The 72,089-nt window shown below is 41.2% G+C and overlaps 2 protein-coding genes across 2 annotated transcripts; both read right to left on the bottom strand.

Moving 5' to 3' along the window:
* Positions 1 to 19,413: 19,413 nt before the first annotated feature.
* On the bottom strand, positions 19,414 to 40,163 carry DDX47 (DEAD-box helicase 47). Its single transcript, XM_068561195.1, has 12 exons — positions 40,070 to 40,163; positions 39,303 to 39,396; positions 28,800 to 28,988; positions 28,481 to 28,552; positions 28,144 to 28,262; positions 26,486 to 26,557; positions 26,244 to 26,360; positions 25,543 to 25,689; positions 24,856 to 24,993; positions 23,046 to 23,116; positions 22,337 to 22,466; positions 19,414 to 20,631 (listed from the first exon to the last, which is right to left on the bottom strand). The coding sequence occupies exons 1-12, from the start codon at positions 40,154 to 40,156 to the stop codon at positions 20,500 to 20,502; spliced, it is 1,368 nt and encodes a 455-aa protein (XP_068417296.1). The 5' UTR covers positions 40,157 to 40,163; the 3' UTR covers positions 19,414 to 20,499.
* Positions 40,164 to 52,112: 11,949 nt separating this feature from the next.
* Positions 52,113 to 55,825, bottom strand: APOLD1 (apolipoprotein L domain containing 1). The gene has a single exon (XM_068561653.1). The coding sequence runs from the start codon at positions 55,823 to 55,825 to the stop codon at positions 55,085 to 55,087; it is 741 nt and encodes a 246-aa protein (XP_068417754.1). The 3' UTR covers positions 52,113 to 55,084.
* Between the last annotated feature and the right edge of the window lie 16,264 nt (positions 55,826 to 72,089).

Raw genomic sequence — 72,089 nt, 5'->3', positions numbered from 1 at the left:
TAGCGTATTGTTTAGCCTCTATGTGTTTGTATTTTTTACAGTTTTTTTCCTATAATTGATATCTAGTCTCATAGCGTTGTGGTCAGAAAAGATACTTGTTGCGATTTCAATTTTCTTATATTTACCAAGGCTTGATTTGTGACCCAGATATGGTCTATCCTGGTGAATGTTCCATGAGCACTTGAGAAGACAGTGTATTCTGTTGTTTTTGGATGGAATGTCCTATAAATATCAATTAAGTCCATCTTGCTTAGTTTGTCATTTAAAGCTTGTGTTTCCTTTTTTATTTTCAATTTGGATGATCAGTCCATTGGTGAAAGTGGGGTGTTAAAGTCCCCTACAATTATTGTGTTACAGACAATTTCCCCTTTTATGGCTGTTAGCATTAGCCTTATGTATTGAGGTGCTCCTATGTTGGGTGCATAAAGATTTACAATTGTTATATTTTCTTCTTGGATTGATCCCTTGACCATTATGTAGTGTCCTTCTTTGTCTCTTGTAATAGTCTTTATTATAAAGTCTATTTTGTCTGATGTGAGAATTGCTACTCCAGCTTTCTTTTGATTTCCATTTGCATGGAATATCTTTTTCCATCCCCTCACTTTCAGTCTGTATGTGTCTCTAGGTCTGAAGTGGGTCTCTTGTAGACAGCATATGTATGGGTCTTGTTTTTGTATCCATTCAGTCAGTCTATGTCTTTTGGATGGAGCATTTAATCCATTTACATTTAAGGTAATTATTGATATGTATGTTCCTATTACCATTTTCTTAATTGTTTTGGGTTTACTTTTGTAGGTCTTTTCCTTCTCTTGTGTTTCCTGCCTAGAGAAGTTCCTTTATCATTTGTTGTAAAGGTGGTTTGGTGGTGCTGAATTCTCTTAACTTTTGCTTATCTGTGAAGGTTTTCACTTCTCCATCGAATCTGAATGAGATCCTTGCTGGGTAGAGTAATCTTGGTTGTAGGTTTTTCCCTTTCATCACTTTAAATATGTCCTGCCACTCACTTCTGGCTTGCAGAGTTTGTGCTGAAAGATCAGCTGTTAACCTTATAGGGATTCCCTTGTATGTTATTTATTGCTTTTGCCTTGCTGCTTTTAATATTTTTTCTTTGCTTTTAATTTTTGATAGCTTGATTAATATGTGTTTCAGTGTGTTTCTCTTTGGGTTTATCCCGTATGGTACTCTCTGTGCTTCCTGGACTTGATTAACTATTTCCTTTCCCATGTTAGGGAAGTTTTCGACTATAATCTCTTCAAATATTTTCTCAGACCCTTTCTTTTTCTCTTCTTCTTCTGGAACCCCTATAATTCAAATGTTGGTGTGTTTAATGCTGGTGCATTTAATGTTTTCCCAGAAGTCTCTGAGACTGTCCTCAATTCTTTTCATTCTTTTTTCTTTATTCTGCTCCCTGACAGTTATTTCCAACATTTTATCTTCCAGCTCACTTATCCATTCTTCTGCCTCAGTTATTCTGTTATTGATTCCTTCTAGTGTATTTTTAATTTCAGTAATTGTGTTGTTCATCACTGTTTGTTTGCTCTTTAGTTCTTCTAGTTCCTTGTTAAATGTTTCTTATATTTTCTCCATTCTGTTTCCGAGATTTTGGATCATCTTTACTATCTTTACCCTGAATTCTTTTTCAGGTAGGTTGCCTATTTCATCTTCATTTATATGGTCTTGTGGTTTTTACCTTGCTCCTTCATCTGTAACATATTTTTTTTGTTATTTCTTTTTTTTTTTTTTTTGATGGGTTAGTATTCCTATCTTACTGGTTGTTTGACCTAAGACATCCAGCACTGGAGTTTGCAGGCAGTTGGATAGAGCTGGGTCTTGGTGCTGAGATGAGGACCTCTGGGAACCCTCACTCTGATTGATATTCCCTGGGGTCTGAGGTTCTCTGTTAGTCCAGCAGTTTGGACTCGGAGCTCCCACCACAGGAGCTCGGGCCTGACCTCTGGCCTGGGAACCAAGATCCCACAAGCTTCATGGCGCGGTTAAAAAAAACAAAGAAGAAAGAAAGAATGAAACAACCAGTCGCTGGGAGTTCCTCCCGTCTCCTTAGGTGTCTGTGGTCCCCCACTGGTGCCTGGTAGGTGCCATAGTTGTGAGGAGATGCAAATTCCGTGCACTCCTAGTATGCCATCTTGACTCCACCCCCTACCAAATGGTTTTGATGCCACACACAAAGTGCAAGAGGCAGTTTCAAAAATATAAAGACCTAAATATTGAAATTTCTAAGATAGTTTAACGGTTTATGGGGTCAGTTGTGGGATGAATATTTGAAACTGGGATGATCCTATAAAACCTTATAACCACCAACTTTCCCCAACAGAATGATGCTTTCTCAAATGCTTTTTCATTGACTCTCAAAAGAATCATGAAATTAGAAGTTATTTCATGGTCAAGTCACTTGCACCAATGCAGCTGAGTTGGATGGATTGGAACACTTTCATGGTGAAGCAGGAGTTTGGTAACACAATCAGATGTAAGATTTAGGATTTTTTAAAATTAATCAGTTAATTAATTTATTTATTTTGGCTGCTCCAAGTCTTAGTTGTGGCACGCAGGATCTTCGTTGCGGCGTGGGGGATCTGTAGTTGTGGCATGCAGACTTCTTAGCTGAGGCATGTGAACTCTTAGGTTGTGGCATGCAGGATCTAGTTCCCTGACCAGGGATCAAACCTGGGCCCCCTGCATTGGGAGTGTGGAGTTTTACCCACTGGACCACCAGGGAAATCCCAAGATTTAGAAATTAACATAAAGTTTGTCAGTCCCTAGAGTGGTTTAGAATAAGTCATTCATCATTTAGCCAAAGGGGGAAAATATCAGAGGAGCATAAATGATAACTTTTCCCATCTTGTTTTTATCCTCTTTGGTACCATCTTCCAAACGTTTACCATCTTAGGATTTTTTTCACAATTGTTCACTGTGATGATTCATTTAGATTCTCATGGAACCACAAATTTCTTCCTCTGCCTTCAATCCATAACATTTATCTCCCAGCAAATTAAATAAGATGAGAAGAATGAAAACATTTCTACTGACATCGATTGAGGCACACCGGAGTTTCTACCTGGACAGACACAGAAGGCCTTCACTTCTAAAACTGTTTTCAAATAAACTAACTCCCCAAATGCCCAGATTCCCCTTTGTCCCTAAAGCTTGGCTAAGACCCAGAGAAGAAAAGTGACTTGTCCAAAATTTACTTGATGAGACAATGGAACACAGGAAAAATATCCCTACCAAGATAAGAAGGTCAGTAAATGAAGTTAATTCTCCCTTGAGTGCAGAGGAAATATTTGGCTTTCCAATACAGACTGGCCTGAAGTTTTTAAATATATATATGTTCCTTACTGCAGCCTCCATCATGATTTCCTGAGTTATCACGAGAAGAATGAAGTACCTGAGGGAAGAAAGAGATAAGGACCAGCTATTGATCGAAGGCCTATTTTGTGCCAGCTCTTTTTTCAGTGCAAAAGGACTAAGGAGAACTATCCATGTATCCTCTGTATATACTTGTACAAAACACCTACTATGTGCCAGGTATGTATAGTGTTTCAGATGAAATGGAATAAATGAGTAAGAGGGCTTCACCCAGATCAGTAAATCACCTCTACATCAAAATGTCCTTACGGGTTGGAAAATTAGCAGATTATCACCTTGTTTTGCCTGTCCTTTGGTTGCTAAGTGTATTCAGTGTGTTGGAGGGGGACCCCAAGGAATATGGCCCAAAGGGCTAATGTCCCACAGGGGCTGGAATGAGAGGGGTCTCCAGTCTGCTTTCCAGCCCCCAGGCCACATCCCCATCTGGTTCTGGCCTCAACCCAGAGATGGGCAATGGCTAATTCCCAGGACAACACAAACCCAAACCAGAGTGAAACTCCTGTGGAAAGATTCCGGGCTGGCACTCGGGCAACACCCCGGGGCCCCCACCAGCAGAGGCACACTGCCGTGGCACCTCTGAACCATCCTGGCCCACAGCAGGTGCAGAGCAAAACAAGAGTGCTATTGGGCCTGCCACCTACCTGCCAGTCACTTCCTTATTTCTCTGGTGCTATGCCAAACCACAACTGCTTGAAACGTCTTTTCAAGAAAATGATGGGTGTGACCCTGGGAGGGAACCGTGTAAATAGGTACCTACAAAGGTGAGTATTGAGAAAAGAAGACGATTTTAACAGAAAGTGGAAGAAGACCAAGCTGCCTTCATCTTGGTAAAGATGAAGGCCCCAGGTATTTCTGGGTATGACTACTCAGTTTCCCAGAACCAAGGCTTGTCTTGGATCCCTTGAGAAAGAACTTCTGAATTGAGACCTAAGGAAATTTTATTTTCCCATTGTAAAGTAATTTGGCTCTCCTCCAACAGAATAATAACAATACTGTGTGTATGTGATATACATATATATATACGCACGCTTTGCAATGTTGAACTGTTAGTTAATAATATTTGGGGGTGAGGGGAACACTTAGCATAATGTGTCTGGCCCATGATATAGCATCAGTAATTAGCAGCTCTAGGTGGGAATAAGCTTGACCAATAATAGGACTGAAGTTCAGAGAATGAGAGACATATCTTAAGTCCCAAATCTAGTGAACTGGGGAGTCAGAACTAGAACCTAGGTCACCAGACTCCTGTTCCAGGCATCCAGCTGTTGTATCACCCTAATTCCCATCTCATGACTTATTTAAGGATAACAACTTAGATAGCAAACTCTTTTACATCTTGCATATTTTTAAAATCTTGCATTTTTACTCCCATCCACCAAAAACATGGAAGAAATTCCTTGATATTCTCAAGGACCACCAACATTCCCTATTTTCAGTAGTGCAGGGGTTCATGGTCCATGGACCATAGACACACAGACACACACCAGGGATCCAAAGATGGATTTCAAGTTGAGAACCCCTCTCCACTGTCAGAAATACATGTGCATTTTCCTTGAGAAAGTGCCATAGGGAATTCCCTGGTGGTCCAGTGGTTAGGACTTCGTGCTTTCACTGCCTAGGGCGCGGGTTTGATCCCTGGTCCGGGAACTAAGATTAAGACTCCAAGCTTCCATTGCAGGTGACACGGGTTCGATTCCTGGTCAGGGAACTAAGATCCCAGGCATGCCGAGCAGCACAGCCAAACATTAAAAAAAAAAAAAAAAAGAGTACAATAGTGATATACCAACAAGGGCCTGGCTAGGAAATGCAAGATCAGCCCAGGGGATAAGCATTTTCCCTATTTTGGCATTTTATTTAAAGCCTATCTGCTTACTACCCAGGATCTTTTCACTAAAATACATAACATCATGGAATATACCTAAGAAGGAATGGTTTCTTTTTAACCAGTGTAATGGACTTGATGTTTGTGTCCCTGCCAAATCCCTATGTTGAAGCCCTAACACTCAATGATGGTATTTGGAGGTGGAGCCTTTGAGGAATAATTAGGGTTAGGGTCATGAGAGTGGGGCCTTCACGGTGGGAATAGCGCTCTTATAAAAAGAGACACCAGAGGGACTTCCCTGGCGGTCCAGTGGTTAGGACTCCGCACTTCCACTACAGGGGGCATGTGGGGGTTCCATCCCTGGTCAGGGAACTAAGATACTAAGATCCCGCATGCCACATGGTGCAACCAAAAAAAAAAAAAAAATTGAGGTCATGTGAGCACACAACGAGATGGTAGTCACCTGCGGGCCAAGAGAAGCAGCCTCAGGATGAAATTACCTTACCTTGATCTTGGACTTGCAGCCTCCAGAAGCGTGAGAAAATAAATCTCTGTTGTTTAAGTCTCCCTGGGTGTGGTATTTTGTTAAGGCCGCCCAAGCAGACTCAGACAACCAGTTTACTTTCTTTTTCATGATCAGGAAACCTGTTATCCAGAGCTTTCAGTTTCTGCAGCACTTGTGTTTTCTGTCTCATGTTCTATCTTTCCAGAAACTCTCCAACGCAGGTGTTATTATCCTCAATTTACAGATGAGGAAATCGAGGCTCAGAGAGGCAAGCGGCCTGCACATGGTTCAACCTTCATAATGTGATGCCACGTCCACACAGCTGGGCCCTCCTCACTCCAGAGTCAGGCAGTCTTTGGGCCCCCCCTCTGCCCTTGGCCTCCTCGTCCCCCTGCGGCTGACTCTGCAGGGACCTCAGGGCTGTGTCTCTGCCGTGTTTCCCCAGAGCTCTGGCGGCCTCCCTGCTGGTCTCGCCCTGCTGAGCTCATTTGCAGCTGGTGCTGCCCTGCGGCCTTCAACAGCCTGCTTTTCCACAGTTTAGGTTTGGCAGGAGCTGTGGCTCTTCCCTTCGTTTCTCTTTCCCAAGTGAAAAGAGCTGACAAACTGACTTCACTGGGGCCAGGCTGACATCTCCGAGCAAACACCTCCATTCACCACTTGATTTCCGTGACTCGGATTTGGTGCTACTGCTGTATTTCTACACATTCTGAGATACAGCACCGGGCGTCAGTCAGGGGCTTTACCTCATTTCCTGGTTGCAGCTCACCTGTAATCTTAAGGGCTTCTAAAACAAGCTAGGAAGGGGATGCCCCCTGACCTTGGTCTCCTGTCCCCGCCCTACCTCCCCATCCAGCCACCACCACCCCACTAATTCCATATCCTCCCCCATAGCTCCTCTGTGTGCCCAACACCTTCCCTGTCTAATCTGCTCTTTTGTTTTGTTTGTTTTCTGTTTTCAGCTTACATCTGTTGGGAACCTCCTTATGCCAGACACAGCATTATCTCAATCCTTTACATCCATTATCCCAATCCTTTCCCCCCCTCCCAGGAAGAAGCTGAAAAACACATTTACTGGCAAGGAATATAGGACAGATAAGGTTTAACGGGTTAACCCTGGGACACTTTAAAGGAAAAACAGAACTTCCACCAAAGCTGCCTGTTGCTGTAAATACAAAAGTATTTTTTAAGGATAATTTCATAGGGTACAGAATTCTAGGTTGGTGGGATTCTTTTTCTCTTAACGCTTTAAATATTTCTCTCCACTTTCTTCTTGCTTGCATGGTTTCTGAAGAAAAGTTGGATGAAATTCTTATCTTTGTGCCTCTATAGGTGAGGTATTTTTTTCCTCTAGCTTCTTTCAGGATTTTTTCTTTATCTTTGAACTTCTGTAATTTGAATATGATATGCCTAGGTGTACGATTTTTGGCATTTATCTGCTTGGTGTTTTCTGAACTTCTTGCATCTGTGGTTTGGTGTCTGACATTAATTTGGGGAAAATATTAATAAAGAGAGAAAACCTAAAAAGAAACGAAAAACAAATTCTAGAACTGAAAAGTTCAATAACTGAAATGAAAAAATTCACTAGAGGAATTCAAAGGCAGATTTGAGCAGGCAGAAGAAAGAGTTAGTGAATTTGAAGAAAGGACAATGGAAATTATCAAATCTGATGAAAAGAACAAAAAAAGATCGACAAAAAGTAAACAGAGCCTAAGGGACCTGTGAGACACCATCAAGAAGACCTGCATACACACGGGAGGAGTCCCAGAAGGAGAAGAGAGAGAAAAGAGGGCAGAGAGAATATTTGAAGAAATAACAGCTGAAAAACTTCCCAAATTTGATGAAAGACATGAGTATAAACATCTAAGAAGCTTAATGAACTCTAAGTAAGATCAACTCAAAGAGATCCTCACTGAGACACATTATAACCAAACTTTCAAAAGGCACAGACAAAGAGAGAATATTGAAAGCAGCAAGAGAGAAGTGAATCATCACATACAATAAGATTATTAATATTATTGATCCTCAATAAAATAAGATTATCAGCATAGTTCTCATCAGAAACTTGGAGGCCAGAAGCCAGTGGGCTGATAGATATACTCAAAATGCTAAAATGACAACAACAGAAAACCTGTCAACTATGAATCCTAAGTGGCAACTGTCCTTCAAAAGTGAGGGAGAAATTAAGACATCCCCAGATAAACAAAAGCTCAGGGACATTGTGGCCACTAGACCTGCCCTGCAAGAAATGCTCAACAGATTCCTGCAAGGTGAAATGAAAGGACACTAGATGGTAGCTGGAAGCCATATGAAGAAATAAGGACCTCAATAAAGGTAAATACATGGGCAATTATAAAAGCTAGTATTATTATAACAATGTTTTGTAACTGTACTTTTTGTTTTCTACATGATTTAAGAAACTAATACATTTAAAGAAAAAATATTACTTGTGTAAAAGCTATTATTACTATAACTTTGGTTTGCAACTCCAAATCTTGCTTTCTACATAACTTAAGAAACAAATGCATTTAAAAGAATTATTAGCTCACGTTTTGGGGCACACAATGTATAAAAGTCCAGTTTTGTGGCATCAACAGCAGAAATGACTGGGGACAAAACTGTAAAGAAGCAGAGTTTTTGTATGTTATTGAAATTAAGCTGGCATGAATTCAAATTAGAGTGCTATAACTTTAGGATTTTAAATGTAATCCCCATGGTAACCACAAAGACAACAGCTAAAAGGAAATGAAAAAGGAAAGGTAAACACTTCACTACAAAAAATCAACTAAACACAAAAGAAGACAGCAATGCAGAAATGAGGGACCAAAAACAGCCATAAGGCATATAGAAAACAAATAGCAAAATGACAGAGTCCCTCCTTATTGGTAATTACTTTAAATGTAAATGAGTTAAACCCTCCAATCAAAAGACAGAGATTGGCAGAATGGATAAAAACACATGATCCAATCATATACTGTCTACAAGAGACACACTTCAGCTCCAGAGACACAAACAGATTGAAAGTAAAAGGATGGAAAAGATATTTCATGGAAATAGTAACCAAAAGAGAGCAGAGATGCTCTACTAATATCAGACAAAATAGACTTTATTTATTTATTTATTTAGGCTGAGCCGGGTCTTAGTTGCGGCAGGCAGGATCTTCATTGCGGCATGTGGGATCTTTAGTTGCGGCATGCGGACTCTTAGTTGCAGCATGTGAGCTTCTTAGTTGTGACATGTGAACTCTTAGTTGCAGCATGCATGAGGGATCTAGTTCCCCGACCAGGGATTGAACCCGGGCCCCCTGCATTGGGAGTGTGGAGTCTTACCCACTGGACCACCTGGGAAGTTCCAACTTTAAATCAAATAAGTTTACAAGAGACAAAGAAAAGCGTTATATATTATAAAATGTTCAATACAGCAAGATGATGTAACAACTATAAACATTCACGTACCTAATGATAGACCATCAAAATATATGAAGCAAAAACTGGCAGAATTGAAGGGAGAAAAACTTCTACAATAATAGTTGGAGACTTCAATACCCCACTCACAATAATGGATAGAACAACGAGAGAGAAGTAAGCAAATAGAGGACTTAAGCAACAAAATAATCCAACTAGCTCTAGCAGACAAACACAGAACACCTTACCCAACAACAGCAACATACACATTCTTCTCAAGTGCATGTGGGACATTGTCCAGGATAATCCACAAATTAAGTCTCAGTAGGCTTTAAAAAACAGATAACATACAAAGTATGATCTCTGACCATAACCAGATGAAGTTACAAATCAATAACAAAAGGAAAGCTGGAAATTGACAAAATTGTGGAGAAACTAAACAACACATTTTTAAACAACCAATGGATCAAGGAAGAAGTCACAAGGAAAATTAGAAAATACTTACAGGGTAGTGAAAATGAAAATACAACTTACCAAAACTTATGGAATGTGGTAAAAGTGGTGCTATGGGGAAAATGTACAGCTATAAACACATTAAAAAACAAAAAGGGAGGAAAGAGGAAGATAAAAATAGGATCAGAAAACAAGTGCAATGATAAGAAAATAGTTACACATGGTAAATGTTCATCTAGCTATATTAATAATCACTTTAAATGTGAATGGTCTAAACACACCAATTAAAAGACAGAGAATGCCAGAGTGGACCGAAAAACAAGACCTAGTAATATGTTGTCTACAAGAAATCCACTTTAAATATAAAGACACAGGTAGATTAAAAGAAAAGTGATAAAGAAAGGAAAAATAAAAATAAAAACAACAAAGACCTCAAATCAACAACCTAAGTTTACAACTTAAGAAACTAGAAAAAGAAAAAACTAAACTCAAAGCCAGCAGGAGGAAGGAAATAATAAAGATTAGAGCAGAGAGAAACAAATATAGAATAGAAAACAATAGAGAAAATCAATGAAACCAAAAATTGTTGCTTTGAAAAGATCAACAAAATTGACAAACTTTTAGCTAGATGGACTAAGAAAAAAGAAGGCTCAAATTACTAAAATCAGAAATGAAAGTAGAGGGACTTCCCTGGTGGCACAGTGGTTAAGAATCCGCCTGCCAATGCAGGGGACACAAGTTCGATCCCTGGTCCAGGAAGATCCCACATGCCACGGAGCAACTAAGCCGTTGCACCATAGCTACTGAGCCTACACTCTAGAGCCCACAAGCCACAACTTCTGAGCCTACATGCTGCCACAACTACTGAAGCCCACAAGCTCTAGGGCCTGCGTGCTGCAACTACTGAAGCCCACACACCTAGAGCCTGTGCTCCGCAACAAGAGAAGCCACTGCAATGAGAAGCCCGCACGCAGTGACAAAGAGTAGTCCCTGCTCACCGCAACTAGAGAAAGCCTGCGTGCAGCAATGAACACCCAACGCAGCCAAAAATTAAAAAACAAAATAAAATAAAAAGAAATGAAAGTGGAAACATTATTCCTGATTCTTCAGAGATAAAAAGGGTTGTAAGAGGGTACTATGAACAACTGTATGTCAACAAATTGGATAACCTCAACGAAATGGACAAATTCCTAGAAACACAAGACCTACCAAGACTAAATCATGAAGAAATAGAAAATCTAAACAGATCTATAACTAGCAAGGAAAGTAAACCAGTAATAAAAATCTCTCAACAAAGAAAATCCCTGGACCTGATGGTTTCACTTGTGAATTCTACCAAATATACTTTAAATGACTTTAAACCTCTTTAAAGAACTGATACCAATCCTTCTCAAACTTTTTCAAAAAACTGAAAAGGAAGGAATACTTTTTTTTTTTTTTTTGCCATGCTGTGCAGCTTGCGGGATCTTAGTTCCCCAACCAGGTATTGAACCCGGGCCACAGCAGTGAAAGCACCAAGTCCTAACCACAGGACTGCCAGGGAATTCCCAGGAAGGAATACTTTCTAAGTGATTATCTGAGGCCTGGATTACCCTGATACCAAAGCCAGACAAAAACACTACAAGAAAACCACAAAACAATATTCCCCATGAACACTTATGCAAAAATCCTCAACAAAATAGTAGGAAACAGAATTCAGCAGCATATTAAAAGGATTACAAGTGACCAACTGGGATTTACTCCTGGAAAGCAAGAATGGTTCAACATTGGAAAATTGATTGATATAATGCGTGACATCAATAGAATGAAGGGGAAAAGACACGTGATCATATAATTAATGCAGAAAAAGAATCTGATACCCTTCCACGATAAAAACATTCAGCAAACTAGGAGTAGAGGAAACTACTTCAACATAATAAAAGCCATATATTAAAAAGCAATAGCAAACCTCATATGCAATGATAAAAGACTGAAAGCTTTTCCTCTAAGACTGGGAACAAGGTAAAGATGTCCGCTTTCACCCTTTCTATTTAACATAGTACTAGAAGTGCTAGCCTGAACAATTAGGCAAGAAAAAAGAAGTAAAAGGCACCCAAATCGGAAAGGAATACATTATCTCTGTTTGCAGCTGATTCAAAACTGAGCAAAGGACTTGAATACTTTTCTCCAAAGAAGATATACAAATGGCCAGCAAGCACATGAAAAGATATTCAACATCACCTAGGGAAATTCAAGTCAAAACTACAATGGGATTCTACCTCACACAAATTAGGATGGCGGCTAACAAGAAACAAACAAAAAACAGAAAAAAACAGCTTTTGGTGAGGTTGTAGAAATTGGAACACTTGTGCACTGTTTGTGGAAATGTAAAATGGTACAGCTGCTGTGGAAAATCGTTTGGTGCTTCCTCAAAAAATTAAAAATAGAATTACCTATGACCCAACAATTTCCCTTCTGGGTATATATACCCAAAAGAATTGCAAGCAGAGTCTCAAAGAGATATTTATACACCCACGTTCATAGCAGCCTTATTCACAATAGCTAAAACATGAAAGCAATCCAAGTGCGCACTTAACAGATGAATGCATAAGCAAAATGTGGTCTATAGATACAAGTGGTCCATACATACAATTCTTTATTGCCTTCTTTAAAGGAAGGCAATTCTGCAATATGCTATAACATGGATGAACCTTGAGGACATTATGCTGAGTGAAATAAACCAGTCACAAAATGACAAACACAGTATAATTCTACTTACATGAGGTACTTAGTCAAAATCATAAGGATGGATAGTATAATGGTGGTTGCCAGGGGTTGAGGGGAGGGGAGAAAGGGGAGTTATTGTTTAATGGGTAGAGTTTCAATCCTGCAAGATGAAAAGAGCCATGGGGATGGATGGCGGTAGTGGTTGCACAACAATGTGAATGTATTTAATACCACTGAACTGTACACTTTAAAATGGTTAAGATGGTAAATTTTATGTTATGTGTATTTTACCACATTAAAAGAGAAGTGGGGGGGAGGAAAAACCTGCACAGGAATGTTTATAGCAACTTTATTCATAATTGCCAAAACTTGAAAGCAACCAAGATGTCCTTCAGTAGGTGAATGGATAAACTATGATACATCCAGGCAATGGAATATTATTCAGCGCTTAAAAGAAATGAGCTATAATGCGATGGAAGCTAATCGGAAAGGCTATATATATACTGTATGATTCCAACCATATGACATCCTGGAAAAGGCAAAACTATGGAGACCGTAAAAATATCAGTGGTTGCCAGGGTTTCTGGGCACAGGGAGGGACCAACAGGTGGAGCACAGAGGATTTACAGGGCAGTGAAAATACTCTCTGATACTACAATGGTAGATACACATCATTATACATTTGTCCAAACCTATAGAAGGTACAACACCAAGAGTGAACCCTAAGGTAAACTATGGACTTCAGGTGATTATGATGGGTCAATGTGGGTTCAGTGATTGTTAACACATGTACCACTCTGGTAGGGGATGTTGATAATGGGGGAGGCTATACACGCGTGGGGACAGCAGGGTATATGGGAAATCTCCGTACCTTCCTCTCAATTTTGCTGTGAACCTAAAACTGCTCTTTAAAAAAAATTTTTTTAAACTGTAAGGATATATCAGAGTTTTGTTTGAAAATTAATTTCAGAATGAAACGTAATTCTTCTAAAGGACTGTTATCAGAATAATTTCCTAGGGCTTTAGTCTCCAACTTTCCCAATAGTGCATCCCTATTTAACATTTTTAAGATACTTCCATACTTGTATATAAGTTGTCATTAAAATAATACTTTATGTGCATTATAAAAAATATACAAGAATAGAAATTCAAAAAGGATGAGTTAAAAATAAATATAAGTAAAAATTCTAGTATCTTCTTCTCATACTCCGATAAACTGTCATGCACTCCGCTGGATGTCTGTGTCCCACTGTGGCCACTGCTCCTCGAGGTCAGAGGGAAAAGAAACGAGCCCTGGCCACAGGCCACTGGCCAGTGAGTGACTCAGGGAGTCTGCAGAGTGGAGGAGAAGAGGCAGGAAATGACTGTACTCCTGCCCAGTACCATAAACTCCACAGCCTACGTCAGGCTATCAATCTCAGGAGATACACTCTCTCCTTCTTTCCTTTCCCTCCCCACACCCTACCCATGTGATCAGCCCAGAGGTGGCTCTTCTCTCTTCCCCACGGAAACCGCTGGTCTGAACCTTGTCCTTTTGGGGCTTTTGGCCTCCTTCCAGGCCGCCCTTGGTGATCACACATCAATTGGAGTTCACCTGGGTAAAGATGTTAAAGAGGTGAGCCATGAAATATGACTTACCCGTACTCCTCCCAAGAAAGCACCTGGAACCTGGTTGGGGACAACACTGGCATTTGTTAGGAAAATTAGGCTAACCAGGGCCACCTAAAACACATATTTGTCCCTCAACATCTTCCACCACGTTTCTCAAAAAGGAGACTTCAGTCTTAAGCTATTATCCTGAAAAGCAAGCGTTTTTTTCCCTTTAGGCAGGTATTATGAACAAAATTCCATCACACCTTTTTTTTTTTTTTTTTTTTTGGCTGTGCTGCATGGCTGGTGGGATCTTAGTTCCTGAAACAGGGGTTAAACCCAGGCCCTCAGCAGTGAGTAGAACTTTTTTGAAGAATAGTGTCTCTCTTTAAGTTGCTATAACCTTGTGAGCATGTTATAAAACACACACAAACTTACACACTGTAAAACATATACAAACTTACAAAGATACACATACTGCCTTTAAGTATCCTCAAAGGAAAAATTAACAATCTGGTTGATCACCAAGTTCCTCTCAACCCTAAAATTCTGGTTTGGGGTGAGGTTTCACATGAATATTATGACCGAGTCCAAACATCAAATTTATTAATTTTATAAAGACTTGGTGAAAATATAAAACCATGGTGAAGAGAGGCATCTCTTCCACTCCCCCACTCACCCTCAGGCCTTTGGATTCTACCCAGATCAACCAAATGGACACAGAAGTCACAGATTATCTATGATGTGATCAAATCTCTATTTCATTTTGTCAGCATCAGCTCACCATGCTAATTTCCTGAACAGCTTTGGATGAATTTAAGAAATCATGGAAGATAAAGAATAAGGAGTGACCAGGTTGTGATTTTAAAATATCACAAACAAGCTTTTCTGCTTCCTCAAGAAATGACTCATTATCTCCAGTAAATGAAACAGTATATGCCAGGCACCTAGCAAATCCCTAGCACACAGCAGGCTCTCCACATCCTTACGTAAAGAGCAACAAAGAAGCCATTACAAATATACAAGTAGAAATATGTCAAATAAGAAACCTTCTCCTGGTCCCTACTGCTTTGACCCACCCAGCAAACCCAATAAGGATGTTGGTTTGAAGTCGGCACGGGATGGAACAGCTTGGGTTGGAGAGTTTCTAAGAGGTCAGGTGTTGGGCAGGAGTCACCAGTGGACTCCCCCCGCGAAAGGAATGTGTGGAGAAAAAGCCGGCACAGAAGTCAGTGACAGTGGAGTTAGCGCCGTTATTTCTGACCACCACACCTGAAGGCTGCTACCACTCTTTTGGAACCAGAGGGACAACGCCCCATCACTTGGAGCTGAAAGATATGTCTTTAGGACAGAATGAAGGAACAAGTGGCTCTCCAGCTAACCAGCACCAGGCTTATTTGACAGAGGAGTGAGGGCTATGGACGAAGCTTACTAGATGGATATGCAGTAAAAGGGAAGGTACAACAGAAGGGGGATTCATAGTTCGGCAAATTTACACTCAGAAACACGAACATGTAGTGGGAGTAGGCAGTGATGTCGGGGGGAGAGTAACAGTACTCTGAGGTTACGGACTGGGGTGGGAGTTGGAGGGGGCATAAACGGAGGACAAGGGACTTAAAATCCCAGGAGGGAAGGGCAGACTTTTCAAAAGAACAAAGCTGCTTGCAGGCCGAAAGGTAGGGAATGCAGGCTGGGACTGAGGAAGAGATAATAGTGGAATGCAACTTCTTCTTCTTACTACATCTGAACCTCAGTTTACTTCTATCCCCAGTCCCCATCTTCTGGGTCAACCTAGTAGATCTTGAAGGCTGACACCTTCAAATACCTGAAGGTAGTTCTCATACCCACCCTGACCCCCCGGGCCCTTAGTCACTGTGGGCCAAACATTAGACAAAGAGTCCTTTTAATCAGCCACTGTGAAAACTCCTCCCATTTAGGGGTATCTTTTCTCCCTTCTGCCATCTACTGGTGGAAATGAAAATGTCATATTCTCCCACCTGGCCGTTCCAATCTGCAAATATTGAATAGGCTGGAGTCTGAAAGCTCATTTGTGTCATACTTGTTTGTTATGTGGAATACATTTTTCCAAAGGAAAAAATATACATTACAAATGGTGGCTCAATCTTCATGCAATAAGCACTTGCTGAATGAATAATATGAAATTATACACACACACTTAACACAGTGTATTTAGCATGAAGAGTAGAGGCTTGAAAGCAAATTTTACACGCTGTATGACAAGCTGTATGGGCAAGCTACTTAGCCACTCTTCATCTGTAATAATAGTAATAATAATGACAATCACAATGGCTAACACTTATTGATCATTTGAGGAAAGCCACAGTACAGTTCATTTAAACCTCACAAGGTAGGTTTATTACTATCTGTGTTTCTTCAGATAAGGAGATTGAAACAAGAAAAGGTTGAATACTTTGCCCAAGGTCTCACAGCTGGTAAGAAGCAGATTGGATAGTCCGGCTCCTTAGCTTATAACGGGAACAATAACATCCACCTTTCAGGATTGAAGGGAACTAAAGACACGTGTGAAGATGCCAATACACAGCATGTTTCAGAAAAGGACAGATATTGAACCTTCACTGTGTGCTGGGCCCTGCAAGATGTTAGAGTCACACCCACGAACAGGCCTTGGGCCCCGCCCCCTGGGCAAGCACGACCACAATACCACGCACGCTAAGACTGAGTTCATCCAAGACAGCGTCTGACTTTTCTCTTCAGTATGGTCTTCCTGGTACCTGGCACAGTGGCTGGGATAGAGCAGACACTGGAAGGGAGAGAGGGAGGGAACAGAATATAAAAATAAATAAAACCAGCTTCAAGACTCTGAGGCAGATTGGCGAGATGCTCCTATTTCCGTATTAACAAGTGAGAGAAATCGAGGTGCAGTAACTCTCACGAGGTCACGGAGCTACAGCGCGAACGAGTCTCCTAACACTTTCCCCACACTGCGCTGTGTCCCACATCCCTCCAGTTTCCTCCAGTGCCTAGATGGCATCCACAGGTTAATGAAGAATTATAGTTTTGGAAGGTATTGGGTGGACTACACACAGATTAAAAACTTCAAGAATATGAAGACATCAGGGCCCACCAACTAGAGATTACATAGTCTCTACCTGAGCCCATTTTTCCCCATCTCTCTTCCACTGGGCACAAATCAACTCTTTCTTCTAGGTGAGACTGTTCAGTGTGATTTCCCAGAGTTCAAGTTTCTGCAGTTATTTTTAGTGCATACCTGGGACAGGTGAGGCATGAAAAAGAATGTGGGTGTGGGTAGCCCTGGAGTCTCTAGTGCCAGGGTCTGGGTCTCTCGTCATTCCTGCTGAAGAGGGGTGACTCACACCCTGATTTATCATCAGCCCTGAGGCTAGATTTTACCTTGAGAACTATGTGGATTAAGACTTCTTGTAAACTCTCTAATTCTGCATTCAAGTCTTTGGAGCATACCTGCTTGATGTTATTTTGTTACCTGCTTTTGATAACTTGGACGCCTTCATTTTCTGTAACCAATACCACAGCCTGTGGTTCTTTCTGGTCTCATTTCCCAGGGCTTTGAGGGACCTGGGGTAGACAGAGTCTTTGATTTGGATTTTTGGATGTATCTGCAGGTAGGAAGCTACCTGGAAAACACTCTGGCTGTAAGCCAGATGTCTTTATAGAGTCAGCCAAGTTCTAGGATATTCATCACATTTTTGAGGGACGAAGAAAAGAATAATCTAGTTGAGTCTAGATCCCTCCGGGCAACTACTAGAATCCCCTGAGTGCCCTTAAATTCCAGAGAGCCTGGAATTCTGGGCCTGCTTTTAAGCCTAGAATAGCCTGCCCAGCTGAAACCCCATCACTGGGATCCTAAGACCCCTTCATAAGGTAGAGGTATTTTCCTCATCTCACTTTAGCTCTGTACAGAGGAAGTAAAACCACTCTAGCTAATATCATGAAGCCATGATACAATGAATACTGTATAAACTGGTTTTATGATTCAGATGAGAAATAAGGGAGAATTTTCTCTGGGCCAGCATTACTAATGACTATTGCAAGATACTCCCTTTAAGTCATAAAAGTTAGGTGTGGGAATTGTTTGCAATTGGGGGAGGGGGAGAGGTTGGTTGGTTGTTTTGAAGCCCTCAGTTTCTTAAATCAGGAAAGCAGAATTAAGGAATTACACTAAGATGGGACTAGAAGAAAGGCCGGAGACCTCCTTCTCCACTTCTAAAACGAGACCGTTTGGGACCTTGACTACAAAACAATTTACATTTCATTTAAGAGGATGTCATTGTAAATTTCTCTACTTCTACCCATCCTACTGTTTCTGAAAACCTATCTCCTGTCTTTTCTCCACTTTCTTTGTAATTAACTCTATCTACCACTTGTATTCCACAACACAATCTTAAACCCCCCAAAACACAACAGTCCAGGAAGACGGTCTGTACTGGGCTAAATGGTGTCCCCCCCAAAATTCATGTCTACGTGGAACCCCAGAATGTGACCTTATTTGGAAATAGGGTCTTTGTGGAGATAATGAGTCAAGACGAGGTCATACTGGATTAGGGTGTTCCCTAAATCCAATTATCACATCCTTATAAGAAGGCCATGTGAAGGCAGACACACAGGGAGGAAGGTTACGTGAAGATATGGAGGCAGAGACTGGAGCTACGTTGCCACAAGCCAAGGACCGCTGGCCATCACCAGATGCTAGGAGGAGGCAAGGACAGACCCTTCCCGAGATGTTTCAGATGGAAGCCTGCTGATAACTTGGTCTTGGACATCTAGACTCCAGAACTGTGATGCAACAAATTGCTGTTTTAAGCCCCCTGGTTTCTGGTACTTTGTTACAGCAGCCCCAGGAAACTCATACACACCTCGATTAGGGTTTCAGCCTCCAGACTTCTGCAACCTTGCCTTTGCGGACAGGGAGCATGAAGAAAGGTTCAGATTAGTGACACAAACCAACAGCTTTGCCCTCATTTACTACTAGATCGCACTCGTTTACTTCTGTGCCTCCTGCCCTTCACAATGACATCTTTACCTGTTCTGCTTGGGACTCTAGTTTATGGTCTGGGCCTACTAATATGCCTGAAGACACATCATCCACCTCTCTTCCCTCAGAGTCCTATCTTCCCATCCTAGCAAAGCATAATATGTATATACTTCAGAAACAACAGATAAGCTTTAAAAGAGGTTTTTAACCTTTTTAGTCTCCCCAGAAATGTGCATATACCTCAGGGGTCCACAGACCCTAAGTTAGAGACCTTGCCCATTTAGAAAGTTCAGACTCCTTCAGGATAATTCCGATCCCTTCTTACCCAGCACCCATAACCCGATTCAAATTCAGCTTGCTTCTGAAAGTCTTCCGCTGAGCTGAAGCAGCAGCCATCCACTGGCTTTTACCCACCGGCCCAGAGGGAGAGAGAGTTTGCTGTTAGCTAAGCCACTCTGGAGAGTCCCATCAGGAAACAAGACAGATGGAGAATTAGCCCCCAGAGGTAGGTACCCCACCCCCTACATTTATAAAGATCTTCCTGCAATCAACATGCACACCTGACTCTCACAGAGAATTTTTTTTTTTTAATTTATTTATTTTTGGCTGCGTTGGGTCTTCATTGCTGCATGCAAGCTTTTAGTTGCGGTGAGCAGGGGCTACTCTTCATTGCAGTGCGCGCGCTTCTCATTGACGTGGCTTCTCTTGTTGCGGAGCACGGGCTCTAGGCGCGCGGGCTTCAGTAGTTGTGGCTCGCGGGCTCTAGAGCACAGGCTCAGTAGTTGTGGCGCACGGGCTTAGTTGCTCCACAGCACGTGGGATCCTCCCGGACCAGGGCTCGAACCCGTGTCCCCTGCATTGGCAGGCGGATTCTTAACCACTGTGCCACCAGGGAAGCCCCCCCGACAGAGGATTTTAATCCAAGAAGCCAGGGATGTGAATCTATTCAGGGATCTAAGAGACTCTGTTCCATCCCCAAGAAAAACGCAACCTCCTTTCAAACAGGACTTCCCTTTCAAAGCCATCCATCCTCGTTTCTTTGTTGATTTTTTTAAAGTCATAAATAATGTTTACCTCAAATTAAGGACAACCAATGAATTTGCCATGGAATCGCCACTGTCAGTTTCTTACCTATTAGGAAGATCTTACTAAATCTATAAAGTCTGTAACCCAAAAAGGTCCTCAAGGAGTTTGAATTTTTAAAAAATAATATTTAAATTTATTATTTCCCATTTGGTCTCATGAAACACAAGCTGAGACTGCAGAAGTATCACTGTTTTTAGATCTAGAAGCTCCTTTCCTTTACAATTACAGGTCAAGGGCTTCATGAGCCCAATCCTCGACTTGCAGCTGAAAAAAGCACAGGTCTGTGTGAAGGGATAGGAGAGCACATCTTACTAGTGTCAGGAGCAAGGAACCAAAGCTGAAGAATAGTCCGAGTCTTGACCTCAGCACTTCGAAAATATTCTGCAGGCAACGATGTTCTAACACACGGCAAGGGGGATGAGCACCGAGTGGGCTGGGCAGACCCTGGACACGATTCTGATGGATTTCGGCCTGCAGAGCTCTGGAGGGAGAGGTCCCATTCTCTCCTTCAATCCTCTTTACAGAACAGAAAGCAGAAATCAAGTCTTTATAAAAGAGATTAACGGCCCTTCCGTTTCTTCATTTTTCCTCCAGCCACCTTGTTCCTGACACCGATCGCACCCTCCGTATCGTCATTGTCCCCAGCAACCTCCCACGAGCGCTTCTTCTTCTCTCCATGCTCCCTTAACTCCTGCAAGAAACAGGAAGGATGGGACTGAAAATGAATGACTGTCACTGAAAGTGACACATCCTGGTCTCTGCTCCTTAAAATCAAACACTAAGTAACTCCCTAACATCTCCCATTAGCAAAGGAATAAGGCCCAAATCCCAAGATACAAAAATGTTAATCTATTTAGTAATCAAAGACAGGAAGATTAAAACAATAAGCTATTATTATTATTCTGGCAAAGATCTAAGAGAATGGTAATACCTAGACCTGGTCAGGGTGTGGGGACAGTCACATACACTGTCGCTCATCGTGTCAAAGTGCTTTAGCTTTTCTAGGGGGGCAGTTTGACATTATGTATGAATTCGAATTTTAACTGTGTATTCTCCTCCACCCAACAATTGATTCTACTTCTAGGAATTTATTCTAAGGAAACAAGACAAGTGTGCAAAGCTGTACATATCAGGATGTTCAACAGAGTTCTAGTTAAAATACAAAAAACTGGGAAAAGCATTAACACACATCAATGTAAATCACGTCATATATTCCATGACAGAATTCTCTGTAGCCATTAAGAAATGATCCCATGAGAATTCTAAGATGCTAGTGTCTAAGATATCAGTTTCTAAACTTGCAAGCAGTGCTATTTTTAAAAAACTGAATTCTCTCTCCTCAGGTTACCAACTTTCAAAACATTGGAAAGTAATAAAATATACCTAATACAAAGTCTAGAAGACCCAATTTGGTTTCCCTTGACGAGTCAGAAGGCAGTTAAGGACCTTGCAACAACTCCAAGAGCTTACTCCTGCCACTGGTGTTTAGGAAAGTCTGGTAACTGAACCGATTCAGGGCTAAGACACAGCCTAGATGACACTTTTTGAATAAAGTTTAAAATGTGAAGAAAAAAAAAAAGAAGTGATCACATGAATCTCTGCTAGTTCAAAGAGAAAAATGATATACCTTTAGATGAAGTCATATACAATTAGATGAAGTCTAAGTATGGCTAAAGAAAGAAAAATAGCCAACTGTTATCAGTGGTTTTCTGTGGGGGGTGGCTTATGTGTTTCACTTACTATTTTAATCCTTTGTGTATTTTCTAAAAATGCTTCCCAACGCACATGTAATATTTTTATAAGCAAAAATACCAAACAAAGAATTCCATGTGGGCAGAAAAACAAAAACAAGTCCACACCTCAGCTACTCAGAAAGCAGCCCATGGGCGAAGTTTCTTCACCCCTCAGACCACCACTCCAGGAAGCGGACGGCACTTGGAAGGCTGCTCCTTTAGACCTTCTCATCGCCACTCCTACCGCTACTATCGGTAACCACGCTGTTTACACCAGCTTGACTGATGCTCATAAAACCCTGTATTCAAGGTAACAATTATTCCCAATCTACAAATGAGGAACTGATTCTGAGAGGTCAGACACCTTGTCCGAGCTCACAGTTCTCAGCTGCACCTCCTGATCTCAAGGCCAAGGTTGTTTTTTTTTTTTTTTGCCTCATGTGAAACATGAACAGTGGCTGGGAATGTGGTCACTGTGGTCAGACTGAGTCCAAACCCTGATTCGACCATTTAGTTGTACAGTCGAAAGCAAATTACCAACATCTGCACTTTAGTATGCTCATCTTAAATTCGGAATAAAATATTCCAAGTTGAGGATTAACACAATAAAGTGTCTTGCATGTAAGTTAATTTCATTTGCTGGCGAGAAAATGCGTTGCATACCATTCGGGCAAATCTTTGGGCCTCAGTCACACGTTCTGTCAGCATCATAACCTCGTCATCCTGGGTTGGAAAGACAGGCAATTTCTTCCCAATTAAGTGTTCTATGCGCTGGAAGAGTTCCACGTCGTATCTGAAAAAGGAAAATTGCCATGGCTCTGGCTGGCTGACAATGCACATGTCTGTCCGTTCCAAAACTATGATGCAACAGGCACCACAGTTTTCAACAATATCAAACCTACTATTCCTTTTCAGAACACTAACTAAATGCAATCTTCTGTGCACAGCCCAGCAGAAAACCACCCAACATATCCCTTACTCCCAGAAAAGCCCTGGGTACATAACAATTTGTTCCTTTGAAAACAAAATCAGAAATAGTTATTGTAATACTGTGAGTTGAGGGAACGGTCACTGTTCTCTGGCTCCGGCATTTAAAAGAAATAACAGGGTTTTTTGTGTGTGTGTGCCTCTATATGCCAAGTACTATACTACACACATGTAGTACAGTATATGCTCTTTACATATACATCTCCAGTCTTCATTAAAACCCTGCTAGGTCGGTATTATTATTTCTATTTTACAAACAATGAAGGCGGGATGAGGGAGGTTAAGTGACTGTTACAGTAAGTGGTGAAGTCAGGTTCCAAGTCTGTCTGCCCCACAGTTCTGCTCTTTTCTCTACATTGCTCTGCCCCAAAGTCGGGTCACTTACTGTGTGACAAAGGTAATAGACTTTCCAGAGCGCCCTGCTCGAGCTGTTCGACCTACTCGATGGATGTAATCCTGAAATGAAAACGGTAAGTAACTTTGAGTTAGCTGGAATATAAATTAAAAACTGTATGTAAATTCTTCCTGCAAACCTTTGAAAGAAAACAGATTTGTGTTAGAACGTGGAGAGATGAACTCGCAATCTGTTGAGATAAATCCACTTCACTTTTGTTATTCTCCTCAGAGCACAAAACTGACCCCCTTTTTCCTTTCTTTAATAGAAAGACAAATCTACAAAGCAAATCTCCATGGACATAGCACAGGCAGAGGAAAATGGCACTAGATCTAGAGGCAGACCTGGGTCACAGATCTGCTTTTCCCACCGACCAGCGACGCAACTGTCTACAAGTCCAGAACTTCTCTGAACCCTGGTTTGTATCTATAAAACAGAGACACAAATACATGTCCAAACTCACACAGAGTTACTGTGAAAATCCTATGAGACAGCACCCTGTCTACAGCAGTTTAATACGAAGTTGACACACACTAGTTGTTCTCAACTGGGGTCAGTTTCATCCTCCCCAGGGGGCATTTGGAAATGTCTGGAAACATATCTGGTTGTCACAATGTCACCTGTGAGTAGAAGCCAGGAATTCTGCTAAGCATCCTACAATGCAAAGGACAGCCCCACAACGAAGAAGTCCCAGACCAAGATGTTAACAGTGCCGAGGCTGGAAACCCTGGGATACACTGAGGACCACAAGCTGCCATTTCTCATCAGCTGGACCGACAGAGGTGAGCACGTGATCCGTCTGCGCCTCCGACAGTGAGCATCTAACCCCTCTCCTGGGCTCCTTCATTCACATTCATTAATATCACATCCACAGGCATGTGCAAGATGAGGAGAATGGAAAGATCAAGAGCTTTCCCTATTTTTGATACTTAACTAATCAAGGACACACACACACCAAAAAAAACTCCAATACTGTAACTAAGGAAAGACAGAAAACATTCCATTAAGAAATACACTTTGTATACAATGGAATATTATTCAGCCATAAAAAAGAATGACATCTTCCCATCTGTGACAACATGGATAGACCTTGAGGGTATTCAGCTAAGTGAAATAAGTTAGACAGAGACAAATACTAGATCTCACTTATATGTGGAATCTAAAACAAAAACAAAAACAAAAAAAAATTGAGCTCACAGATACAGAGAACAGATTTGGTGGTTGCCAGAGGCAGGGATGGGTGTGTGTGAAATGGGTGAAAGGGGGCAAAAGGTACAAATTTCAGTTATAAAATAAATGAGTCATGGGGATGTAATGTACAACATGCCGACTAGAGTTAATAATACTGTACTGCATATTTGAAAGTTGCTAAGGGAAAATATCTTTGAAATTCTCATCATAAGAAAAATACGTAACTATGAATGGTGACAGATGTTAACTAGACTTACTATGACCGTTTTGCAATATATACGAATATTAAATCATTACATTTTACACCTGAAACTAATATGTCAATTACATCTCAATTTAAAAAAAAAAGAAAAGCAGAGAGAAGGAGGTGGGGGAGAAAGAGAGTAAGAGGAAGGAAGGGAGGGAAGGAGGGAGGGAAGGAGGAAGGGAAAGAAAGGACAGGAAAGGAAAGGAAGGGAAGGGAAGGGAAGGGAAGGGAAGGGAAGGGAAGGGAAGGGAAGGGAAGGGAAGGGAAGGGAAGGGAAGGGAAGGGAAGGGAAGGGGAAAAGAAAAGAAAAGAGAAAAGAAAAACACTTTGGGGCTAGAAAATCAGGTCAGCAACAGGACTCACCTTGGAATGGGTAGGAATGTCAAAGTTAACAACTACATCCACATGAGGTATGTCCAAACCACGGCTGGCAACATCAGTTGCTAAAAGAATGGAACGAGCCTTTGCCTTAAATTTATTAAGGGATCCTAGGCGCTTGCTCTGAGACGATGAAAAGAAGAAATGGAAAGAATTTAATCTTGAAAAACGTGGAATCCAAGACACACAAACTAGACACACTAAATAAATACAAGAACCAAGAGATAAATTTTTAAAAGGATGTTTCCCCCTTAGTCTGAACTAGGCTTCACAGGTCAAAAGGAAACATGGAAGCAATAAAAAGATATTTAAGACTAAAGCTAGAAAATACTAACATGAAACAGAGTTTGTTAAACATGATAGAAAGATAATTGGGAAATAATTTATTGAAAGTCTTTAGAGACGAGAGAGTCACTATTACCATGAGGGCTGAATAAATCAACTCAATAGCTTCCATCCCAGACAACTACCTGTGGAATATTCTAATTTGAGCTTCTTGCTATCCTGAAAGGAGGAAGTAGCATCCAAAGCAACACTTTAATGCCCATAAAATCAGGACAACTATGGGAAGATGCATTAATGTCATGTGTTGCTATTGCAGAAATCTCCTGCTACAAGGTTTAGCTTTCTCATGCCCCCAGTTCACCACTAATGATTCCAAAGAATAGTTACCTGACTCATCTGTCCATTGAGGGGAATGGCAGTGAATCCAAGATTTCGGAGTAGCAAAGCTGTCCTCTGAGTATTGTTACAGGTGCTGCAGAATATCATAAAGGAGTTTCCAGCCAATTCATTTAGAATATAAACCAGGTAGGTATCCTAAGTCACAAAGCCAAAACAATATATGTAACTGAACCTGGAAGAAGGTTGGCGTCCTGGGCATATAAATTATGTAAAAGACTAAGCCCATAGCTGCTTCTCAGTTATCCAGACCCCCAGCTGCCAGCTTTGCACTCCTTAACCGGCACTATCATTATCATCTCTGTGAACCATGAGTTTCACACACAGCCTGAAGCCAAGCACAAGGAGAGCTGTACTCAGCAAGCACGCAAAGCCCTGACATCAAAGCACAAAACTAGGGTCCCCTGCCCATAAAAAAGCCACATAATAAGCAGGCAAAAGAAAAACTACCTCAAGGATGGGGTTAGGAAGGGATTATATCATGACTTCATTACTGTGGTTTAATATGTTGTGAATTCCCGGAATGTTTGACTTTATCAGTGATAAATATAAGCACAGCACGAGCTCTAAAACAAACAGAAAGGACTCCAATCTGTAGCACAGCTCTTAGCTAATCAAGAGTTGACACATTTTCAGATGCCTTGGTGAAGAAGGAGAGGGAGTGGCAGGAATGATCAAAGCAAACACTTTACCTTGAACTTAGAAGGAATAAAAAGATAATATTGCTGTAACTTCTCAACCGTCTGGTATTTAGAGGAAACAGCACATTTCACAGGATTCTTCAGCGCTGCTCGCTGAAGTTTTTGCACCTGAAGAAAGAAAACCTAGAATAGTACACTGATTCCTAAATACTCTATTTTTATTATCATTACTGTGACTGTTTCTATTTATCAATTCTTATAAAGAAGAAAAGAGAAGTCCTAGAAAAGTTTACCTTCTTGGTCATCGTAGCAGAGAAGAGAAATGTTTTCCGATCTCGGGGAATCACTTTCAGGATCTTGTCAACCTAAGACAGAAAGAGCAAAGGATACCAACGTAACATTTAGACTGGACACCTGCAAATGCTGCTTGTGAAGGAGAGAAGGAGATAACAAACTAAATACATCACTGTGGGATTTGGGGACTCAAAACTTTGATTCAGTTCAGCTAAAATTGACTGAATATTTACTATTTGATACCATACCAGATGCTATCAAAAATAATGCCAGTCAGAGAAAAGAACAGTTTAAATCAGCAGAGTAGAGCTAATCTAAGAGAAAAGTAAAGAATAAGCATTAATCAACTAAATAAGCTATGAAGAATGGGTCATCAAAGAAGAGATGGAAGAGGCTGAAATCAAATGAAATGGAAAAGAAAATCTGGTTTTGGTATTTCTCATCTCTGAAATCAAAGTCAGCCTATATGTATGTATGTATGTGTGTGTGTGTGTGTGTATATATATATATATATATATATATATACACACACACACATGTTTTTTGCCCAACTGTCTTTTTTAATTGAAGTATAGTTGATTTACAATGTTTCAGGTGTACAGCAAAGTGATTCAGTTACACATACATACATATTTACACTTTTTCAGATTCTTTTCCATTATAGGTTATTACAAGATATTGAATATAGTTCCCTGTGCTATACAGTAAGTCCTTGTTGTTTATCTATTTTATATACAGTAGTGTGTGTTATATTAATCCCATATTCCTAATTTATCCCTCGCCCCCCAAGTCAAACTATATTCGAAAGAGGATGCTGAGACTATTTACAATATCCAAGAGATGGAAGCAACCTAAATGTCCATCGACAGATGAATGGATAAAGAAGATGTGGTATATATACAGAATGGAATACTACTCAGCCATAAAAAAGAATGAAATAATGCCATTTGCAGCAACATGGATGGACCTAGAGATTATCATACTAAGCGAAGTCAGACAAAGACAAATATCATATAATATCACTTATATGTAGAATCTAAAATATGATACAAATGGACTTATTTACAAAACAGAAACACATTCACAGACATAGAAAACAAACTTATGGTTACCAAAGGGGAAAAGAGGGAAGGATAAATTAGGAGTTTGTGTAGGTATATGTATACACACACACACACACACACACACATATATATGTATATATACACATATTTATATATGTATGTATAACTGAATCACTTTGCTGTACACCAGAAACACAACATTGTTAATTAACTATACTTCAGTAAAAAGTTAATTAATTTAATTTAATTTAATAGCAACAAGGATATATTGTACAGCACAGGGAAATATAGTCATTATTTTGTAATAATTTTAAATGGAGTATAATCTATAGAAATATTGAATCACTATGTTGCACACCTAAAAATAATACAATATTATAAATCAACTATCCTTCAATAAAAAAGAAAGAAAAAATAAAAGAGGATGCTGAGGCACTGACAGGGTAAAGAGCATCAAGAATGAAAAAAGCAGCAGAGATGTTAAATTAACCAACCATGCTCCACAAAAGCAGGTATGTAATGAACCAGATTTTGAACAGATTTTGAACAGATTTTGAGATGCCCTAGGAAGAGGAAAGATGTTGAGAGCTCACCTCTGTCTCAAAATCCATATTCAATATTCGGTCTGCTTCATCCATGACCAAGTACTTGAGGGCTCTTAAGTTGAAACCTTTTGTATTTTCCAAGTGGTCAATCAGTCGACCAGGAGTTGCTAACAAGAAGAGTTGAGGAGAGAGGGCAATGTTTAAGAAAAAGGACAGAAAGAAAGTGACCACCCCCTCCCAAACAGAATTTCAGAAACTAAAAAAAATTAAACAAAAAATTAAATCCATTCTTTGAACTCTTTCCACACAAAGAAGTTACACCCAATATCAGTAGATTTTCTCCAATTCATCATCACCAGTGTCTTTTACCGTTGTCATTACTCACCTATTATTATATGTGGTTTTTTGGCCAGGGCCAGAGATTGAGACATTGAATCAATTCCACCTACAATCACAGCTACAGAAAGAAAAAGAATATTGAAAAGAGATCCTTAATTTTTTTCCATAGTTCACTGTAAAGCCAATGACACATTTCTACTTTCATTTTTCTTCCCTTACAATTACAACTTTCCCCGAAGCTAAAATACCAAATCAGCTCTTTAGGTCAATGAACTTATGTTAACGACACTTCCTTCCATTCTCCTTTCACACTCATTCTCAACCTGTGAAGAAATTCTGAAGATTCCTTTCCTCTCGACACTTACCACATTGCACCCCAATAGAAGACCCCAGGGCTTCAAACTGCTCTGAGATCTGAAAGGCTAGCTCCCGAGTTGGGGTGAGAACTAAGGCAAACAAACGCTGGGGCGTCTCTAGCAGCACATTCAGAATGGGCAGAGCAAACGCCCCTGTCTTCCCAGAGCCGGTTTCCGCCAGCCCAATAATATCACGACCTAGAAGACAAAGAAAACACCTAATAGCAAAGAAATGCTCTCTGCACCATTTCCACATTATTCCACAAGGACCCACTGCTGCCACAAAGTAGACCATGAATAAATATTTGATGAATTCAGGGGAGGGGGAGGTTGATGAGACAGAAGACACGGTCTCTGTCCTAAATTAGCTCAAAATCCAAGGCTGAAATACACAAATATGTTCTAATATGATAGGTCCCTACAGGATACAGTGAGAACAAAAAGGAATGAGCAACCTACTGCCAGGAGGAGTCAGGAAAGGTTAACAGAGGTGATGAGTAAATTAAATCTGGAAGTAAGCAAAGAAGGAAAGGAAGGGCAGTCCCGTATGAGGAAAGACGCTTTAAAGAACACAGCATGGGGCTTGCCTGGTGGCGCAGTGGTTAAGAATCCGCCTGCCAATGCAGGAGACACAGGTTCGAGCCCTGGTCCAGGAAGATCCCAAATGCCGTAGAGCAACTAAGTCCGTGCACCACAACTATTGAGCTTACGCTCTAGAGCCCGTGAGCCACAACTACTGAGCCTGTGTGCCACAACTACTGAGCCTGCACTCTAGAGCCCATGCTCCGCAACAAGAGAAGCCACCGCAACGTGAAGCCTGCGCACTGCAACAAAGAGTAGCCCCCGCTCTCCACAACTAGAGAAAGCCCGTGCACAGCAACGAAGACCCAATGCAGCCAAAAATAAATAAATTAAATAAAAAAAAAAAAGAACACAGCATGAGTTCAGAGAGTGAGAAGTACAACGTGGCCGGAACACAAAAGTCAAGGGGGAAAGGGAGAGGAATAAGGAAACCCACAGCCATGCTAAGGAGTTTTGACATCTTCCTATAAGAGAGAGGAACTGAAGGATTTTAAGCAGGGAATATCATGACCAATGTTATTCGTTAAGAAGATAAACCCCAGGCCTGACGGCATAAGAAGGACCCAAGGAGCTTAACAGTACAGCCATTTACACTGATCCTTCTGAGGGAAGAATGCCAGAAGTAATTCCTTAAGAATGGGTCCCCATGGTTTGTTATCACCAATCAAGCCATGACTGAGAAGATTTGGCAATTAATTTCCAAGCCAAGACCACCGCCTCTACACTGGTTGCAGCCCCCAGAGTAGCTGAGCACTAGGACAGCACCCAGTGGGAAGCCTTCCTATCGAGTAATGACTTCCACAGTTGACTGCTGAGGCTTCCTCACCTCAAGAATAGCCCTGCAATAACCCCCTTTCCCTGAGGTAACCTGAATATGACTCTCTTCCCTACAACTTAAAATGAGCTAAAGGGCAGAATGGGGAACACACAGGAAAATGAGAGCTCAGTTAGGGTACCAGGAGAGCTATGACAGTGGCCTGAATGGAGGCCAGCCAAAGTGAGAATTACAAAGTAAGGAAAGAGGTCCGTGGAACCAGAGAGTTGGCACCGCAGGCAACACCTTTGGTATTTATGCCTTGTGTCTTTTTCGCACCTTAATTCACTGGCAAGCATCCCTCGTACCAAGTTGAGCCATGTGGCTAACAGGGTCTTGGTGCTCCGGCCGGGTGTCAGGCCTGAGCCTTTGAGGTGGGAGAGCCGAGTTCAGGACACTGGAACACCAGAGACCTCCCAGCTCCACGTAAAATTGATCGGTGAGAGCTCTCCTAGAGATCTCCGTCTCAACGTTAAGACGCAGCTCCACTCAACGACCAGCAAGCTCCAGTGCTAGACACCCTATGCCAAACAACTAGCAAAAGAGGAACACAACCCCACCCATTAGCAGAGCGGCTGCGTAAAATCATAATAAGTTCACAGACACCCCAAAACACACCACCGGACATGGACCTGCCCACCAGAAAGACAAGATCCAGTCTCATCCACCAGAACACAAGCACTAGTCCCCTCCAACAGGAAGCCTACACAACACAATGAACCAACCTCACCCACTGGGGTTAGACACCAAAAACAATGGGAACTACAAACCTACAGCCTGCGAAAAGGAGACCCCAAACATAGTAAGTTAAGCAAAATGAGAAGACAGAGAAACACACAGCAGATGAAGGAGCAAAGTAAAAACCCACCAGACCAAACACATGAAGAGGAAATAGGCAGTCTACCTGAAAAAGAATTCTGAGTAGGGCTTCCCTGGTGGCGCAGTGGTTAAGAATCTGCCTGCCAATGCAGGGGACACGGGTTCGAGCCCTGGTCTGGGAAGATCCCACATGCCGCGGAGCAACTAGGCCCGTGAGCCACAACTACTGAGCCTGCGCGTCTGGAGCCTGTGCTCCGCAACGAGAGGCCGCGATAGTGAGAGGCCCACGCACCGCGATGAAGAGTGGTCCCCACTTGCCACAACTAGAGAAAGCCCTCGCACAGAAACGAAGACCCAACACAGCCAAAAATAAATAAATAAATAAATAAATTAATTTTTTTAAAAAAAGAATTCTGAGTAATGAAAGTAACAATGATCCAAAATCTTGGAACTAGAATGGAGAAAATACAAGAAACGTTTAACAAAGACGTAGAAGAACTAAAGAGAAAACAAACAATGATGAACAACACATTAAATGAAATTAAAAATTCTCTAGAAGGAATCAATAGCAGAATAACTGAGGCAGAAGAACGGATAAGTGACCTGGAAGATAAAATAGTGGAAATAACTACCGCAGAGCAGAATAAAGAAAGAAAAGAATTGAGGACAGTCTCAGAGACTTCTGGGAAAACATTAAACGCACCAACATTCAAATAATAGGGGTCTCAGTAGAAGAAGAGAAAAAGGAAGGGACTGAGAAAATATTTGAAGAGAGTATAGTTGAAAACTTCCCAAATATGGGAAAGGAAATAGTCAATCAACTCCAGGAAGCAGAGAGTCCCATACAGGATATATCCAAGGAGAAATTCACCAAGACACATATTAATCAAACTATCAAAAATTAAACACAAAGAAAAAATATTAAAAGCAGCAAGGGAAAAGCAACAAATAACATACAAGGGAATCCCCATAAGGTTAACAGCTGATCTTTCAGCAGAAACTCTGCAAGCCAGAAGGGAGTGGCAGAACATATTTAAAGAGATGAAAGGGAAAAACCTACAACCAACATTACTCTACCCAGCAAGGATCTCATTCAGATTCAATGGAGAAATCAAAAGCTTTATATTCAAGCAAAAGTTAAGAGAACTGAGCACCAAGAAACCAGCTTTACAGCAAATGCTAAAGGAACTTCTCTAGGCAGGAAAAACAAGAGAAGGAAAAGACCTACAATAACAAACCCAAAACAATTAAGAAAATGGTAACAGAAATACACATACTGATAATTACCTTAAATGTAAACGGATTAAATGCTCCAACCAAAAAGACATAGACTGGCTGAATGGATACAAAAACAAGACCCGTATATATGCTGTCTACAAGAGACCCACTTCAGACTTAGGGACACGTACAGACTGAAAGTGAGGGGATGGAAAAAGATATTCCATGCAAATGGAAATCAAAAGAAAGCTGGAGTAGCAATTCTCATATCAGACAAAATAGTCTTTAAAATAAAGACTATTACAAGAGACAAACAAGGACACTACATAATGATCAAGGGATCAATCCAAGAAGATATAACAATTGTAAATATTTATGCACCCAACACAGGAGCACCTCAATACATAAGGCTAATGCTAAAAGCCATAAAAGGGGAAATCGACAGTAACACAATAATAGTAGGGGACTTTAACACCCCACTTTCACCAATGGACAGATCAACCAAAATGCAAATAAATAAGGAAACACAAGCTTTAAATGATACATTAAACAGAAGGGACTTAATTGATACTTATATGACATTCCATCCAAAAACAACAGAATACACTTTCTTCTCAAGTGCTCATGGAACATTCTCCAGGAGAGATCATATCTTGAGTCACAAATCAAGCCGTGGTAAATTTAAGAAAACTGAAATTGTATCAAGTATCTTTTCTGACCACAACGCTATAAGACTAGATATCAATTACAGGAAAATAACTGTAAAAAATATAAACACGTGGAGGCTAAACAATATGCTACTAAATAACCAGGAGATGACTGAAGAAATCAAAGAGGAAATCAAAAAATACCTAGAAACAAATGACAATGAAAACACGACGGACCAAAACCTACAGGATGCAGCAAAAGCGGTTCTAAGAGGGAAGTTTTTAGCAATACAATCCTACCTCAAGAAACAAGAAACATCTCAAATAAACAACCTAAACTTACACCTAGAGCAATTAGAGAAATAAAACTAAAAGCTGGTTCTTTGAGAAGATAAACAAAATTGATAAACCATTAGCCAGACTCATCCAGATAAAAAGGGAGAAGACTCAAATCAACAGAATTAGAAATGAAAAAGGAGGACTAACAACTGACACTGCAGAAATGCAAAGGATCATGACAGATTACTGCAAGCAACTATATGCCAATAAAATGGACAACCTGGAAGAAATGGACAAATTCTTAGAAAAGCACAACCTTCCGAGACTGAACCAGGAAGAAAGAGAAAATATAAACAGGCCAATCACAAGCACTGAAATTGAAACTGTGATTAGAAATCTTCCAACAAACAAAAGACCAGGACCAGATGGATTCACAGGTAAATTCTATCAAACATTTAGAGAAGAGCTAACACCTATCCTTTTCAAACTCTTCCAAAATATAGCAGAGGGAGGAACACTCCCAAACTCATTCTATGAGGCCACCATCACCCTGATACCAAAACCAGACAAAGATGTTACAAAAAAAGAAAACTACAGGCCAATATCACTGATAAACATAGATGCAAAAATCCTCAACAAAGTACTAGCAAACAGAATCCAGCAACACAATGAAAGGATCACACACCATGATCAAGTGGGGTTTATCCCAGGAATGCAAGGATTCTTCAATATACACAAATCAATCAATGTGATACACCATATTAACAAACTGAAGAATAAAAACCATATGATAATCTCAATAGATGCAGAAAAAGCTTCTGACAAAATTCAACACCCATTTATGATAAAAACTCTCCAGAAAGTAGGCATAGAGGGACCTTACCCTTTAATAAAGGCCATATATGACAAACCCACAGCAAACATCATTCTCAGTGGTGAAAAACTGAAACCATTTCCACTAAGATCAGAACAAGACAAGGTTGCCCACTCTCACCACTATTATTCAACATAGTTTTGGGAGTTTTAGCCACAGCAATCAGAGAAGAAAAAGAAATAAAAGCAATCCAAATCAGAAAAGAAGAAGTAAAACTGTCACTGTTTGCAGATGACACGATACTATACATAGAGATTCCTAAAGATGCTACCAGAAAACTAATAGAGCTAATCAATGAATTTGGTAAAGTTGCAGGATACAAAATTAATGCACAGAAATCTCTTGCATTCCTACAGACTAATGATGAAAAGTGTGAAAGAGAAATTAAGGAAACACTCCCATTCACCACTGCAACAAAACAATAAAATACCTAGGAATAAACCTACCTAAGGAGACAAAAAGACCTGTATGCAGAAAACTATAAGACATTGATGAAAGAAATTAAAGGTGATACAAACAGATGGAGAGATATACCATGTTCTTGGATTGGAAGAATCAACATTGTGAAAATGACTATATTACCCAAAGCGATCTACAGATTCAATGCAATCCCTATCAAACTACCAACGGCATTTTTCACAGAACTAAAACAAAAAATTCACAATTTGTATGGAAACACAGAAGACCCCGAATAGCCAAAGCAATCTTGAGAAAGAAAAATGGAGCTGGAGGAATCAGGCTCCCAGACTTTAGACTATACTACAAACCTACAGTAATCAAGACAGTATGGTACTGGCACAAAAGCAAGTATAGATCAATGGAAAAGGGTAGAAAGCCCAGAGATAAACCCACGTACATATGGTTACCTTATCTTTGATAAAGGAGGCAAGAATGTACAATGGAGAAAAGACAGCCTCTTTAATAAGTGGTGCTGGGCAAACTGGACAGCTACATGTAAAAGAGTGAAATTAGAACACTCCCTAACACCATATACAAAAGTAAACTCAAAATGGATTAAAAACCTAAATGTAAGCCCAGACACTATAAAACTCTTACAGGAAAACATAGGCAGAACACTCTATGACAGCAAGATCCTTTTTGCTCCACCTCCTAGAGAAATGGAAATAAAAACAAAAATAAACAAATGGGACCTAATGAAATTTAAAAGCTTTTGCACAGCAAAGGAAACCATAAAAAAGACGAAAAGACACCCCTCAGAATGGGAGAAAATATTTGCAAACGAAGCAGTTGACAAAGGATTAATCTCCAAAATATACAAGCAGCTCATGCAGCTCAATATCAAAAAAACACACAACCCAATCCAAAAACGGGCAGAAGACCTAAACAGACATTTCTCCAAAGAAGATATACAGATTGCCAACAAACACATGAAAAGATGCTCAACATCACTGATCATTAGAGAAATGCCAATCAAAACTACAATGAGGTATCACCTCACACAGGTCAGAATGATGGCCATCATCAAAAACTCTACAAACAATAAATGCTGGAGAGGGTGTGGAGAAAAGGGAACCCTCCTGCACTGTTGGTGGGAATGTAAACTGATACAGCCACTATGGAGAACAGTATGGCAGTTCCTTAAAAAATTAAAAATAGAACTACCATATGACCCAGCAATCCCACTACTGGGCATATACCCTGAGAAAACCATAATTCAATAAGAGTTATGTACCACAATGTTCAGTGCAGCACTATTTACAATAGCCAGGACATGGAAGCAACCTAAGTGTCCACTGACAGATGAATGGCTAAAGAAGATGTGGTACATATATACAGTGGAATATTACTCAGCCATAAAAAGAAAGGAAATTGAGTTATTTGTAGTGAGGTGGATGGACCTAGAATCTGTCCTACAGAGTGAAGTAAGTCAGAAAGAGAAAAACAAATACCGTATACTAACACATATATATGGAATCTAAAAAAAAAAAAACAATGGTTCGGAAGAATCTAGGGACAGGACAGGAATAAAGACACAGACGTACAGAATGGACTTGAGGACACAGGGAGGGGGAAGGGTAAGCTGAGATGAAGTGAGAGAGTGGCATTGACATATATACACTACCAAATGTAAAATAGATAGCTAGTGGAAAGCAGCTGCATAGCACAGGGAGATCAGCTCATGCTTTGTTACCACCTAGAGGGGTGGGATAGGGAGGGTGGGAGGGAGACGCAAGAGGGAGGGGATATGGGGATATATGTATACGTACAGTTGATTCATTTTGTTATACAGCAGCAACTAACACAACAATGTAAAGCAATTATACTCCAATAAAGATGTTAAAAAAAAAGTCATAGATAAAACTTACTGAAATTATTTCTTACAATTCTTTAAACAGGCATTTAGAACTGTTACTGTTGATTATATTCAGAGAAATAGGACAGATACTCTATTTGCATAACTTTTGCTCTCAGTTTGGAACATGAACAACAAAATGCCGTGATTAATGATTTTTACTATTCTTTTTGTTTTCCTGCAGATAGTTGGCATAAAAATGGGCTATCAAGCACATCAAGTTGAAGTAAGTAGGAATAAAATAAATCAAAATCCTCAAGTTGAGTCAACTACAGAGTCAGAATATGATACTCCACTGGACAAATTTGCATCCAATTTTGGGGGGCAATTTTTGGTCATCAAAATAAGTGCATTTCCCATTAAGTTGGCAATAAAGCTTGAAGGAGAAAGATCACATTGTTTACTGTAAAACTGATACGATAAAGATTATATGAGATCACATGTATAGATACAGATATGTAAACTGTAATGGGATTTCAAATAACGGAATAATTATGAATTTCAAATTTTCGTTTATATGCAGTAACAGTTAATAGTACAGTATAGATCCAAATCTCTAGGCCATAGGCAGATAACCTGCTGTTAACATTAGTGACTGGAATTTTGTTTAAATAATAGCTATATAATTAGGACTACATTGCCTGACAAATGTTTGGCACATACAGCTTCCTAGGTTTCATACACCTTGGAGAGAAAGAAGGAAACATCTAACAAAAGTTGATAATAGCCAAAACAATGTGGAACAATAAGACCTTCCTCCCTCCCTCCCTCCCTCCCTTCCTTCCTTCCTTCCATTCTTCCATTTATTTTTTTGTCTTTATGTTGGAGAATATGTGTTAAGTGAGCTCTCTGATATCTTGCCTTGAGGCTCATTTTATGCTTCTAAAACTGAATAATGGGATGGCACACCAGACTGCAGTGGGGAATTTTCCTTTGTAATCAGAGTTTTGAGGAGATATGTTATACTGTATCATATTAGAAAAATTAAAAAGGTCATCCATGCCTTTCCTGACTATTCTGTTCTCCCTTAGTGGGCAAGAGTAGAATTTCCTGAGGAAGGATGCTCTCTGTCAGGCAGACAACCCAATGCCCAACCAAAATAAATGAATAAATAGATTAGCTAATTAATTAATTTAAAATAAAGAAATAAATCAAAGGCTCAACTTTGCTACTTTATCACAGACTGCCTTTCAACCTTAAACACCAGGCTCTGCCTGGGGATCTCAAGCCCTCTTTAGGTGGTTTTCCAAGAGCTGCTTCCGTAACGCTAGGCCTGACGTTAAATGTTACGTGGCTGGTTAGAGACTGAAAAATCATCGAGCTGTAAAAGTCTATGTTGTTGCTGAGACTCCAGAGGACTAAGCAGTTTTGGATAATAAACTCAAGTTGTATGAGAATTCGAACATTACAGACAAAGCATTACAACATGAAATTCTAATTTATTTGAATCAACACATATATGATTATTAACAAAATAACTTCTCTCGTGTTATTTTGTTTCTATAAACATCCTATAGACCTCTGGAATCATTCTTATGTAGAATGTTCATAGGTGTGATGTACACAATTTATTGTTTGTGCTGGTGTTAGTACTGTTGACCTGTTACTTATTCTCATCATATTTTCCATGTTCATTTTTGCAAATATAAATGTAAAGTTCATGTATTCTCAAAATTGTTAAAAATATATTGAATACATTTTCTGTCTTCATGTGACTTCCAAAAAAAAAAAGAAAGTGAAATTGACACAACATTGCAAATCAACTATACTTCAACAAAATAAAAAAATAAAAGAAAGTAACAGAAGAAAATGTGATTGACACAGAGGTTTCTAGCTTGGGAAACTCAAAAGCCATAAACTAAGATAAGGGCTACAGGGAAATTAGTTCTGGTAAGAAAAATAAGGACTCTGTTCTGGACATAGGGAACTTGAGCTTCCTGCAGTAAGCTTAGAGAAAAGTATCTAAAAACCAGTTGGACATACTTGTTTGGAGCTCAGCAAAAAAGTGTGGGCTAGAAATATAGACATGGGAGCCATGAGCATCTGACCGATGCTCATGTGTGCTCCCCCAGGGGCAGACACATTAGAATAAACTATTAAGTTTTTTTTTCAATTAATTATTATGAATTTTTTTTTTTTTTTTTTTTTTTTTTTACTTTTGGCTGCACTGGGTCTTCATTGCTGTGTGCAGGCTTTCTCTAGTTGCAGCGAGCAGGGGCTACTCTTTGTTGTGGTGCACAGGCTTCTCATTGCGGTGGCTTCTCTTGCTGCAGAGCACGGGCTCTAGGCGCGCAGGCTTCAGTAGTTGTGGCACGTGGGCTCTAGAGTGCAGGCTCAGTAGTTGTGGCGCAGGGGCTTGGTTGCTCCATGGCATGTGGGATCTTCCCGGACCAGGGCTCAAATCCGTGTCCCCTGCATTGGCAGGCGGATTCTTAACCACTGGACCACCAGGGAAGTCCCAGAACTATTAACTTTTGTATCTATATATGCCTAGGTCCCATGCCTGGAAATTCCAATTCAGAAGGTCTAGGTTGGAGCCCAGAAATCGCTAGCGTTTTAAAAGTTCCACAGGTGATTCTAATGAGCACTGGCTGAAACTCAGTGATGCAGACAGTATTAAAGCTTCAGGACTGGATGAGAAATCTTAGTAACATTTTATAGTGAGAAAAAAGGATAAAGACAGAGTTAACGCCGCAAGGCAAAGGGAAAAGAGCCAAAAAAAAACTGAGAAAGAAAAAGCTAGAAAAACAGGAGAAGACAACAAACCCCCTCGTAGAAAGTAAGCTCCGTAAAACTGGAGAATTACTGTTTCAAAACCAATAAGCCACAAACTTTTTATCTTTAGGGACCCTATTTTATTTCACTTGACGTATGCAAAGCAATAGCTCTCAAAAGTGGTATTTAACTGAATATGTGTAACTTCACGCTGAATCTGAAACAGGCCACATACTTAATTTCAACCTACCCTGTAAGGCCAAAGGAATAGCTTCAATCTGGATCTTTGTTGGCTTTGTCCATCCCAACTGGTCACAAGCTTCACACAACACATCTGTCACACCCTTAGAATTCAGAAAAACATAGTTTAGCAAAGAAAAACACACACTCACCTCCCACATAATTAAATGACTGTTAGGGCCGCCTTGTTGGTGACATGTGCGTCCCCTACGCTTTGATTCAAAGGTTTTTATTGTGAGTCTACTCAGTCTTCTCCTTAACTCTGAGAACTGGGACAGGAACCTAAGACTTACCAATCACTCTCCACTCGCCGGGGACAAAGCCAAGTTCTCCGCCTGTGTTACTTCATTTAATCTTCACAACTCTATGCGGTACTTATCATAACCCCCAATTTACAGATGTGGAAAGTGAGGCACCGAGAAAACTTGCCTCTAGTCAGTGACTGGGTCAGAATTCAATACCGGTTCATCTGAATCCAAGGCCCAAGATGCACAAAAAGTGGATTCGCCGCATGGACAACATCCTGCACAGACACAACGCTGCCACACCGAGGTGGAGTTCAAAAGGGCATATGGGGGCTCCCGGGCCGCCCTCCCACCACCCAAACTCAGAGCCGAGGGAGCTCGTCCGGAACCCGAGCTTCGGACATCCCAGGAGAAACCTAAGCTAGGCCCCGGCTGTTTTTTGCACACCAGCGGCCGGTATCGAAGGCAACCGGACTCTGCCCGCGCCTGGCGGCAGCAGGAAAAAAGGGAAACCGGAGTCATCCATTCTTACCAGGTCTTTAAATGTTTTCGTTTCCGCCTCCTCCACCGCCGTCTGGGGCACCGCAGCCGGTGAACCGCGCTCCTCGGACGCCGCCATGCTGTCTGCAGGCTCCGGAAGTGGGTCGGCGGCGCGCGGGATGCTGGGAAATGTAGTTTTCGTTCTCCCGGGTGGCGTGTTGTGGGCGCCCCCTGCGGGCTTGGCGGGGTTTCGCGGAAAAGCAGTAAAAAAAGAAATTAGGCATGGGTATAAGCGTTTGGAGTTCTGGAGCTGAGCCAAGTGCAGCCAAGTGCCTGATGACCAGGACCTCTAATCTGCCCTTTAGGTTCCTTTAGAAAGTTTTCCCCACCTTTCACAACCGCTGTGTTCCTCCCTCTTCTAACCATAGAGTTTTGAACAGGTTCACATTACAGTACTATTTATTTATTATAAATATTATTTCATTCATTTATTCAATAATATCTTGAGAGCCTACCATATGCTAGGGCTATGCTAAATGCCTACTGAACAGGACAGCGACCTCTACCGTCATGGAGAAGACAGATGATAAATAAGTGATCACAGATCATTTCAATTTGTGGAAAGTGTGATGATGCAACAGATATAAAAATGATAGAGGGCTTCCCTAGTGGCGCAGTGGTTGAGAATCTGCCTGCCAATGCAGGGGACACGGGTTCAAGCCCTGGTCTGGGAAGATCCCACATGCCGCGGAGCAACAGCCTGCGCGTCTGGAGCCTGTGCTCAGCAACGGGAGAGGCCGCGATGGTGAGAGGCCCGCGCACAGCGATGAAGAGTGGCCCCCACTTGCCGCAGCTGGAGAGCGCCCTCGCGCAGAAACGAAGATCAGCACAGCCATAAATAAACAAATAAATAAATAAATAAATAAATAAAATGATAGAGATTTGATTTGCATTTCTCTAATAATTAGCGATGTTGAGCATTTTACATGTGCCTGTTGGCCATCTGTATGTCTTCTTTGGGGAAATGTCTAGGTCTTTTGCCCATTTCTCGATTGGGTTTTTTGGATTTTTTGTTGTTGAGTTGTATGAGCTGTTTGTAAATTTTGGATCATTTATATGTGGATCTAAAATATGACACAAATGGGGACTTCCCTGATGGACCAGTCGTAAAGAATCCGCCTTCCAACACAGGGGACGTGGGTTCGATCCCTGGTCGGGGAACTAAGATCCCACGTGCCGCGGGGCAACTAAGCCCTCATGCCACAACTACTGAGCCCGAGCGCCTCAACTAGAGAGCCCACGTGCCACAGATTACAGAGCCTACGCGCTCTGGAGCCCACAACTAGAGAGAGAAAACCCACATACCACGACTAGAGAGAAGCCTGCGGTGCCGCAACGAAGATCCCAAGTGCCGCAACTAAGACTGATGCAGCCAAAAATAATAAATAAATAAAATAAATAAATATTAAAAAAATATGACACAAATGAACTTAGCTACAAAACAGAAACAGGCTCACAGACATAGAGAACAGAGTTACGGTTGCCAAAGGGGAGGGGGTTGGGGAAGGGATGGATTGGGAGTTTGGGGTTAGCAGATGCAAACTATTATATATAGAATGGATAAACAAGGTCCTACTGTATAGCACAGGGAACTGTATTCCATATCCTGTGATAAACAATAATGGAAAATAATATGAAAAAGAATGTATATATGTGTATAACTGAATCACTTTGGTGTACAGCAGAAATTAACAGAACATCGTAAAACAGCTATACTTCAATAAAATAAAATTTTTTCAAATGATGGAGAGCAACTTGGGGGGGCTGGATTGTGGGAATAACAGCAAGATTGGGGAAGGCCTCTCTGAAGTAGTGATGTTTGAGCTGAGACCTCACTGGGAAGCAGAAGAAAGTTCCTTCAAGAACCCAGAGGACAATGATTTCAGGCTGAGGGAACAGCAAGTACAAAGGTCCTGAGGCTCAGGTCAGACCCTGCAGGGCCCTAGAGTCGAAGGTATGGGGTTTGGATGTTATCCTAAATATGAAAGAAGCCACTGGAAGGTTTTGAGCAGGTGAGTGACGTGATCTACATATTAAAAATATCACTCTAACTTTATATGTAGAGAAGAAATAATGAAAAAGAGAGGCCATCTAAGAGGCAAGAGATGATCTCCATACCCCCAGCCTGACACGAAATAGACACCCAGGAACCGCACCTGGATGAATTACAGCTCAGCGGAGCATTGTGATCAGGTAGGGTGGCAGATCAGGAAGGACATCACTGGTTGTTTCTTTAGGGAATGAAGTTGTTTCCATCTTTGAGATTACACCGCTGCAGAATAGGCCCTTTGTCTTTTTATGTTGATTTACTCCAAGTTAAAGGTAAGAAGAGAAGACACACATTGTATGAAACAAGAGGTCTCCTTGAAATTGGCTCCATCAGGCAGTCGGAAACAGGTGCTCATGCCATGGCAGCCTAAGACGCTCAGGCCCGCTGTTCAGCTCCCCATCATGGCCACCTCTCCATTTTCCTAGGACCAGGATTAGGCCACTTTAGATGATGTCCAAGGCAGATAACATGCTTTGAGATAAGGGGAAGTTGATTTATCCTAAAGAAAACCCACCCAAAAAGCTCTGTCTCTTCCTCTTCCTGTTGTGATAAAAACAAAATTCAACTGAGTATGAGACAGGCTGGGACCTGTGACCCTTTGCTGCAGTGCTTACACCTGGACAAACATCTCCTGAGCCTCAGAATACAAAGAAACTATAAGAGACTAAAAATAACTGCACCCATTCCCCATTGGGGCAAATTATGAATGATAAGATACAAAAAGACCAAAAACCCAACTGCCACTTCTGAGGTGTCAGGAGCAAAAGCAGGGTACTGTGCGAGATAGCTGCACACAGCACCACCAAGGGGGTAGGCAGACCACCTAAGCCTCCACTCTGACCCCACACATGTATCCACCTCTACCCTCACCCCATTTAAGGGACCAGCTCCCCCCCTCCGGGGAGTGAGCATGGGAACCTGTTACTTATTTTCACTCCCTCGTTCCCTCGTGCTGCAGCACGAGTCCCAATAAAGCCTTCCCTGAATTTCGCATCTAGCCTCTTATCAATTTCTTCCCCCCCCCCCCCACAGGACCAGGAATCGAACCCACGCCCCCTGCAGTGGAAGCATGGAGTCTTAACCACTGCACCAGCAGGGAAGTCCCAGCCTCTTACCAATTTCTGTTGATTAAGGAGTCCAAGAACCCTGGTCGGTAACAAGTCCATTTTAAAGATCTTACTGGCTTTATTCAATGATTCATGAATTGGGCAGCTTCCCATCTAGCAGATAGAAAGGAGCTCTAAAGAGTTGTACAAAAGGGCAGGCTTTTATAGGCAGGAGGAGGTGGGACAAGGAAGTTGTTCTATCAAAGAGCTGATTGTTTCAGGCCAGGTCATCTTCCTTTGGGGCACAGCATGGGTCTATGAGGCCAGTTACCTCCCTAGTGCTGACCAGGTAATTCTAAAGTGACTGGGTAAGATTCCTTTCCTGAAAGCATCTGAAATTGCAGTTAGGTTAGGTATTAAGTCTGGGTTTGGTGATGTGGCCTTAGCATAAGTGAATCCATCTTGGGCCTGTTGTTTGTGTTTTTTTTTTAATTTATTTATGGCTGCGTTGGGTCTTTGTTGCTGCACGCGGGCTTTCACTAGTTGCGGTGAGCGGGGGCTACTCTTCGTTGCAGTGTGCGGGCTTCTCATTGCGGTGGCTTCTTTTGTTGCAGAGCACGGACTCTAGGCACACGGGCTCCTGTAGTTGTGGCTCACGGGCTCAGTAACTGTGGCTCGCAGGCTTCGTTGCTCCACGGCATGTGGGATCTTCCCAGGCGAGGGCTCGAACCCATGTCCCCTGCATTGGCAGGCGGATTCTTAACCACTGTGCCACCAAGGAAGTCCCTGTTGTTTCTTTTTTTAACACTGTCCTCTGCTTTGTAGACCTGCTGGGGAATCTGTGCTCCTTGTTTGACAAATGAGAAACTCGAGTCCCAGAAGGTAAAAAGACATGTCACATGGCAAGGTAACAAGAGACAAGACTAGAACCCAGGCCTCTTGAGACCCAGACCAGTGCTTTTACTGACGGAAAGATCGCTTTACACGACAGCAAGCAACTTTCCCTGCACAGTCACACTCGGAATTCCTCTGCCACACAGATTTTTCTGTAAAAACAAAGAGAGAAGGACTTACTTTGCTTCCCTTAGACTCACGCTCTGATTTGATGTAGGAGAGTGGAATGGGAATTAAAAGTGCTGGGAAAAGGTGAAAGACTCAATCGTAAAATTCAGGGAAGCAGAGCGAAGAGGCCTGGAAAAGGGGACCCAGCTGGAAACAATTGGGAGGACTATAAAACTGTGTATAATACCGGGTCTAAAGTTACCCAAGTTTTGGTAAAATGTGTTACAGGAACGAAAAAAAGATTACGCCTAAGATTTCTGGGGCTCTGGGGTTGCTCTAAAGGGAAACTGATTTAAACCACCAAGCTGCTATTATAATAGCAAACTCTGCTCATTTTAGCCAGGAAAAAGTTCTTCTGTGTGTTCTTGGACAATCAGACATGGGTTCTTTTTCAAACTTCCTCTGGTGCCAGTGCCCACCTCGGTGACAGGATTCACGTCAGACCAGCAGGCTAAGCACAGGCGGATTCCAGTGGAGAGGATTGTCTGCTTTTGACTATTCCTACCAAGTCTGGAGTAGTTTGGATATTTACGTTCTGGTCGTGGAAATAATAGAGGTCCATTCTAGTAACTGAACCATGTCATATCCTGTACTTGCAGAACAATGAGAAAGGTTAAAGAGGAAATCCAAATAAACACTCAAAATAAGGGGCAAAGCAGGCCTGAAACAATACACTGGCCCCAGAAGGAGAGGTCAAAGTGACTGACCCCCATCTCCCTCTGAAAGGTTTTTTTTTTAATTTCAATTTATTTATTGAAGTACAGTTGATTTACAATGTTGTTTTAGTTTCAGGTGTACAACAAAGTGATTTATTTATACATATCATATTCCTTTTCAGATTCTTTTCCATTATAGGTTATTACAAGATACTGAATATAGTTCCCTGTGCTATACAGTAGGTCCTTGTTTATCTATTTTATATATAGTAGTGTGTATCTGTTAATCCCAAAGTCTTGGTTTATCCCTCTCCCTCCGAAAGGTTTTCACAGGCCTTCATGTGCCCCTTCCTCCAAACACACAAAAATATCTAGTAAAAATTATAGTTTATGACTGCCTTAACATAAATATATTAATATATATTAAAATATTTTCTTGGACTTAAAAGTTTATCTTTTTCTTTTGATTTTTTAAAAGAAATTAAACCTTAATGTGGGCCTCTGAAAGTATGGTGGTCTCCCAGGCACTGTGGCTCCCGCCCCTAGTGGTTGAGGGAAGGGCGTGGGGACCACAGGGAAGCCTTCAACAAGCCAGTGACACAGGCTGCTGTGGGGTGAGAGCATGTGAGGACAGAGGTGGCTCCTGGACCAAAAGTAACATGAGCCCAAAATCACAGGCAACAGTTCTGCGGAACTGATTCAGACAAGAATCAATTCTTAATCAGTTTCTGCTCAAGATCCTCCCAGAAGCTGCATACCCTGTAGTCTGTTTTGGAGAGAGCTCCCTCTAACAAAGTGCTCTATACTCATCATGAAGGAAGCAGTGCAAAATTTAATCCATCAAAAAATTATCTTTAACTTATGAATTCTTTTTTTTTTCCTCTGGCTGCCCCGCACAGCCTCTTAGTTCCCCGACCAGGGATCGAACCTGTGCCCCCTGCCCTGGAAACGCAGAGTCCTAACCACTGGACCGCCAGGGAATTCCCCATAATTTATGAATTCTAATCTGTTATGAGTAGGTATGTCCAAGGGGAGAAATGATGTAGATGATGTAATAATGAGGGCAGAGAGAGACGAGGACATTCTCCAAGGAATCTAGAAAAAGAGAGATGCTGTACAAAATACTTCATTATCGAACCAATTTGTGACTAGGGAAAAAAAGATAACTAGCTCTGGTTACTTGTTGATTTCTTTCCTTTTTTTTTTTTTTTTTTTTGTCTTTAGTTTGGAAAGTTTTTTAAAATACAGAAAATCTGTATGTTTCTTTTTTTATTCAACAAACATTCTCCAACACTATGGCAGGCCACGGACCACACATTAAGAACCAGAAGTAAGCATGGAATTCATGCTCCAGTTGCGGGGGGGGGCAGCCTATGTCTTAAATAACAATAAATAAATAAATCCTCACAACCAAGTGGGACACAAAAAAGTAATCACAAGTGAGATGCATGGTAAAAAGGAAAAAAGCAAGATGCTAGAGCAATGTATGATGGGATGACCTGGCCTTTCTCTGCACATCGGGGACATTTTCCCCGTGGAAGGGACTTTTAAACTGAGACCTGGAAGATGAGCACCCTTACTGGCTGTGTAGGGAGCAGGGTGCGATTTACAGACAGAAAGAACATTCCCAGTTAAGCCTTGCAGTGGGAAAAATCAAAGGAAGCTTTTAAAGATTATAAAATGGTGATTTATGATGAAGCTGGACATACAGTTAGGGACCTGAATATTTAGGACCTTATAGGTCATGTAAATGACCTGGGGATTTGCGACTTGATTCCAAGGTCAATGGGAAACTTTTGAAGAGATTTCATCAGAGATGCATTTGAAAAGGACACTCGGCTGCAGTGAAGAACGGATTGGGTCAGGGAGAGGGATGCAGGAAGATCAGTTAGCAGTTGTTTAAGCAAAAGATGATGACATTTTTAAAAATTAATTAATTTTATTTATTTTTGGCTACTTTGGGTCATTGTTGCTGCAAGTGGGCTTTCTTTAGTTGCAGTGAGCGGGGACTATTGTTCGTTGTGGTGCACGGGCTTCTCATTGCGGTGGCTTCTCTTGTTGCGGAGCACAGGCTCTAGGCACGCGGGCTTCAGTAGTTGCGGCACGAGGGCTCAGTAGTTGTGGCTCGCAGGCTCTAGAGTGAGCCTGCCTTGGCAGGCAGATTCTTAACCACTGCGCCACCAGTGGAAGTCCGACGATGGCATTTTGGACCAGATAGGGGCAGTGGGGTTGGGGAGAACTGGACAAAGTTCAAGGGTGTGTAGAGGTTAGATAAATTCTCATGACTGATTTAACACGGAGGATGAAGGTCAGGGATGTGTCCGTGATTTCTAGGTTTCTGGCTTGAGCAAGTAGAGACTTGGTGGAACCTTTACAAAGCTAGAAAACACTGGAGGAGGGGCAATTACGTGGGAGGATAGGGAAACAAGGTCATGTTCAGAAGGTAATGGTTACTGTAGAAACAAAGACTTGCACCCAAGCAGACTGGCTTGAGATCCCACAGTCTTACCACCATAGTGTATTGTCACTGTGTTTTCCCTAGTGTGGCAAAGGGAGATGGAAATGTAAGTAATATGCCCTTAAAATGTTCAGTTAGCTTAAGCCAAATTAATGTGTCCTGTGTAGTTACACACCCCAAAGGGTGTCTCTTCTGTGGATAGCTTTGAGTCTCAACTTGGCCTTGTCTTCCTTGTCTTCCAATGATGTGTTTTTATCTCATCTAATACCCAACAAATTCAAACTGACACAAGAGAATCCTTTAGCACTGCTTTCATTCATAACAACATCCAACCTAGGACTAGTGAAACACTGGATGTGAAGGACCCAGGCTACATGATGGAAGTGGGAGAGTAGCAGGCTGGTACGAAGTTCAGGAATAGAAGAGAAAGAAAACAATCAAAGAAGCTAGACAGAGAGAAAAATAAGAAAGGTGTCACAGAATTCAAGGCAGAAGAGTCTTCTAAGAACTGGGTAGTCAACAATGTCAAAACTGCAGAAAAGTTAGAAACAATGGAAGTCCTATTTATTGACCATCTGCACATGTTTTTCTTTTTTTATATTGTCTGCTAATGTCTTTGTTTGTTACTCTTTTGGGGTACACAATTTTAGAGAAGACTGAATCCTTTCATAATATATAAGTAAATGTGAAACAAATGAAAGATAAAATCATTTTTTATACTATTTCACCTTTTTACAATGTCACCTAAAATATTCAATATACTCTAAAATTCTACTTAGGGGAAGAAAGTCTTAAACATAAATTAAATTGTAGTTTAAAAGGTTAGTAATTTTTTTTTCATATAGCTACATCAATCTTAACATATCTGCTTCAGATTTTCCAAGACTTCATGCCCAATCCTGCTCCAGTGATTTTTTTTTTTTCTGGCCAGCCACACAGCTTATAGGATCTTAGTTCCCTGACCAGGGATCGAACCCAGGCCCCTGGCAGTGGAAGCACGGGGTCCTAACCACGAGACTGCCAGGGAATTCCTTCCAGTAATAATTAGATGATGGTAGACTGTGAATTGCCAGAGGTGCTCAAACATCAAAGAAAGGTCCTTTGAGTAACAGAGAAATCAACAGAAATGCTTTCCTTGAGGTCTTGAAAAGTAATAACTTGTTGATGGTAAAAAATAAAAAAGAATGAAAGTCCAACAATTAATAGTGTTCGCCATGCAAAAGCTCAGGGAGCAATGTTAAAAACAAATCATCCAGAGACAAAGCATTATTATTTTGTATAATTTTATGATTATTAGAGTCTTATTCCTATTCACACCTGTCTACTCACCCACAAGTGTCCAGCAGATTTAGTTCATAGCTACCATACTGAAATTGAATACACACCCCTAACAGGAAGAAAACTGACAAGCAGGTTCAGTGGTAGTTTCGATGCAATGACCCCAAGAAGTTTCATTTTCAGAGGTTTTTATGCAAGATCTGGAAAGGCCTGTTGAACCAGTAATTCCTTTATTCATGTCTGTGTGGGCTTTTTCCATACCTTCGTCCCAACACATCAACAGTTAGCAAAACTCTCTTATTAATCACATCCTTCCATTTCACGTGTTTTGTTCACAAGAATATTGCCACGTTTGGGACGTCTGGGGCAGCATTACAAAATACCTATGCACAAGTTTTTACAATCCAAACTGAAGTTTCATCATTTTCAAATTGCACCTATATTGCTGTTTGCACATACTAGCCATTTGCAAAACTGCATTCTAATTTCTTATTGATTAACCTACTGGCATCAGAGTATAGCCTACCTGAATGACTAGATTGTTGGGGCCATAAGCTCTAGAACCCTGTCTTCATTGCTCACAAATGACAGTAGGTGATGCAAGGTGAGTACTCAATAAGTGTTTTCTGGATGAATGAATCTGTCAGCCTTGTTATTAATGTTGTCACTCTTGTGGGCCATTATTTTATATTAGGAATATACTTGGTCTCAGAAGAACTAAAGGCATAACTCTGGAGTCAGGCTACCAGGATTCAAATCCTGGGGCAGCTCTTGCTAGCTGTACAACCTTTCAGTTCTTTACTTTCTTTATCTAATGATATGCGGTAATTATAGTGTCTACCTCATAAGATGTTTGTAAGCGTGATAACACATGTCAAATTGTACTTAGAACAATACCTAGTAAGTTTTCCATAAATGTTAACTATCATTATCATCTTTAAATATCCACATTTATTTTCTAACTTTATTATCTAAATGTCATTTTATCTAAGCATTTAGAAAAGTATTGTTCTGTAATGAAATTTTGACAGTGTGGTTTTTTTAATTTTAATTTATTGGAGGATAGTTGATTTACAATGTTGTGTTAGTTTCAAGTGTACAGCATAGTGATTCAGTTTTACATATACATATATTCATTCTTTTTTAGATTCTTTTCTCATATAGGTTATCCCAGAATATTGAGTAGAGTTCCCTGTGCTACACAGTAGGTCCTCGTTGGTTATCTGTCTTATATATAGTGTGTGTGTGTTCATGCCAATCTCCTGATTCATCCCTCCCTCACCACCCACGTTTCCCCTTTGGTAACCATAAGTTTGTTTTTGATATCTGTAAGTCTGTTTCTGTTTTGTAAATAAGTTCAGTGCAGTTTTAATAACAAGATCAGTTTTAATAAATGTCCCCATGTCAACCAGGGAAACTGGCACAAGAAACTTGGAGCCTAAAAGAAAGATTTTACATATCACTGCCCTTCCCCAACTCCCTTTACACAAAAAGCTTCTCCCAATTACAACTGTTTTATTAATTTAGCAACCAGATGCGCACAAATGCTGGAACAAGTCCCGCTGTGGCTTCCCTGTGCTCTTGAGAGTCAGAGACCTTGGCCATGACTCATTGCTAAAGTTCTGGGGCAAATCAGGTTGCAGACCTGCCTGCACTCCCATCCCGGGGGTTACACTGGAAATACAGAATGGGATTAAACATCATTCTCTGCAGGCAAGACCACGTTGGAGGGGCTTCTCTCCACAACCCAGTGCTAATGCCAGTCAGAACTGGGGGATGCCGAGGGTCCCTAAGGTTCATTCCTGCCCCTTAGGGGTCTCGCTTCAACAGCACAATTTCCCCTCTTCTAACAACTCTCTGGTTGCTAAGGGATTATTTCCAGATCTTAGGGCTCACTCTTTGTCCTAGCCCAGACCACAGCAGGGTTTACTTTCCTCTTATGAGTTTGCCAGGAGCAAAAAGTAACAATTTTCCAACCTCCTGCCAACTCAACAAGGAGAGATTTATTGCAATTAACTAAAAGGTTACTTCTTATGACAGGAATACCATATGCTTTAGCAAAGATAGGATCCCAGCTTGTGGCTGGCCTTTGCAAACAGCCAGGAGCCTGCCAGCACGGCCTTTTTTTTTTTTTTTTCTTTTTTCGGTTGCACAGTCATTAACAGTGCAACATCCAGGGATGTTTCCAAGATGCGGACTCAGGCTGGCACTCAGGTAACGAGATTACCTCCAGATTACCTTCAGCAGAAGTTCTCAAATCACTGCAGCAACCACTGTAGGCTCTTTGTTTGGACTGCTGGCCCCTCGACCCAATGTCCATCCTCCTTTTTGTCCTTACAAACAGAATCCTAGGTATTTTGGGAACAGCTAGTTCTCAGCTAAAAGTACTACATGTCCCAGCCTGCTTTGCACGGTTAAGATCAGTGACTTGCCAGGTTAAGTCCCTTGGAGACTCCTGGGGAAGTTCTGCCTTCCTAATATAGACGCTGCCCCTTGCCTTCCCTCTCTGCCTCTCTCTAGTGTTTGGGTTTTGTGAAGCCTAATTTGGCTGATTCTGGGATTCTTTTCAATTACTTCTCAGGTTGTAATTATGTTCAAAGGTTTGAAACTGCTGGAAGTCTGATTTCTAGATAATAAGAGAATTCCTATACATGAGTTGATAACTCTTTAAAAATTGATCTATACAGTTTGATGCTGAATATTCTAAGTAAAAATAATTAAACCTCTGCCCTTTTTCAAAGTTACTAATTTATACACAGGCAAACATGAGGTTAGGTAATTAATTCCAAGAAGATCGAGAAGTTTGAGTAAATCAATACTTTAATAAAATTTTTTTTTAATTTTAACGAATCAGAAAATATTAAAAAAAAAAAAAAAAAAGAAGTTGGGAATTTCCTGGCGGTCCAGGGGTTAGGACTCAGTGCTTTCACTGCCGGGCCCAGGTTTGATCCCTGGTCGGGGAAATAAGATCTCACAAGCCAGCATAGCACGGCCAAAAAAAAGAAGAAGAAGAAGATATTTGAGGACTGGGCAATTTATTTCAATAAAGGGAAGGACTGATTTTGCTACAATGGGAAAAAATGTGGAATTCAAAATTTGCTGCATTTAATGGCATCCCCATTTATCTCTGCACAATGTCTTTCTCTCAACATCTCCATTCCTTCTACTTTCTTTTCACGCCAAGGCTTTGAGTGAGAAATATATCAAGTTGACAAATTGTTTGACATATCTGATCTAGAGTGCCTTCTACACCACTCTTCTCTCTCTTTTTTCCCCCAGTAAATACTTTTGACTTTGACATTTACCACATTGGAAATGACAGGTGCCTGAGGACAAATGCATCAAAGTGATTAGAATCAGAAATGTCTGCTAAGGATTATCTTTTTAATAGAGTAGAATGTAGTTTTATTGAATCCTTGAAATGCAGAACCAAATGAATCTCCTTTATTGTGAAAGAAAACAATCCAAATGATTGTAAACCCCAGAAACCAGCAGAAGCACTTAAACCTTCAATATGAACATATTTATTTTTCGAACTCGGATATTTTTCTGAAGTACGCTTGTAATCTAAATACCCCTTTATCTTCTTCCCTTTACAACATACCATTTCAATCTGTTTTATAGAACAAAGACCTTACGGAAAAGCCTTATTCACATTCCCACAAAAGAAATAAAGAAAATGCTTGTCTCTAGGATCCATTTAACTGAACTTCACTTAAATCCTGGTAGAGGTTTCCAACTTTATAACAGACACATAAGAGGATAGATGCTCTTTCATTATCAACAAATTCCTCTTAATATGGTTAAGCAGTTCATTAAATTATTCAAATGCATTTACTGAGCTCCTATAACGTGCAAAGTATTGTTCCAAAGTAGACACCCTGCCTTAGATGTACAGTGGGTCACTGAAATTATAACTTCAAAAGTTTAAGACTTTGATACATGCAAAATACCCTAATAATATGAAATGGTTGCTGCTGCTGCTGAGGCTGGGGCTTCCAAAAGTGCCCAGTTTATTTCTAGGGAACAGCTCAAGCACTGGAAGAATATAATTCAAACTTAAGCATTAATAAAAGATGAGGTTAGGCAGTGAGTGTACCTTTATAACATAACACAAACCTGTGAAGTACATTCTGGTCATCTAAAATGCATCTGTGCAAGGCAATCTAGGAAATGACACCAGTTTAAAAAAAACAACTGGTACCAACTTCAAAATAAACCAGGATACAGATCCATTGCCATTTATAGGAAAAACAAAAATATAGAAACATCAACCCCTCTCCCCAGCACTGAAATTACACTTCCTCAGACACCCTGCCATCATTGGGAAGCATGGGGGTCAACTGGGTAAATTTAAAGCATATTAGATAATTAAATAATACAGCCAAGTGTTTTTGTGCGTGTGGTCCCAAAGACTTTTCAACAATACATTTGTAGGAATGGAAACTGAAGAAATTGGAAGTATTTTCTAAGAGACAGCTTACAGATTTCTTACAGCTCCCAAAGTGAAACTATAACACATCACCGTCATAACACAAGCTAATTTGTCTAACGCCCATAAAACCCAACTTCACAGGACATCAGGCTTCCAAGTGCTTCCTTCATATGCCTCTAATTGGTTTCTTTCCCCCTGAACTAAATAGGGAAGGCTTTTCAGGTCAAGTGTTATCTGCTGGCAAAGTCTTGTACCTTCAGGATAGATAAGCTTGCATCATCTCTATATTGACAAGTCAAGCCTCCATTTATAAGCTTAAATTCAGCTCCTGGTCTCTCTATTCAGAACTTCCCACATTTACTTAAAAGGATCATTTAAAACACTGGGGGGGGAAAATTCCCCTCTGAAGGAGAGAGACTTATTCAAGGAAAGCAATGCTATTTTCAGCTCATGGCCCACCTTAGAAAGGCAAACTCAACTTCATCTCCCGAAAAGAACCCCAGTAGTCTCCCGTTCAGAAACTTGCTATTCCTATTATTTTCTAATGTTGTGGTTAAATAAAATTAAATGTTAATAATAAACAGTAATTAAATAAGAAACTTAAAATAAATAATTAAAAAATGGTCTGGAGGTTTTCAGAGAAGGTAATAAAGGTCAATTTCCATTAAATTCACATTCCTTTCTGTACCAGTTTTTACAACGAGTGGGCAACACTGCCCTCTAAAGGGCTGTTTCTGTTACATCCCTTAGTTCACCCAGTCGCAAATTGCCCCAGGAAGCATTGACACAGCCGTCCCCACGCACCTTCTTTCTTTTACTTCTGGGACACTGTCCTTGACCTTTTGTGAATGACTCTGAAGACCACGGAGCCCAGAGAGACTATAGACTTCGTGAAAGCTCATCAGAGGATCAGAAACCAACATCCCTTGCAGCGGTTTTCAAACCTTATCAGGCATCAAATCATCCCAAGAGCTAGTTTAAACACAGGTTGCTGCGCCCCACCTCCAGAATTTCTGACTCCTTAAGTCTAGAGCTGAGGCCAAGAACTTGCCTTTCTAACAAGTCCCCAGGTGATGCTGCCAGCCCAGGGGCCACACTTTGTGACCCAGACACTGTGCTTGGCACTTTATCTCACTTAATACCTCCCAACAGGGTGAGGTTTTAGCATCCATTTTACAGACCAGTAAGCCAAGTCTCAGACAGTAAACCCAGGGCTAACTCAAAAGCCATTTCTCCCTTCTCTACGCTATGATGTCAGTAAATGAAGCTGTTAGTCATTTCCTCTTCCTTGGCCTCAGTTTCTTCTGCAAGGGGGCGGGACTTAGGTGAACGTTTGGTTGGTTTCGCCTCTCAGAGTACCTTGGAGGTCTGGATATGAAGATACCCAGGAAGGTCCACTCCATCCCCAGGCTGGATCTATGAGTGGGCACGCTGAGAGGGGAGGGGATGCATGTTAGTGGGAGGTGCCTCTCTTGGGTTCTGAATCCTCCTACACAGTTCCGAGAGGGTCTGATTTGCTCTGGATTCTGGGTTTCTTTGTACTCAGAAACTCTGGCAGAGAGGTTTTAAAGCTAGTGTCTCCTCTTACAGGTATTTTGAGGACTTCAAAGCCTAGTGGGGCTTGGAGAAGACCCAAAGGGTGGCGATGTCTGCAACCCTCTCCAGCCTCGGCTCAAACCACCCACCGGGGCTGGGGCAGGGACGCTGCAACACCTTTAAATCAGGAGTGCCCAGCGGTGTGAAGACTGAACGGTGATGATAAAGGAAAAATAGTTTTCACGTCACATATCCCACCAGGATCAGGCAGGTAAAAAGTCCCTAGCCCTCAGCCCCAGGCAGGATGTCACAGTGATGGGAAAAGGGTTGGGAGGACACATCCCCATCCCTCACTTGAAGAACAGTTTTTCTCATCCTTTGCATTCAGCTCCTAACCCAACTTGGTGTTTTCCTGAGGGAGCTACAAATCTGGAACATCCCATGGGGATGGTTTCTAGCCTCGGTCATTAGGGGGAAAAGATATTCTCAGAAAAATATCCCAGCGGACTGGTTAGCAGAGATCTTGAGGTCGTGGCTACGGCTGCTCTTCGTGTAGAGCTGGACTCTGGACTCCAGTTGCTCGCTGAGCTCGTCCAGAGCCCCGGTGCAGGACTCCAGGCTCTCGGCCAGTTTCTGGATCTTGGCCTTCAGCACGGCCTGGCTAATCCTGGTGGCACCCTCGGCCCGCCTGGGGATGAGGAAACCGCGGGAGCCAAAGAAGACGATGAAGTAGACCGAGTTGTACAGCGCGATGGAGGCGTTCCTCCCGCTCTGCAGCAGCTGGCGGTCCCCGCGGCCCTGCCCGCGAAGGAAGAAGTCGAGGCAGCTCAGGATCTCGCGCATCTGGTCCTGGCAGGTGGCCGCGATCTCCTGCACCCGCCGCAGCTCCCGGGAGTTGCAGAAGATCAGGGAGAGGTCGGACGTGATGGTGACGGCCCCTCCGGCGGTGGCCACCCCCAGCCCCACGGCCGACGCCAGCAGAGAGACCCCCAGGGTGACGGGGCTGAGCGAGAGTCCCACGATGGCTGCGACCGCGCCCGCCGCGCTCAGCGAGCTGCCCGCCACGTTGGCCGCCAGGGAACGCCGGCGGAGGCGCTCGAGGCGCCGGGCCACCTCGCGCAGGCGCAGCAGCTGCCCGTGCAGCATGCCGCGGCGGTCCAGCAACAGGCCCTGGAAGCGGCGCAGCGCATCGGCGCCCTGCAGCTCCCGGGCCTCCGGCCCCTCCATGCCCTGCGGGGACACGACACGCGATTAGCCCGGAGTCAAGCACAACAGCTGCTTCCACCCAAGGGGAAACGGGTCATTTTCCAGTGAGTCATGTGTCAAGTTCTCAAAGACCCGTTCTATAATCTGGGACAAGTCCTCCAGTTCTCAGGACCTTAAATCCGAGTAAGCCAATAGGAATAATGCTCTTGTCCGCTTTTTCTCCCAGGGTACGCCAAGGATGGATTTTCTTATCTGTTAAATAAGGGAGTGGTGGTATTAGAAGTCTACTGCAATATTGAAGCCTCTTCTCTGAAAGGTGACACTTTGCAAGCCGTATGTAGTACCCCTTTACAAGGCCCTTTCCTTACATGAAGACTGGGATCCTAAAAGTTTTGCAATACTCTTATTGCAAAAGGGTTGGGTTTTTTTTTTCCTCTCTGATGAGTGAAAAACACAAGCCACCAAAAACTCAAAAATCATTCTGTCTATCAAATGTAAGGAAGCTAATCTTTGTAAGTTAGATGCTCGCCTGAAGCAACTCTTCTGCTTGTTTTTTTCCCCTGGCTCTTATCTTAGAATCAAGCCTAAGATGTGGTTTGCGCCACTTCTTCTAATTAGAGCTCATCGGGTCTTCAGAAATTTCATTCTTTGATGCGTGCTTAATTAAAAATAAATTACATTAAATTCACACCACTATGTCCCTTTATTATGAAAGCTTCCTTTAAAAGTGAGGAACGATTTTTAAAGTGGCCAAAAATTTTTTTAACAAGTCACTGAGGGCTACCTGTACCAAGTTGAAATGAAGCCAATCGAAGATGACTGACAGAGAGAACTGTACATCCTGGGTAAAAGTACATCCTTCCTAGTTGCCAAAAATCCCTCCCTTCATATCCACTGTACTCCTTATTATCAGGAACTTCTCGGAAGAGGCACAGAAGCCACAGAAATGGAAGATTTCACTACTGTGAGATATCAGGGCAGAAATCATTATTCTCAACTGGAAGATGAGGAAATCGAAACACAGACACATTCTAGATGCAGCTGATTCTTCAGAGCCCAGTCTAGAATCTTGGTCTCCTGACTCCTAAGTCTTAGCTTTATTTGCATGCCTCCATAATTCCACCCACCACTGACAAATTTACAGATGAAGACACCTCTGAGCAAAATGAGACAAAGTTACTCAAGATATATAATCGACCAAGGTTATAACCCCAGTATTACAAGTCCAATGGCTCTTTTTCAGACAGCATCCCTCTGGCCTCCCCACTTACCATTCACTTCGGGCTCTCTCCGGGAAAGAAAAATCTGAGGCTGTTTCTGGATGAGCATGCCTTATAGTTCCAGAGAGCCAATGACTGCCCTGGGAAAGCCTTGTCTCATTCTGAGAATTTGCCATTTCCTGTCCTGGCCCCTGCTGCCTTCATCCAGAAGGATGTGACATGGTGGAAAATGACACACCAGCCTCGCAGCACATCCCGTATTTAGGAAATGAACATTGTGTGTCCGCTTTCCCCCACACGCAGGAAGAGAACCACAGGCTCTTCCCCAACTTGAAACAAGTGTTGTCATTGTCCCAGGGGGCGTACCCTGCCTTTCCTCTCCTGAGAATAGCTAATGACGTTATCTGGTAGGACATCTAACGCACCCCAGGCTGACCAATTATAGTGTTTCCTGAGAGGCCTCCATTACAAAATCACTTTTTAAAAAGAAAAAGGAAGGAGGGGATTCTCTTATGTCTAACAGAGCCACTCACAACCCACTCCTGTATTTTAAAAGAAGCACCGTGAATCTGTGAGCGTTTGAAACACGTGATTCACTCTGCGCCGCGCAGCCCTCAGGATGCAAAACCACGCCCACAGGAAGTGCTGCGTGCAGTTTGGGGCATCTCCAGCTGTGGAGTAGATATTGGAGGTCCCAGAAAGGGCACACCTCAAGCCAAATGCGTCAGAAGAATCAGTGGGGTCAGGCTGCACAAGGAGCTAATTATACACTTTCAACAGCAGCAGGGATTCGGCTTCCTGGGTTTTCATCTGAAGCAGCAATTGTAGCCCAGGCAATAGTTATATGAATGCCTTCTACCCCACGTAATGAAGCACGGGCTGAAGGGCAATTTTCTGGATCATTCGGGAGAGGAAAACGTGTATAGCATCTGTGGATGCTTTCTGGGGCAATCACATAGGTGGTGGCAGTTCAGCCTGGAAGCTTCCTACCACAGGGCCCAGATATAGCATCCTTCTTCTAACACTCTTACCTTCAAATAAGGAAGGCCAAAGTGGATTTAAACTTAAATAATTATTGTCTCAGCTCTCTGGTTCATCTGGAAAGCCTTAACAGCCATATCTTTCTGGAACACAATTAAATCCGCCACCATTATAACTAGACATTGTATTGATCAACACCATGCCATTTGCTGCTACTCACAATCATGGTCCTTTTGAACTTGACTTTTCTGAATTTGATCCAAGTCCAAATATTCTGGTCACAGCTCCTCAAAGGATAAACATAACCCTGAGTCAGATGCCTGCAGTGTCTTTCTGCACTTTTGAGGTAAGAAGTAGGAAAATGTCTTCCTCTGACTCCATAGACATAATCACTCCAAAGGGAATGTAAGGTAGGGTGAATGGGGAGTAGGGTAGGCAGGAAGTGAGACAATGTAACCCTGATTCTCAGTTCCCATATGCTCCTCTAACTGCCCTGGACATTTTCTTGTGTGTTTTGGGTTTAGATGAGCACAAATAAATCTTTATTTCATGGATGGCAAATGTTGCTGGGACACAGAGAGGGTCATCACCTCCAGAGTATCAGTAATCATAGTACAGAACTAGGAAGAAGAGGAGAAGGTACGGGAGAATGGACAGCGCGTGTACTGACCTCAGCCCACATCCTGGAATTTGTTTTTCTCTGTGTTATAAACCCATATTCTTCAGGTTTGTGTTTTTATGAAGCAAAAAGAATTCAGTCATTTGACAGTTTGGGCTTGTTGCGGTTTTACTGCTTATAAAAACCTGCTACTGGTGCTTCCCTGGTGGCGCAGTGGTTGAGAGTCTGCCTGCCGGTGCAGGGGACACGGGTTCGAGCCCTGGTCTGGGAGGATCCCACATGCCGTGGAGCAACTGGGCCCGTGAGCCACAATTGCTAAGCCTGCGCGTCTGGAGCCTGTGCTCCGCAACAGGAGAGGCCGCGAAAGTGAGAGGCCCGCGCACCGCGATGAGGAGTGGCCCCCGCTTGCCACAACTGGAGAAGGCCCTCGCGCGGGAACGAAGACCCAGCACAGCCATAAATAAATAAAAATAAATTAAAAAAAAAAAAAGACTCCTCCATCCCGCCCCCGCTCCTCGAGGTCACGCTCGGTCCCGCCTCAGGCCCCGCCCCTTTAAAAAAAAAAAACAAAAAACCTGCTACTTCACATCATTTCTAAGAATGGACACTTGAACATAACACTTAGATTCAGTTTTTATTTACTTTCATATATTTAAGCACAATAAGAAATTTGAGGACTAATTGAAGGTATTTTGATCAAAAGTGTTATATAGGCAGTTCCTCCCAAAATCTGTGGACCGCACCCTCAAACTTCTTTTCTAAATTGTTTTTTGGGCCCTTATAACACATCACCCCGGAGAGGTTCCATTGAAAATGGTGATTGACCTTCAGATTAGCCTTCAGGTCTGTTAAACCTATGATGCAGCTAAACCATACGATTAACAGTAGTAGCTTGAATTCTGAGTCCTGGAACTGTAAGGAAATGCAGTGCAGGAAAGAAAAAAGGAAGAAAGCTTGTTAAGCATAGGAATCTCTAGACTTCAGCCCTGGAGAACCTAGGTCCTGGAGTGGGGTCTGAAAAAACAGGTGATTCTGACCTGCCACCAGGGCTGTGAACCACCTCTGTAAAAGCTGTGACTTTTCTGACCACTGGTTACATGGCAGCAGAAACAGTACGTACAGCTAGTAGATAGCAGTTTGTAAGTTAGGTGTTTATATAGTTATTAACAACCCATTAGTTTGGGGCCCCTAGTTAAAACTATCACATTTTAAAGATAAAGTGATAATTACATTCTGGGCCTCCCAGAGATCTAGAGAGGCCTGGGCCACCTCCATTTTTTAAGGGTCTCAGTGAATTTTTTTAAAAAAGAAGAAATTTTATAAACAACAAGGTCCTACTGTATAGGACAGAGAACTATATTCAGTATCCTATGATAAACCATAATGGGAAAGAATATTAAAGAAAAGAATGTATATATGTATAACTGAATCACTTTGCTGTACAGCAGAAAATTTTTTTAATTAATTTTTATTGGAGTATAGTTGATTTACAATGTTGTGTTAGTTTCTGCTGTACAGCAAAGTGAATCAGTTATACATATACATATATCCACTCTTTTTTAGATTCTTTTCCCATATAGGTCATTACAGAGTATTGAGTAGAGTTCCCTGTGCTATATAGTAGGTTCTTATTAGTTATCTATTTTATATGTAGCAGTGTATATATGTCAATCCCAATCTCCCAATTTATCCCTCCCCCGCTTCCCCCTTGGTAACCATAAATTTGTTTTCTACACCTGTGACTCTATTTCTGCGTTTTTCTTTTTCACATCTTTATTGGAGTATACTTGCTTTACAATGTTGTTAGTTTCTGCTGTACAACAAAGTGAATCAGCTATATGTATACATATATCCCCATATCCCTTCCCTCTTGAGCCTCTATTTCTGTTTTGTAAATAAGTTCATTTGTACCATTTTTTAAGATTCCACATATAAGCGAGATCATACGGTATTTGTTTTTCTCTGTCTGACTTACTTAGTATGACAATCCATCCAGGTCGCTACAGCAGAAATTAACACAACATTGTAAATCTACTATACTTCAATAAAAAATAAAATAAAAAAGAAGAAATTTTAAAGCAAGATATAAAAATTTGTGGTTTATTTCATTTAATTGCAATGTAATATATCTTACAATGTCAGTATTTTGCTATTCACAAGATAATCACCGATTTATAAAACAGTGCACTACATTGGCAGTGTGACACAAGTTTAAAGTGATGTGATGATGGTTTTTTCCTTTTAACCTTTCTCAGTATATCTCAGTGACTGTACGTAGAACCCTTTTTGGAGACAATATCAAAAGTGTAAAATTGAGACAATTTGTGAATGTGAGATTTAGGCCAAAGATCTTTCAGACTTTCTTTTGTACTGTCTTAATGTGTACAGTCCCAAATAAACAAAAATAGGTTAAAATAATAACACATCCACCTGAGGATCTTTGCCCATGTTTTTTGTAAATTTCATGAGCATGTAAGTGCTCTAGCACATAGTTAAACTCAAATTTGCTTGTTGAATTAAAGTATTTTGTTCTCTTGAAGAAATGTCATTATTTTCATAATAATTTGATGAACCTGGTAGGAAATTTAGAGCTCTTATTCTTTTTTTTAAAATTTATTTATTTATTTATTTATATTTGGCTGTGTTGGGTCTTCGCTGGAGCAGGGACTGCTCTTCGTTGCGGTGCACAGGCTCTGGGCACACGGGCTTCAGTAGTTATGGCACGCGGGCTCAGTAGTTGTGGCTCACGGGCTCTAGAGCGCAGGCTCAGTAGTTGTGACACACGGGCTTAGTTGCTCCGCGGCACGTGGGATCTCCGCGGACCAGGCCTCGAACCCATGTCCCCGGCACTGGCAGGCAGATTCTTAACCACTGTGCCACCAGGGACGTCCCTAGAGCCCTTATTCTGCAAGATATCTATGTTGCATGAGATCTCAGCTATTATTGTCATAAACTCATGGAGCTGCACAGGAAAGAAAAGACCCAGTGAATATTGAACACCATCCATTTTCATTTCTCCAAATTGGCCTCTGATCTTCGTTAACGTACCCACACATCCTTAACCACTAGTGTTTAAACACTGGTCTGTGTTCTCTTTTCCATTTAACATTCCTGCAGATACACACTTCTCCATGATGACATCGTCCTCACCCCTGTCATTTTTAATAGCTATGTTATAATCCCATTGTTTGCTTAGTCATTTCCCTATTAGACACTTGGATTGCTTCCAGTTTTTTTCACTATTTTAACTAGAGTTGCCGGGACCATCTGCGTAAATTTTCCCTGTTTGGATTATTTCTTTGGGGAGTATTCACAAACAGGAAAATACCAAGTGAAGGAGAATGAACATTTTCATGGTTTTTGTTGTATGTTGTCATACTGCTTTCCAGAAGAACCAATTTATAATGTTTTTAGCTTTGTAAGAATCCCAGCTGCTATGACACTACTCACAGTTTTCTTATACTCATGGTTAATTTTTTTGGTTTATTTCAGCTCCATAAACATGTATTGAATACCTACATGTGCCAGACCTCATGCTAGATTCTGAGGACAAGGAGCTGAATAAGATATCATGCCTGCCATCCAGAATGGAGGCAATCATTGGAAAGAAGGATACCGAACAAATAATTTCAATACCATGTGGAAAGTGCCAGGGGTGTATCCACCAAGGAAGCACAGGGAAAGTGCATGCTTACAAAGCACTGGGTACAACCTTCTAGAAGCACTGATATTGAGCTGAACCTTGAGAGTTGAACAGAAGTGATTATTTGGACAAGAATTAGGAGGAAGAAGAGGGCAAGCTAAGAGAACAGAATGGACAAAGGCATGGTGCAGTGTTCGGCATGCTTTAGGCAGTTTCCTATTGCTCAGCATAAAGTGGGAAGCTGGGGATGTCCAGGGATGAGGCTGAAGGGATAGGTAGGAGACAAGTCATGATGGCTCTCAAATGCCATGTCGGGGAGAGGAAACTATCAAAGGCTTTTAATCTGTGGCTAAGGTTAGATTTGACATCACTGACAGATGTTTGAAGGGTGGATTTCAGAGGCACACAGCTAAAAGCCAGGAGATAGTCAGAAGGCTGTTGATGTAGATGAACAAGATCAGCATGGGTTTGGACAGTGTTGGTAGAAGAACAGAATGGATAATGTAAAATATATATTTTGGAAGCAAAATTTGGCAAATCATTCTTAAAGCTTCTGCTCAGACATGATACCCATCATATCCACTTACATTCTATTGGTCAGTCAAGTCACATGGCCAAGACAAGGTCAATGGGTTAGAGAAGTATACCTTTCCCGTAGGAGGAGGCAAGAGGAAGAAATGCAAACCATCAGACCATCTACCAGAGTGCTTTCCTCGTAAAGGAGATACGCCGAGATGAACTGTGACACCACCAACCATTTCATGTTGTCTTTTCCTTCATCAGTTATTTCTTTGGAATTGCAGTCTCCACATGGGTATGGAAAGAATCTCACCCTGGCCAGTATAAACAAACTATTGCTGTGAGTCTGAGGGAATATGCTTGAGATTGGGAAAGGACCAAGGAGCTCTGGAGTACCGGAGCTGGAAGAACAGCAGCTGTTCTGTAGTTGGAATGACCTGTTCGGGTGTCACTGACCAACCACTGTTCTTTCTTGTCCTTGCATCAGAACCAAAGTTCTAGGAGTGACCACTGGATTGGCTGAGCTTAGGTCAAGGGCCCATCCCCTGGCTGTACTCGGTGGTTAGAGAAAGGGTAAATCACCTTCAGCTTCCAAATGGAAAATAGTAACAGAACTTTACCCTCCCACCAACACTACATATAGTCAGACAGAAAAAAATTCACACTAGGAAATTATGGTTGGGGTGGTGTATTACGGAGAGGGAAACTGATGCCTGGAGGAAAAAAAGAAAAAGAAAACATCTTTGTTTTTTATCTAATTTGACCCACCTGGAGTTTATTATGGTACATGGTGGGAGTTAAGCTATTCTTGCCCAGAATGATCACTTTTATAAAATAGTAATATGCTTTTCTATAGATGTGTTATTGCTGTCTTTGTCTTTTATTGATTTGTTACTGTTGTTTACATCTACTTCTAGAAACTCTATTCTATTTTACTGATCAGTTTACCTGTTTTTAATTCAATATAATATAATTTTGAAAATCACTGCTTGATAATAGGATTTTTACTTTTAAAGAGAGAATCTATCATAATTGCCTCTTCCTGGAAAATCTTGCTTGTTCTTCTGGACAAATCTGACACTGGGAGCTCTTCAATTGCCCCAGCCTCCCTAATGTGATCGACTGAAGCCAGTTTAAGTTTGTTCCACTTTCTGGTCCACAGGTGTGCACACCTTCACAGAACACCTGGGATCATGTGGGTGAAACACACATTACATCATTAATATAGAAGCGTTGGCCCCATGGGCCCTATTATAGTAACATCTTTACCACATGCCTTTTCCTCTGGTGCCAGAAAGACTGCAGCTGAGCCCACATCCCTTCGATAGCCGTAAAGATTCTCTTATCTCTCAGGACACGGGGAAACAATTACCTTTGTCTCTTCCTTTCCCAGGCTTACTCATTTTCTCCCAAGTTCTCAGACATATGCAACAATCATTGCAACCTGGATTATAACACCTGCTTGCTCTGTATGTAGAGAAGCATAATAAATCTTAAGTGCTCCCTCAAATCTCAGATATTTGAATAGTTTCATTTTTAGCATGTCTCCTATAGACAAGAGAATGTTAGATATTGGTTTTCTTTTTTAACTTTGTTTAAAGCCTATTTTTAATAAGAAGAATTCAGTCATTCCACATTAAACATCATAGTGAAGCAAGGGTGTATATTCCAACACCCTGAAAGTTGATTGTTCATGTTCTACTTTTTGCTTTTTTTAAAATAAATGGTTACTATAGTGGGTTTTCGACTCTATTTGCTTTTGAGTTAGATGAGAAAATAACTTTTTGTAATCTACTTTTCCCCTAAAAATTTAGCACTTTAAACATTATTTCTGCCTTTACTTTCTATGCTAAAAGAACAAAGTTTAAACCACCTTTGAAAAAGAGGGAAAGCAGATTCCTATAAGGTAGACCTCTATGTATACAGTGAAAACACGGGGTTTGAATCCTGAGTCTGTGGTTCCTGTGTGACTTTAGGCAAATCACTTAACCTCCCTGAGCCTCAATTGACTTTACAGAGTTTTCGTGATTAAATTAGAAATTGAATGTGGAATCCTTTTGAGATCTAGAAATTTGGGTGCAAATATAAGTTATTGGCACCTTTTCCCAAACCAGTGACTATTTGTGATTTCTGATGACCTTGTAGCCTTTTATTTATTTACTTTTAATTTTTATTTATTTATTTATTTATTTTGGCTGCATTGGGTCTTCGTTGCTGCGCGTGGGCTTTTCTCTAGCTGCGGTGAGCGGGGGCTACTCTTCATTGCGGTGTGTGGGCTTCTCATTGTGGTGGCTTCTCTTGTTGCAGAGCACGGGCTCTAGGAGCGTGGTCTTCAGTAGTTGTGGCACATGGGCTCAGTAGTTGGGGCTCGAGGGCTCTAGAACGCAGGCTCAGTAGTTACGGCGCACGGGCTTAGTTGCTCCTCCACGGCATGTGGTATCTTCCTGGACCAGGGCTCGAACCCGTGTCCCCTGCATTGGCAGGCAGATTCTTAACTACTGCACCACCAGGGAAGCCCTAGACATTCTTTTTTTAATATTCTTTTCCATTATGGTTTATCACAGGATATTGAATATAGTTCCCTGTGCTATACAGTAGGACCTTGTTGTTTATCCATCCTATATATAATAGTTTACATCTGCTAATCCCAAACTCCCAGTCCTTCCCTCCCTCTCCCCCCTCCCCCTTGGCAACCACAAGTCTGTTCTCTATGTCTGTGAATCTGTTTCTGGTATTTATGTCCTCTCTTATGTACCTTAAGGCCTCTCTTAAGCCCTAGAACGGCAATAGCTTTCCACTATTGCTAGTCTGTAGGTACGTCCTTATCCCTTCTTTGTTTGCTTAACACTGCTCAACCTTTGTAAGTAAACCGTTCCTTAAAATTTCTTCCTTTGACCCATCTGGGGGTGAGTTCTGTTTCCTCCTGGGACCCTCTCTTATACAAACATTTTTCTAAGGTGATACACGTAGCTGTCACTCATCCTATGGACAGGTCATGATTTATTTAACCGTTCTTTTATTGATGGACATTTATCATATTTCCAATTGCATTGTTTATTACAAACAATGGTTCAGCCACCATCCTTGTGTGTGGGTATGTGTATGTGTGTGCAAACTCTTGGTGAGTATTTTTGTAGGAGAGATTCCTAAAACTGGAATTGCTGAAACAAAAACATACTAATTTTAAATTTGATAAATATTTTCTCTCCCTCCTGGGCAGAGAGTCAACAGTTTCCTCTCCCTGAAACATACTTACATTTAATGAGCAACAAACAAGCTATAGCTATGATGAATGAAAAAGTAAGGCTCTGGTAAAACATGCATGTTTAGACCATTAATCCAAAAGAAATCATGGATATTTTAAAACCTAAAAATAAAGTAAGTCTTTGTAAAGGAGTTTCTGAATCCTACAGCTATTCAGACAATGTAATCCTTCAATCAGCTTTATTTCAAGGAAAGAGAACAGTTGCTGACTGTTTGAACTAATCTGACCAGAAAAAGTTCCTGTAGTCCCTAAGTGTATTAGATTAAGCCCATGATTAAGAATAAAATCCAAAGAACATTCTGATGGTAAGTTTCAGAGTACATTCACATAATATGCAGCTTCCATTTGGGACCCAGATACCAAGATGTTTGCTGCTACATTGTAGGTTTAAGTTTACAAGATTTAATATCTCAAAAGCAGAGATAGATTCAAGAATCCAAGACAGGGGCTTCCCTGGTGGCGCAGTGGTTAAGAATCATCCTGCCAATGCAGGGGACAAGGGTTCCATCCCTGGTCCGGGAAGATCCCACATGCCGTGGAGCAACTAAGCCCGCGAGCCACAACTACTGAGCCCGCGTGCCACAACTACTGAAGCCCGTGTGCCTAGAACTCGTGCTCCACAACAAGAGAAGCCACCGCAATGAGAAGCCTGTGCACGGAAACGAAGAGTAGCCTCCGCTCGCTGCAACTAGAGAAACCCGTGCGCAGCAACGAAGACCCAACGCAGCCAAAAATAAATTAATTAATTAAATAAATTAAAAAGAAAAAAAGAAGCCAAGGGCTTCCCTGGTGGCGCAGTGGTTAAGAGTCTGCCTGCCAATGCAGGGTACACGGGTTCGAGTCCTGGTCTGGGAAGATCCCATATGCCGCGGAGCAACTAGGCCCGTGAGCCACAATTACTGAGCCTGCGCGTCTGGAGCCTGTGCTCCGCAACAAGAGAGGCCGCGATAATGAGAGGCCCGCGCACCGCGATGAAGAGTGTCCCCACTTGCTGCAACTAGAGAAAGCCCTTGCACAGAAACGAAGACCCAACACAGCCATAAATAATAAATAAATAAATTTAAAAAGGAAGCCAAGACAGAGACGTTCATTGAGCATTGTATGTAATAAATTAAAAAATAATCTAAATTTCCACCAGTCGGGAAATGGTTAAATTTCAGTACATCCATACTATGGAATTTTATGCTGCAGTTTTAAAATGCACTCCCTTGATTATGAGCAAATTTGAGCCCCTTTCATATACTTAGGGTGGGTTTTTCTATTTTCATTGAAAGTGTCAATATTTTAAAGTTTATTGACTATAAAATGCAATTTTGAAGATGGTTGTAGGCAATTTTGTGGGGGAAAAAACAACCAAGAAAATAAACAAATCAGTAAAAGCGTATTAGAAAAATTACATCAGTTAGAAAAATACCAGTGACCCAATATTAGAAGATACGGCTAAGAAACTGATTAAAGCATGCGAATGCATATCAAGACTACTGAATTATTCTGCTTATTGTATTTTTAAATATTCAGATAATTAATATGAAGATTTTTTAACTTTTGTTTTAATATTTGTATACATACATTATTTTTTAGAAAGAAATAAAATTTTTTTCAAAAGCTATTTGTCAATAAGTAAATATTCCAAAAATTATACAACTTTAATTACTTTAGTGACCTCTTTCACTCTCAAGAGTCCTAGTTTGGATGATGAATTATATGGTCACACACAATATTGGTGTGAACTCCAGTAAGTGATTCCATAATCAAAGAAAAGTCCTTTGGTCCTCATTTCACAGATTGGTGAAAAATTGTACAATTCTATTTCTAAACAAGTATACAACGTTTAATATATCTATGCATCCTTCTTTTTCCTTGTAATTATCTGTTTCATTGATTAACGGACTCAGTTGGGATTAGTTTTAGTTACGTAGAACAAAACCAGTTAGAAGAAACTAGATAGAAGTTTATTTCAATCACAATATAAAACGTAGTACGTGGTAAAGCTAGGATTTGATTCAAAATCTGTGCTCTTATTCACTGCATGGTATATAGCAGTTACAATGTGTTCAACTGTAAGTAACTGTAAGGCATGTTATCACACATGCAAAATGAGTCTTCTGTGGGAACATATACAGTTGTGTTTGAGCTTCTTTTCAAAATAGTTTCAGTTCTCTTGGATAAGTTAGATACGTGCTCTACTTCCATACTGTTAACTTAAATAAGTATTATTGAATACCTAGTATATGAAAAGTAATCCATGAATTGTAGTAGGATATAGAATGAAGTATGATTCTGTCTTTAAGTATCTTAGATTATAATAAGCTTAAAGATAATTATCATCATTTAAGCCTGTGACATAATTTTATTTTGTAAGTAGAATAAGTTTCAAGAAGCACCTAGATCTATCAGCCAGTAATTCTCCTATGGAGAAAAACAGCAATTGCATCAAAATTTAAAATTTTCCAGTAGTGTATGTCCTTTTTTACATTTAAAATAAAAACCCAGTCCCAGTTTATTTAATAAAGATGCTGTCCTAATTGGCAATCTGTGTGGAAGAAAACAAAGTTAGATCCCTTCCTCACAACGTGTATCAAACTCCAGATGGACCAAAATTTTAAAAAGAAATATTAAAGAAAACAGGAAACATGGCAGAAAACAAGATAGAAAACTTAAGAGCCTAAAGGAAAAGACAAGTGTAATTCATCATAGAAAAATAAATAATAGGGTTTCCCTGGTGGCACAGTGGTTGAGAATCTGCCTGCCAATGCAGGGGACATGGGTTCGAACCCTGGTCTGGGAAGATCCCACATGCCACGGAGCAACTGGGCCCGTGAGCCACAACTACTGAGCCTGCGCGTCTGGAGCCTGTGCTCCACAACAAGAGAGGCCGCGATAGTGAGAGGCCCGCGCACCGCGATGAGGAGTGGCCCCCGCTTGCCGCAACTAGAGAGAGCCCTCGCACAGAAACGAAGACCCAACACAGCCAAAAATAAATAAATAAATAAATTTATTTTTAAAAATTAAATAAATAGATAAATAAATATAAGTTAATATGACAAAAGACACCAGAAATGAAGTCAAAACACAAATGATAGTGTGAAAGAGCAATAATGGAAATCACAGATCAAGGGTTATATCCCTTAGGGTGGTTTTTCTTTTGTCTTTTTCCCCCCCATATCCTTCTATATGGATTATCTGTTCATTATCTCCTTTGCCTATATTTCTATTGGGTTGCCTTTTTTTCTTATCTGTATATAGAAGGTTTATTATGACATGGATACTAATTCTTGTTATGTATGTAGCAAATATTTACTCCCATTAAGTTGCTTGTCTTTTTCTTTTAATTCATTTATTTTTAATTTATTTATTTTGGGCTGTGTTGGTCTTTGTTGCTGCGCGCAGGCTTTCTCTAGTTGCGGCGAGCGGGGGCTACTCCTCGTTGCGGTGCACGGGCTTCTCATTGCGGTGGCTTCTCTTGTTGCAGAGCATGGTCTCTAGGCACACAGGCTTCCGTAGTTGTGGCTCGCGGGCTCTAGAGTGCAGGCTCAGTAGCTGTGGCTCATGGGCTTAGTTACTCTGCGGCACGTGGGATCTACCCAGATCGGGAATTGAACCCGTGTCCCCTGCATTGGCAGGTGGATTCTTAACCACTGAGCCACCAGGGTAGTCCCTAAGTTGCTTGTCTTTTAATTTTACTCATGGTGTTTTGTAGTCCTGACATCATGTAATCAAATTATCAACCTACCAGTATGGCTTTTGCCTTTCTGTGTCTTCTAATAATAGACTCTTCTAGGTTCTTAATACGACCTTAATTAATATTTGTGAATAGTAAGAAGGAGAAATTTAATATCTCCTTCCCAAAGGAAGGTTAATTATCCTGACATCTTTCCCAGAAGCCGCAGTGAGTGAATGTCTTCTTGTCTTTTATGGACTCTGGTCATGCTGATCTCTAAACTAGTCACTGTGGGCTGGGTGACTGGATAAGCTGATTGGCTTAAGTTAATCAAGGCAGCAACGGAGCTGAAGATGAGGTCAGTCCATCTCAACACACTTCAATAAGGCTCAGTGAGTGAGGAATGATAGTCAAAATAAATTTTGGGAAACTGTTCCTAGTAGAAATGTTACCATGCATGTTAGCCTCAGAATCTAACCCCCCCTTCCCTGAGGGAATGTAACCTGTGGGGAAGTGTTATCTTTGTCTCACAGGAAACCACCAGAAGAGAAAAACAGGAGGCCACCAGAACTGGTTAGAACACGCTAAACCTAAGATGATGGAAGACCTGATCTCCAATAGGCCTTGAGCTCCATTAGCATACATTAGCACGCTAAATGACATACACACCTGCAGCCATGACAGGAAGTAGTGGACCATAGAAGGTAGAAAAAGAAGTGGCACCTCAGTTCCAGGAAGAACCCCACCTATTCCCAGAAAACCAATGCTTATGCTTCCCCCTCATTAACCCTACCTTTAAAAATCTTGCCTTGATCACCCCTGATGAGAAGCTGATTTGCAAACTAAGTTCCCAGTTCTTCATTCTCTGGTCGTTGAATAAAGCTTGTGCTGTTTCAGTCTCCCAGAGAGTGTCCTTCAATATAGGTCTTCACCACCGGGTCAGCTTCATCTGTGAGCAGATAATTTCATGCCTTTCCATTCAGAGTCTCCCCTTTGCTCTCAGAGTTCGTTCTTCTGCCTTGTGTTTGGATTCTCCAGAGAAACAGAACCAATAGGATATATATAGAAAGAGTTAAGGAATTTTAAGGAATTGGCTCACAGGATTCCAGGTGCTGGCAAGTCTGAAATTTGTAGGAGGGGCTGGCAGGCTAGAAATCCAGAGAAGAATTGATGTTGCAATTTTGAGTGTGAAATGTGCAAGCAGGAAACTCAGGCAGGGGTAGACACTGCAATCTTGAGGCAGATTTGCCTCTTCTTTGGAAAACTTCATTCTTTACTTTTTAGGCCTTCAACTGATTGGATGAGGCCCACCCACATTATGGAGAGTAATCTGCTCCACTCAAAGTCTATCGATTTAAATGTAAATCACATCTAAAACACACCTTCATAGCAACATCTAGACTGGTATTTGACCAAACAACTGGGCACCAGAGCCTAGTCAGGTTGACCCATAAAACTAACCATCACATGCCTCATTCTCTAATTCGTGGTCCCTTGTTGCCAGCAGGTCCAAGGGGACCTCTTCTTCCTCCTGCTTCTCCAGAAATCATGTATGGATCACTCCAGAATCCTTCCCACCAAAGGATTTTTCCCTGGCCTACCATATCTTTTAGCACCAATGAGACATACCCATCCACCAAATGTTTGCCTCCTTTTACTCCCCCATGTACTATATCACTGCACTATCTCTTTATCCTGACAGAGTGGGTGCTCTTCCGGACTGATGCAGCTTTCAATCAGACCTCCTACTGAACTAGAGACTTTTTTTTTAAATCTCTTTTCAAAATTAATTTTGAACTGTGGCTCATTTTTAATTTAGGAAATTGCTGTTACTTAAGTGATTAAGTAGAGTCCATATTTTTACCCAAATGGAAAAGTTATAGAACTGTGATTCTTACAGTAGTGTTTTTGTAAACAAAGTTGATTTAAATTTTTTTTTTTTTTAAAAAAAAGGTTGTTGGTTTACTGCTGTTTTCCCAGCTCCCAGAACTGTGCCTTGCATGTAATAGGAGCTCAATAAGCATCTGTTGAATGAATCTGTTAACATAGTGAATTAGTCACATTCTCATTTAGACTCTTCTTGCATTCTAAGATCAATTCTAATCAGTCACGATGCATTATTCATTCAGAATACATCTAAATTAAATCTAGTTCTTGAGTGATTGATTCTTCTGTGTTCCATACGTGATTGGGCCTGTTTCTTTTCTTATGCTGTCTTTGTCCTTGCTGGTATCAGAGTTAAGTCGGGCTTATAAAATGAATCACATAGCTTTCCATTTCATTCTGTGCTCTGGAAAGACTTGGAGAGGATGGGAATTATCTGTTCCTTGACTACTTGGGAAAACTCATTGTAAAACATTTGGTCCATATGCCTTTG

The sequence above is a fragment of the Eschrichtius robustus genome, chromosome 13 (assembly GCF_028021215.1).
Source record: "Eschrichtius robustus isolate mEscRob2 chromosome 13, mEscRob2.pri, whole genome shotgun sequence".
Taxonomy (NCBI): domain Eukaryota; kingdom Metazoa; phylum Chordata; class Mammalia; order Artiodactyla; family Eschrichtiidae; genus Eschrichtius; species Eschrichtius robustus.
Note: the sequence above shows the minus strand (reverse complement) of the source record. Positions and strands in the feature narration are given on the sequence as shown.

What these genes read in the sequence shown, in the direction of transcription:
- DDX47 (XM_068561195.1), bottom strand. Translation starts at nt 40,156, where the DNA reads ATGGCGGCGTCCGAGGAGCGCGGTTCACCGGCTGCGGTGCCCCAGACG. An exon ending in AAAACCACATATAATAATAG is followed by an intron (nt 28,263 to 28,480) that starts GTGAGTAATGAC and finishes TCTTCTTGTTAG; the next exon opens with CAACTCCTGGTCGACTGATT. An exon ending in CCCAAAGATTTGCCCGAATG is followed by an intron (nt 20,632 to 22,336) that starts GTATGCAACGCA and finishes TGTTTCTTGCAG; the next exon opens with GAGTTAAGGGAGCATGGAGA.
- APOLD1 (XM_068561653.1), bottom strand. Translation starts at nt 55,825, where the DNA reads ATGGAGGGGCCGGAGGCCCGGGAGCTGCAGGGCGCCGATGCGCTGCGC.